This window comes from Spinacia oleracea, chromosome 5 (assembly GCF_020520425.1).
Source record: "Spinacia oleracea cultivar Varoflay chromosome 5, BTI_SOV_V1, whole genome shotgun sequence".
NCBI lineage: Eukaryota > Viridiplantae > Streptophyta > Magnoliopsida > Caryophyllales > Amaranthaceae > Spinacia > Spinacia oleracea.
Genome location: NC_079491.1, coordinates 36,506,547 through 36,578,635, shown reverse-complemented (window position 1 = coordinate 36,578,635; position 72,089 = coordinate 36,506,547). Strand labels below are relative to the sequence as shown.

The 72,089-nt window shown below is 36.5% G+C and overlaps 1 protein-coding gene and 3 long non-coding RNA genes across 6 annotated transcripts; 1 reads left to right on the top strand and 3 right to left on the bottom strand.

The window, feature by feature from the left end:
• Positions 1-28,170: 28,170 nt before the first annotated feature.
• LOC130460837 (uncharacterized) lies at positions 28,171-29,476 on the bottom strand. The gene is made up of 2 exons (XR_008920976.1): positions 29,184-29,476; positions 28,171-28,944 (listed from the first exon to the last, which is right to left on the bottom strand). It is a non-coding gene; the product is annotated as an uncharacterized lncRNA (long non-coding RNA).
• Positions 29,477-37,218: 7,742 nt separating this feature from the next.
• On the bottom strand, positions 37,219-43,416 carry LOC130460583 (uncharacterized). Of its 2 annotated transcripts, none has more exons than XR_008920433.1 (4): positions 42,765-43,416; positions 42,552-42,663; positions 41,830-41,894; positions 37,219-37,482 (listed from the first exon to the last, which is right to left on the bottom strand). It is a non-coding gene; the product is annotated as an uncharacterized lncRNA (long non-coding RNA). The 2 variants fall into 2 exon arrangements; XR_008920432.1 differs by lacking the exon at positions 37,219-37,482 and adding an exon at positions 40,611-40,811.
• A 3,677-nt stretch (positions 43,417-47,093) lies between these two features.
• LOC130460584 (uncharacterized) lies at positions 47,094-49,303 on the bottom strand. The gene is made up of 3 exons (XR_008920434.1): positions 49,157-49,303; positions 48,435-48,499; positions 47,094-47,416 (listed from the first exon to the last, which is right to left on the bottom strand). It is a non-coding gene; the product is annotated as an uncharacterized lncRNA (long non-coding RNA).
• Positions 49,304-50,209: 906 nt separating this feature from the next.
• LOC110788567 (vacuolar protein-sorting-associated protein 33 homolog) lies at positions 50,210-71,139 on the top strand. Of its 2 annotated transcripts, none has more exons than XM_021993191.2 (23): positions 50,210-51,483; positions 52,879-52,961; positions 53,044-53,083; positions 53,167-53,247; positions 54,387-54,581; positions 54,918-55,028; positions 55,117-55,182; positions 57,291-57,398; positions 57,508-57,549; positions 57,803-57,859; positions 59,363-59,457; positions 62,375-62,426; positions 62,529-62,585; positions 63,218-63,280; positions 63,365-63,471; positions 64,684-64,806; positions 64,933-65,014; positions 65,116-65,186; positions 66,404-66,484; positions 68,949-69,006; positions 69,100-69,161; positions 69,538-69,631; positions 70,652-71,139. In XM_021993191.2, exons 2-23 carry the CDS (start codon positions 52,909-52,911, stop codon positions 70,739-70,741), a joined length of 1,788 nt encoding a protein of 595 aa, XP_021848883.1. In that variant the 5' UTR covers positions 50,210-51,483; positions 52,879-52,908; the 3' UTR covers positions 70,742-71,139. The 2 variants fall into 2 exon arrangements, with proteins under 2 accessions (XP_021848883.1, XP_056683837.1); XM_056827859.1 differs by lacking the exon at positions 70,652-71,139 and adding an exon at positions 69,760-70,645 and having other exon boundaries at positions 51,159-51,483.
• Positions 71,140-72,089: the final 950 nt, after the last annotated feature.

Here is a 72,089-nt window from a genome sequence, read left to right as displayed (position 1 = left end):
TATCATATATCATATATGTTAGTGTTTACGGTTTTTATGTTGAGTCCAAGAATTGTACATCTCAAATTCTCAATACTTCCGGATTACTCCAATCAGTGGCCTGAATTTAATGCCACATCTTAATACTTCCATATTACTCCAATCAGTGAACTTGTTCTATATAATCTTTCATGATATTTTGGATCAAATAATGACAATGGCGATTTTGGAGCATATGGAAACTTCACATTATTTTTTTGATTAGTTGGTCGACTTAAGCCCTAGCTTAGGTTATATGGAAACGGATTCGGACAATGGTACAAATACGAAATAGATACAAGAAAAATAACATTTCAATCGAAGATGTAGGACATGGGGACACAAGTAGAGATGACAAATTGACAATTGACAAATGAGGCCGGTTGGATGGGTCATGAGTCAGGGACAATTAACACACAATCCACTTACCATCTCTAGACACAAGAACGAGAAATTTCAAAATAATCCCCTTGATTGACATATCAAGTGACATTTTCGTAATTACAATTAGCAAATATACAATCTAGAAATTGCAATGTACAACATATTTGATATTTTAAAAACATAAAAATAAAAGAAAATAATTTTAATATAAAAAGAAACTCCGTATTGTATACCTAAATATGTAGATTGTATATTTTGATAATTTATTTACGAAAATACCCCTTGATATGTTTACTCGCCTATCAAGGGGATTGACTGGTTGGGGCTCCACAAGAACTGTTGGAAAATTATCCTTGAACAACTCCATATGGTTCCATTTAGGGACTTCCTTACAATTTCCACAAATCTCAAGCAAATAGCTAAACATTGGAACATTTTTGTTGAATTAGCTAGACAAAGATTTGGTATGTAATGTATGAGTTGAATAAAAAATAAAAAAGAAAGTATCAAATGCTCTTATTGACTGATAGAATAATTAGTTAACGGGGTTTTGACTAGGTGCCAGCTGGTTGGTGAGGTGGTATCAGATTTGGGCGATTGGAGAGAGGAGGGAGAAGGGAAAAAGGAAGGTGGCTGGAGAGGATTAGAAAATTAAAAGGGTGGGCAAATTTATTTCTTAATAGTTTAATTTAGTGGGGTAATTAATTTATTAGAGGTTACTGTCTAACGAAGTTTACTTACGTTAAATAAGGACATTTGATATATTTTCGCAAATGTTAGAGGTATTTGGTGCATTTATGAAAATATAAGGGTATTTTATTAGTTTTGAGAAGTTTTAGGATCATTTCATGAAATAACCAAATGTACAATGTCCAAAATCATAACTAATATCAAGCATCTCTTCTCTATTACTCCCTCAGTCCCATAATTATCTTCCTGTTTGACCAAAAATACGGATTTTAAGAAAAGTGGAATATAGTACATGTAAAAGTGGAATAAAGTACAAATGATGATTGAGTTGGGTACATGTGAAAAGTGGAATAAAGTACATGTGAAAGAGAATATAGTACGTGGGAAAAGTGGAATATAGTACATGGGTTGGGTTTTCAATTCAATTTTAATTAATATAGTACATGAGAAAGTGGGGACCTTAGTAGCCAAAATTAGAAACAGGAAGATAATTTTGAGACTCTCGTTTAGGAAAGCATGAAAATAATTTTGGGACGGAGGGAGTATTATATAAGTGAAGAGGTGAGGTTATTCTAGTAAATCCACTTTTGGTGTGCCATTTATATTACTAAAATACCCTCCACACTTATAGAATAGAGAATATAATGATAAAGTACCCAATAGGAAAAGTCCAAAGAAGCATTTTAATCATTCTAGCCCCTTAAACAAATTCTTACCATTTTAATCAATTTGTTTATATGCGTTCGGCTCTATCTAACTTATATGTTTCTTATATTCGCACACATCGCATTTATATTATATTTTTACATGTTATTTCAGGTTCAAATGTAATAACACAATTTGTTACTTATATTCGCACGCATCACGTGCATATAAGACTAGTTTTAACTATTAAAACGAGAATCTTAACATTGTTTTTAATTAGAAAAGAAAACTAATTTAACTAAGGATAACTATTCTTATAAAAAAAACTAAGTAGAAAACCGAGTAATTCCAACTCCATCTAATAAAATAAATAATTTTATTTCAGAAACTTTTTAATTAGAGATAAATCATTTCATTTAGTTTACCTCATGACTGCAAATATTAAATTTAAACATTACATGGACTCTTGACTTAAACTTTTCAAAATAATACTAGTGGTAGGCCCTGCGCGCGGTGTAGCAGGGAATTTTAGATTTGGCGCCAATGGTGTTCTAGGGCTTATGAGGCCATGGAATAATACGAGTAGTATTTATGATTTTGTTTTGCTTTAATTCTACAATAATTATGAGTAATGTAAGAATATTACTATTTCATTACTTAACTAAAATTGATTGCACCCTGACAGCACTTTTTAGTATTGTAGACTTTATATCAATCCAATGTATGCAACTGCAAGCAAGATATTAACACCAAAAAAAAGAGTGGAATTCAATATAATTAATAAGAGACAGTAGAACATTTAATGGTATACAAAGAATCAACATTCTCAAGTACTAATCTTCAGTGCACTAAATGTAACCTCCTTTTCCTTCCCTGGCCAAATCCTTACAAACTTGGAAAATGGACAAGGCTAATAGGCTATAAGTCCCAACAGCACCATCGACAGAAAATGGGCATAAAGTATATGATAATTAAAAAATAATACATTTAACACTAAAATCAACACAAGTTATTTAAAATTACCATTACTCCAAACTGAAACTGAAATCTCAGAAGACTCTCTCCTCCATCCCTCTCCTTCTCAGAGAGTGCACCAACGATTCAGTAAACACATTAAGCCACCTTAATTAGCCGCCTCTTGTACACGCACTTGTATACGGTGGATTGGTTCCTGTATAATCCGTCTATCATTGTCTTACAAACTCTGCTTGCCTGAACCCTCCTCCGCTTGTATACGCACTTGTACAAAAGGTTTATCATCTTGCTTGTTATAGAGTTTCAGGAGAAAAGCCATACAAATCTGGAGAGCCAAAAAAGTAGAGCAAAAAAGTTCAAACACCACCAAAACAGAGATCATAATTTAGTGTTATTACCTATTAACAAAAACAAGATTGAAAGGGGAAATATTTTCAATCACTCGTACGTGCTTTTCGAAAGACAAAACAGACATCCAACATTAATAGGAAATGAGTCGCAATTATTGAAATAGATGCAAACCAACAAAACATAAACTACCCTGCCGATATTATAGGTGTATAAAAGCATATTGAAGCCATGGTATGCCAAGCTAGAGCTTTAGTAATCAATTAAGCTCAAGCTCCTAGTAGTATCATGGTAGCTGAACTCATGCTTGAGAAAGCCACTCCTTTATGATTAAATTTCCTTTTTTTTCTTTCTACACACACAATCTTACAAGTCATGGAATCTCTCAAGTGAGGCTAACCCAAACACAACACAAGCAGTTAAAACAACATATTGGTTCATTATCAGAAAAGGGAACTAACAGAAACATACATAAATACAAAAAAGTTCAACGACTCAAATAACCAATCGATACAAACATTTGCATTTAGGTTCTTTCCAACAATATGACAAAACCATACTACACATCAAATAAATAAGGTACTCTGGCAGATTTATCCATCAACAATCACAAATTACATTCAAATATTGTAGGCCAATAGTGACATCTAGTAAAAAGTTCGCCTAACTCGAATAAACTTAATGACTTTTGATTAGGTTGAAAGCTCAGATTTACCTCACAAAATACATGTAGTTATATGAAGCAGAATTGTCAAGTACCGCGAACTTTCCTTTCTCTGTCTAAAACTTCCACGTCAATTGGTGTGTAATCTAATAATTCCTACAGTCATGATCTAATTATCATCAACTCCAGAAAAAATGATCAAGCAAATTGAATAACAACAATCTCAATCACTTTTGCAATTACTATATGAAAAAACTCAAATTGCAAAATTGCGAAGAAAAATTAAATGTGAAGATTGAGAAAATTAGGTACCTAGTAGATGAATCTACTGCCCTAGTTCCATCGCATACAATCAACCTATCAATAAAATTCACCAAAATTAACACCAAAATGAAATTTCATTGAATTAAGCAAAAAAATTAAGGATTTAAAGTAATAAAAGATTAATTAAGGTCATCATGGTCATCCTGCTGGTGTCCTATAACACGGTCAAGCATCGCCCACTCGTTGATCCCGGCCTGATGATGATGATGATGATCTGACGGCTCACACACTGTTACCTCTAAAGCAGTGGGAACACCACCACCACTCGTTGTCCTATTAATTTCTATCATGAGAGTCTTTTTGAATTTTCAAAGAAGTACTCCATATATCTAACTTAGTTTCCACATTTATGCAATACTTCAATGAATTCATTAAACTTCAAACAAACTAACACTTACGAGCCAAATTTGTATTGTAGCTTAATCAACAAACAAAAACAATTTGAAGTTTGAATTAGTTAGAGACCATCTCATAATTTGCTGGAGACCCAAGATTCGACATAATCAATAACAAACAACACACATCTCAAATCAAAATCCTCAAATTAAAGTTCAAATAATCGCAAATTAAAACTCGAATTCACAAACTTACTAACACAATTAAACCCCAGATTCAGCAAAACAATATAAAAATGGTCATTCAAAACTATATAAAGGAGTCCCCGTCAAAAAAATATAAACCCTAGATTCATCAAAACTCGATTGAGCATATGTTCAATTGGGAAACGAATAGAACATGGAAATGACGGTAATTAGAAAGAAAATATCTCAGAAACAATACCTAGGCCCATTAACGGTGGCGAGGTAAACCGGAGCTCCATCCCAGCTTTCAAAAATCGAACAATTCGACCCGCCGATAAACGCAAGCCAGCCAAAATGCATCGAGATGTCGCCTTCTTAAAGATCGGGCTGCCATAGATGGCCGTGGAGAGAGAGAAGCGAGGGCGGAAGAACCGAAGTACGAATCACAGAGAGAGATGAGAGATGAAAGAGGAGAGAGAGATGAGACGAGTGTGGTGGAAAGTGGGGGAGAAAAATTAAAAAGTGTACTCTGTATTGTAATTTGCAAAACAATTCGTTTTATTTACTGTAGATAAGCTACAGTGTTTGTCATTCCCACTTTTAAAAAAGTAAAGATTTACGTTTTTCATTTTAATCCATTTGAACTTTGATCACGTTGTTCTAGCTGAGTATCTAGGACTTTTGAATCTTTCCAACAACAGCTTTGCATATAATCATGTATTTGTTGTTGAATTTGATACTTCCAAGATGCTACTTTTTGGGGATATTCTGGAGTGATATGAATGGCCTAACATCTAATGAATCATCTCAAGCGGCGTACTCTGATGTCGAAGGGAAGACAAACAGGAGTAATTCGGATTTTCTGATTTAATTAGTTTAGATTTTTTTTTTTGGGTATTTTCCTTTTTTTTAATTTAATTAGTTGTTGAGTTTTTTTAAATTTTAATATGTAATTTGCATTAACTAAATAAAATAACAAAAGTATGATTAACGGTTAATTATGATATGATTATTGAATAATTAGCCGGAATATGGACTAAGGTAGCAATTGCCAACAATAACTAAACACTTATGCAGTATTGACAACTATTAACAAGCTATGTAGTGATTCACAGAGTCACTAAAGACCTAGGTAGTAATTGACACATCTATCTTCTATATATTATACTAAAAGAGAGAAAATCAATATGGTGATGACAAATGTCACTCATTGATTGGCCTCTCTTATAGATATTAAAAAAATTATAAATAAAATAAAATACTTGATTCTATAATTATTTTGTTAACTTTTACCTCAAAAATAAAAAATTTGATCCTCCTTTCCTCAAAATAAAAAAATATTTCATTCTATTCATAGGGAATATCTTTTTTTAATTATATATCTTTACTATATGGTAACAAATATAACCAATATAAGATTACCTTTATATAAAAATTAATCCATTATATGGAGCACGTAGTATGATTTTTATAAACATTTAAGAGCAGTCTACTTATTTGTATTTAGTATTTACATAATTCGAATACAAATGAATTAAAAAATCTATCAAGGAATAAGAATGCATAAAAAGAAATTACAATAGTACTATATAATATTTTAACAATTAAATGCGATAATTATAACCCTCATTGATTGACTATTTTATACATAGTATATTTAGCAACTAAATTCGATAATTATCACCTCCATTTTGTACTACATTAAAAAAAATAATTATGTAGCTTCTTTAAACATGAGCAATTGTTGTGCAATCTAATCTATTTACTACTTTACTATATAATTCATAAATTTTTTAGATGCAACTATTTAATTTTACACTAACTATTATATTCACATATAGTCATATACCACTACATTTTCTGTTTTTTGTGTGATTATTAATACTTTATGATGAACATTGTCATGTATTCCGTAGCATTTTGTTGGATATGGCTAAATACTTACATAATACTACCTTTTTTAAAAATAATCTATCTATATCTATACTAATATATTAAAAGGCGTTGTGAAAAAAGTCGATGTGCCACGTAGTACTCTTCTCTTTGCGCCACATCATTCACTCATCAAGTGGTATGTTATGTTATGGACAACCAAAAATCATTACAATGAGATTCGAACTCTAGACCTCAAATGTGGATGACAATACTCATTACCATCTTAACCAACCACCAATTGTATTTTATCTCTTCACATTAATTTATAAATAAATGTTAACATGAAGTCTAAAATAACTAACTTTTTATGTTACTTTTTATTTTCTATGGATTATTTTTGAAAAAAGTTAACAATTAAAGAATTAGGACAAACAAAGAAACATGATGTCATAAAGTCTCATAAGCAGCAACTACAAAAATGTCTTGCATGGCTGCATATATCTAATTTGGTGTTTATTAATTTGAAACACATAGTTCAACTTGTAGACACCTACTTTTGTCCCCATTCCCGAAAGGGAAGGTTCGATGATGAGAACATAAATCTCCACTTGACAACGCATCTCCTATAAAATAACGAATCTCAATCACCCTTTTCATTTCTCCCGAAAACTGCTATTTATAGAAACCTGCTATTTATGGAAACCTGCTAAAAATAGTAACTGCCGTAATGAGTAGTTGTTAAAAGTGGCAAGTCATAAAAGATAGAAACCTGTCAGAATTAGGTGTTGCACTCCAACATAAATCCTAAATGAGATAGAAATTGCGAGAGAATCCTATTCCTATTACGATTCGAAAATAGGAGTTACGTATTAAATTGAAATCCTAACGAGCCTAGAGTTCGTAACGGGCCCAGACGCATCCCGTCATAAAATTAATACGCACTAAAAGACTCGATTAAGTCTCATACACTCCGGATTCCAAGAGTCCGAATCTGACAAAGAAACGGCCCAAACATCAATTTCAACGCCCAGCCCTGGGCGCTGAAATTGCTTGGATCCTATTTTCAACGCCCAGAGCTGGGCGCCGAAATCTTTGACGCCCAGTTCTGGGCGCTGAAAATACCTGGGACGTGTTCTTTCCTAATTCCTCATGGATTAGAGTTCTACAATTCTATCTTTCCACGAACTCTTTTCTATAAATATATCCCCAAGTTCGACGTGAAAAAGACACAACACACAATTATTATTCTGAGTATTGACTCTAAACCCCTAAGCCTAAGCCTCACGCTGCAAAACTGATCACGCGTTCTGTCGCAATCGATCCAAAAATCGAACAGAACGTATCCTGTCCTGTAATTTGAGATTCGTTAAATAAAAGGAGAAATAGCAAAGTCAAAGTGGTTAGTTTTTTGAGAACCGTGACGCACCTCTCAATGGTGCGTCGTAATGTGTCCCTCTTCCATGGTTTAATTGCTTTCCTCGCCCTTTTATGAACTGTTAAACTAATTAAATCTGATTGTTCTATCACGCCTAATAAAGATAATATGTTGGGAAATTGGATTATCATGCTAGGTCCCTTAAAACAATCTAAATCAGATAATTGCATTCGATCTAGTACTATATGTTGCATATTGTTAAAATCAACTCAGATTAGTTTAATAGTTAACGCATGTCCCTTCAATTATTTATGCTGAGCTAGTAAGGATATCCTGCCTCTGGAGTTATCGAAGAGCGAGTACTCCTCTCAGTAGTTACAGTCCCCCGAACCCTCAATCTCTACCTTGCGGGTGTATGTTGAGAGATCCCCACACCAGGGATCACAAGGGAACCTACGGCCGTCGTGGTCAAACATAATTGCACTCCCTTTATGTCACGATAACCGGGTTTTGTCAGTTTTTCTCATTGTCGTTAAAAACTGAATGGCGACTCCTATATTACTAGTCAATTGGGTGTAAACTCACAGGAAATCCAATTACACTTGATTTGATAAAAAAGAAACGTCACACCCACGAGGGACAAGGTCACGCATTAGCCTCGTGCTTTTTCGACCCCCTCACAGTGGCGACTCCACTGGGGATAGTGAAGGAAATACTCGTGCTCGTAAGTAATCAAAATAGCCGAAGGGTGAAACGATCCTACCCCGCGTTTATTTCCCCATCAAGTTGGGACGACCTGAAAATCAGCATATTAATGTGAACGGACAGAACCGCATAACGAATCTTGGCTCCCTCAGGGAGTTAGGACTAAGGATACCCATCGCCAACCGGGGGGTGCATACGCTTCGAATGTTGTCCACTCGGCACTTTCGCTAGTAGTACACCCGTCCCAAACCCAATCGCTCGCCCATTAGGTCCCTCTCATTGGTGCATGCCCCCTTGGCTTACATCGTGATTGGCCTCTTGGGCGAAATTCGTCTGTTGAAGGCACTACCTCGACCGGGGCATGTGTTGGATCTGCGATAGAATCGGTACCAAGCCAGGCGCAAATACTACCCATAGAAGCCTATCATAAACTACATGACATATTATTATTTTGCCTCATGGTGTAATGTTAGTTATGTGTAGCGAATTATGTGATTGTGTGTGACAAATAATGCTAGAAAATCAACGACCTTAAAAATTGCCCAAACATTCATAAACCAATTGGCCGAAGAGTTATACCAAGATACGTGTTCCGCAACCCCGAACAATCGCCACAGAAATAAGCGACGCTCAGGAGGGCCCGTAACGAATCCCACAACGCTGCACAACGCGTAAAGGACGTTATTAGGCAAGCACGCAAAATTAAGTCGCATATACAAAAAATATACGCGAACAGAATATGAGCACCAGTCAGGGACGCATTTTCAGCGCCCCTGGCTGGGCGCCAATATTTCTCACGCCCAACGCTGGGCGCTGAAGTTGCTGCCTGGCCTTTTGGTCAGGCACCGCAGCCTCGGTGCCCGCGCATAAAGTATACGTAGCAGTAAAAGAAAATTCGTGAAAATTGCTGCGAGGGCGCATGAAAAGGCACTCGATTCTAAAAGCGACTTGTAAAAAATAAAATAACTCTTTGTGTCGTTGTCAGGTCTCCTATGACGACAATGTTCGGCTCCAAAACCGAGCACGCTAATTGAAATAACCTTGAATGTCACATGGGCAAAGTATTCAAAAAATAAATGTTCAAATGAAGTGTTCAAGGAAAAATAATGTTCGAATACTCTCTCTCACCAATAAAAAGAATATGTTATGTATTTGCAAAATGGAAACGGTCACATTCTGGAAATCATTCCCCCATAGTCGCACAACCCCCAAAGTGAACCTAAGGTGTCAATACCATTAGCAAAAAAATTAATGGCCTCAAGGCTTATGATCACATTGGGTCACGACTATCATAGTCCTCTCGAGCCACTCGCTCCTTTAAATACTCCTAAGTACGGACTAAAAGATTTTCCATGAATGCAACATGACCAACCATGAAAATACCCAGATCGGCATACCATAAGGCTACCATTGGGGTAAAGCAATACACACTAAGAGGGAAGTCGCACTAATGATTCTAGTCTTGCAAAAATAAAAATTCGATCTCCCCAACTAACTACCTTGCCAACATTAAGAAAAATGGCGCGTGACAAATGAACACCCAAGGGTTAAAATCTAAAGTGTCAACCAACGAAAGTTATGGTCCAATTAGCCTAAGTCTGAGAGTCGCTTGGTCAAGTGTTATAGGCTTACGCCACGTCATTATTTTGAGTCTAGGCCACCTCCTTGTATTCATACACGGGTTATAATCAGAAAAATTAATGAAAGTTCGAGTCTAAATCACAACTTCCAATTAAATCCCAGAAACTGGAGTCTGAAAAGAAACAAAAAATTATTTTCGATGTAATTCTTTCGTTAAATTTCAATAAGGTAAAAACAACATTTTGAATCTACGCTATTTGCACATTTTAAGAAACGACTAAATACGCTTGCAAAGTAAGACAATTTGAAAGTCCACCCTAGGCCTACTAAAGCTAAAGGTCCACCCTAGGCCTACTAAAGTTACAGGTCCACTATAGGCCTACCAAACGAGGTTCACTCAGTCTCGCCTCGTGACTCAAAGACCACAACCATCTACCTTTTAGCCCAAATATAAAAAAAATTGAAGGATTTATGTTGGGAAGAAATCCCAAGCAAAAAGAAAAAATTGAAAGAGAAAAGGGAGAGCGAAAAGAGCGAGCCATGAAGTACTTAGCCCGTACCTCCCAAAGTGCGAAATTTACCCAAGTAAACGAAGGGAAATAATTGAGTTAGCCCGTACCTCCCAAAGTGCGGAATTTACCCAAACGGACGAAGGAAAAGAATTGAGTCAACCAATCCAAATCATGCCACAAAAGCTACATAAAGTTCTACGATGTCTACCCTTTCCAGTCCTTATGTTCTTAGACGCCTTCGCTCTGGGGCCCCTGTTCAGCTCATTTAACCCATCCATGTTCTCATTGTCATAACCCAAGAAACCATTTCCTCGACCCTTGTTCTTGAACTTGTTATCAACTGCAAACCACGTACGGCCATTGACACGTGCGTCATACCCATTATTTCCAAAACCTGCTCTTACATCACCATTAGCATAATGACCATATAACTTGTTTGAATACATCCTGTCGATATACCCTTGAGCCGTCCCCATGCTATTCATTGGCCTTGGTTGATGTAATCCTCGTGCTTGACTAATACCTATACAACTCATTCAACCCATCTTTCACGCCGTCTTGAGTCACGAATAAAAAAAAGAAGACAAATGAAAAATACATTCTACGCTTAACGCTTAACAGAAATAATAAATAAAAAATACTTTGCAAAGCGCCATTAAAGTTCGTCTAAAAAAGGGAAAAGAAGCATTTAGCGCATCAAAAAATATCCGCCCAGAAATAATTTTCAGCGCCCACAGCTGGGCGCCGAAATCTTTAACGCCCCAGCCTGGGCGCTAAATCTCTCTGCTCGCCAAATTTTGTCCAGAAGTGCTCGTCATTTTATCCGCACATGCACGGAAAAATAACGAACAATTGGAGGGGTACAGCACGTATTCAGATATACGTACCACCAAAAAAAATATACATGTACTCAAAAAAAAATATAAAACAAATTTTTGGCTTACGGCAAGGCAGCAGATTAAAATAATAATAAACTTCACTTATTCAACCGTTTCAAATAATATGTTTCCACCTCAGAACGTACTTGTTTAAATTCGGCATTCTAAGAAACCATTTTCTAGGTTAAGAACTACGCAAGACCTGATTCCAAATTAAATTTATTTAAAGTGGATACGTAGGAAATCCATGATTCGGTCCAACTAATTTGCAAAAATGTTAGAACCTATAGAATAACAAGAATAAGAAATAGAGTCCCTTATTGAAATTTAATTACTTGCAACCCAAGTCGAAAGAAAATTTAAGTCAAAGGAAGAATCCAAGTCACCAAGATGCCAAAACGAGCACACATCGAAAAATAATAGGGGCACTTACCCTTGCTAGAAGGATCACTCACACTCCTAGGCACTTAGCCAAGACTCAAAAAGATCGCTTTGCCTCAATTGAATGGGGGCTAGCGCAAGCGTCCATGACCTCTAAAGTACTCAAATTGACCCTCCCTAAAGCGAACTAACTCACTTAAAGACCTTCTTTCACCACTAGACACAATCATAATCGCCAACAAGTAGTAAAGGCAGTAAGCTTGCAATAAAGAGGATTATTCTACGGCATCGCCCATCGTTCCTTCGAACCCAGGGCACCCGTTCATGGTAATTCAAATGCTTGCTAATCCCCTTTGAAAAAAATCAGACATTGTCAATAGGACTTGGCACTTAACCAAGGCTCACCCTACTCAGACATATGACACGAGGATCTAAAATCGAAATCTGAAAGCATCATTAATGGGAAGACATAACAGCAACTGGGGGCTAAAAATTGAAATGAAAGAGATAGGGAAAGAACTAAGTATACCTTGACCTTTTGTGCAGACATACACCAAGTAAATCTAAGTCAATTTGAAAACGGTTTATATTCCCGCAATTATGGAAAAGATGGCCCTAAAAGCCTAAAAGCATATGCCAAACGGGCACAAGTAATATCTTGACACCTGCACCCTGGCTTCCAGCAAATCCTTAGACAGTAATCCAAAAATCGTAACATTATTTTGATTCACTCATATAATCCTGTACGAACCTTTCTATAAGTCAACTTACCTAGGACACCTCGGATTGTACACAGTAGGACTCGGATTTCAAAAAAATTCAAAGACTTCTCCAAACATAATAAAGTGTCGTTGGTTTAATCTAAGTATGCGTTTATCTCGACGTTGCAAGAGTCAAAAAGATTTCTAAATATGATTATGGGTAAAGAAAGGCACCTAGCTTTTGGTCAAGGCACACTTCAACATGTGACTACCTTGACCATGGCAATGTCGCACAATACGACATTTACGAGAAAAGTAGCAAATCACTACTCGAACATACCTCGCACTAAACGAGTCTGGTTCAAACTATTCATGATCCGTGTCACCATGAATGCATAAAAACGTATGCCAAGCATTATAGCACCAAGCCAATCCCGTAGCTACAATTGGGGGCTTGAGAAAAACACTCTAAAAATGCTCGAAATGACGATTTTATCGCAAATTCTCGACGCTAATGTTATACATACATCATAGGGGCACAATCCTAAGGTTTGATCGTGTAAAACGTGAAGGAAATAATGCCCTTGGTCCAAGTATGCATTCTATGTTAAGTCTAATAAATGCGGTTCAGTATTAATTAACAAGTTAATAATTCAGTGAGATCAAGTGAGCTGAATGCCTAGCTAGAGGCCGCTTCAGTTCAAGTGGAATTAATGATATTAATCCACAGCTTACTCTTGACTGAACCCGTAGGGTCACACAAATAGTACGTAAACGGATCAAGTATTTAATGGCATTAAATACTCCATCTATGAATATTCGGAACCGACGGATCTTGGTTTCAGTGGGAGCTAAGATCGTCACAGGCAAGAAATGAATACTCCGGAAACGATGATATTGCCGGAAACGGAAATATGGATCGTATCGGAAATGTAAATATTATCCAAGTCGTAGATGTTGCCGGAAACGGAAACATGGTACGTATCGGAAAATATTATCGGAAATGGAAACATTGCCAGAATCGGAAATATTGCCGGAAACGGAAATATTGTCAGAATCGGAAATATTACCGGAATCGGAAAATAATTCCGGAAACGGAAATATTAAATATTTGTTCGAAACGGAAATTAATTCCGGAATCGGAAATATTAAATATTGTTCGTATCGGAAATGAATTCCGAAATCGGAAAATTTAATCGGAAGCGCATCGTACGAATAAGCATCGGACGAGGCCTGCCGGACGAGGCCCAGCACGAAGCCAGGCCATCGCCCAGCAAGCCAAGCGCGCCGCACAAACAGCCACGCCAGGCCCAGCGCAAGGCCAGGCCCAGCAGGCTGCGCAGCGCGCACAGCGCGCACAGCACGCGCAGCGCGCAGCGCGCGCGGGCGCTGCGTGGGCTGCTGCTCGCGCGCACGCATGGGGCCCATCGTGGCAGCCGTGCGTGTGTGTGCAAGTGTTTGTGTTCGTGCACGTTTCCTAAAACATGCAGAGTTCGGTTAATGATTAAATTCCTAATTCTATTTGATAAATTAATTAAAATTAGAGTTCTTGTAGGATTCTAGGTTTAATTAATTTGTATCTGAATAGGATTTCGATTCCCTTTCCATACCCCTATAAATATGAGGCTAGGGCTCACAATTTATAACAAGTTTCAAAGTATTCAAAAGTGAGTTTTTTGAGAGAAAATTAAAACACACATCTTGCTCATAAAAGTGCCGAAATTTTCTAGTACCTTAAGGGCGATTCTAGTTGGTCAATCTTAAGGCGGATCCGGACGTACTGTGGACTATCTACGGAGGGACGACACTTGGAGTCCTAAAGACTTGTTCTTGTTCGGTTCGGGCGCAGCTAGGGAGGGCACGCAACAAAGAGTATGCATCTAAATTATGCTATATGATTATGTGTAAATAATATGTTGTCCTGGGTTAATGGTTGTTTCCGCATGATCTATGTAATGTCATATGTATCATAACCTAACAGTGGTATCACGAGCCCCTTATTATTTTCATAATCTAAATTGCATGAACATGGTTAAATATTACAAATTTGCAAGAATTAAAAGGGGTGATTAATTTTCGTAATTGTTAATTAATTGCAAATTGCGTTTATTTAATTATACGTACGCAGTTTTTCGGCAGTTTCTTCGTTACTCATCCGAATTGAGTGATTTTTGTGTCAATTCCGCATGTAAAAGGCATTCTAAAATTTTGACAAAAATAGTATTTTTCTGCCGAACCCAGAATTTTCAAATTCGAAGCCCAACTATGACTTTTCGAAGGTTTTAGTTTTTCGAATGCAAAATTTCGTAAATTTAAGATGTTAAATTAAATATTTGCGATTCTTGTTGATAAATCTTGAATTTTTGATTGACCTACTGCATATGTTTAACAAGTTTGAATGCCTAGTCTTGTTAATTATGCAATCTAATTTGTAATTATGATTAATTTGTTGAAAATTAGAATAATTTAGAATTAATTTGATTTTCATAATTAATTGTAATTTAATTAGAAACCTATGATTAAAAACCACCATAAAAATTGTAAATTTATGATAAATTTTAAATTTTTATGACCTAGACTTGAATCCATAACAATCGAAAATCAATTGGATAATAAATTTTCGATTTTTCGCCCTAAAATTATGAAATTAATATTATTTATTAATTTGTCATTAATTTTAAATATAAATTTTAATTTTTTTTGCGATTCGTTCATAAAACTTGCACGCACGAAGCAATGGACGCTTCGTGTTAACCCTTAAGGGGTGTTGTATAATGCGGGCATGCGACGACGAGCAAGGGAGCTCGTCGCCCGTGCGGCACGAATGCAATGAGCAAGGGCGTAGTGCACGAGCACAAGGCAGCAGCCCTGCCTTGTGTCGTGTGCCACGAGCAATGGACGAATGGGCATGGGCGAAGGGCGAGCCAAGGCAGTCGCGTGTGGGCAGCAAGCGAGCTGCGCCACAACGCGCGCTGCCTCGCACAAGAGCGCGCAACCTCGCGCGCAGCGAGCGCAAGCTCGCGTGCCACGAGCGCTGCGCCCAGCATTGCTCGCGCGCACAGCGAGCGATGTCGCCCGCCCAGCGAGCGATGTCGCCCGCCCAGCGAGCGATGTCGCGCGCCCAGCGAGCGATGTCGCGCGCCCAGCGAGCGATGTCGCGCGCGCACTGCGAGCGATAGCTCGCGTGCAATGAGCGCTGGCGCGCGCAGCGAGCACCAGTGCGTGCGGAGGCTTGCGATGGAGATGCAGCAGCTATGCGACGAGCGCATGGGCTGCGCGCACATGGCCAGCGATGGCTGTGTGCGTGCGGCCCATGGGCGTGCAATGCGTAGGGTGTTTGCGTTACGATTAGATCGTTTTGAATGTTTAATTTGAAAATTTCAGTTCACGTAATTTTAATTAATTTTAAAATTAATAATTTAAATTATTTTCTTGGATTTTAATTTTTAATATTGTAATTATAATAAATGTTATTTATTCTAATTATTTTACTAAAATTAAAATCATGAATTAATTTAAATACGACTGAAATTAAATTAAACTTTTGGATTCAATTATAAATTGATATGAGCTTTAAATTTTAATTAAATTTGTATGTTTCCGGTTGGACTAGAAATACATTTTTATGTTTAAAATTAGTAAAGCATATAAATTTATTGGTTTAAGTGGGAGCGCTTTTTAGTCATAAACTCTTGATTAGGTCTACAAATCCTTAAGGTTAAAACAACTTGATTAGAATTAATAAGGACTGAATAATTGGTAGATTATTGGTGCCCTTGATTAATTGCTGCAAATGTTTACGTGATGCATAATGTGTTTTACTAACCAGCTATGTGGGCCATTCATGATAATGAATGGGTGAATGGTATATATTGTATATGTATTGTTTTGCAGGTTATGAAGTGACTAGTATGGCCCAAATAGGATAGAAAATATGGTCTGCGTACCATTAATTTGAATGTAATTGGTCTGAAGTACCAAAGTTATTTTTCAATTCAAATATGGTCTGCGTACCATCAAATAGTTGTAATTAGTTATAACTTATCCTATTTGAAGAAAATGGTGCCTCCCACGGAGATTTTCAAGACGGACTTTGAAGTCAAAGCTTCAAGATGAAGTCGGGCCATACTAGATCACATTTATCTTATGCATGTTTTAAGTTATTTATTGTTTTAAATATGTCTTAAAATGCATGAGATCAAAAGCTTGATTATGTTGCATGATTAAGGATTTTAGTTCACTTAAAATCTAACCAACATAGTAAGAGCCTTAAGTTCCAAACTTAAAAATTGAGTTAAAAGGTGCCATGCCAAAATATACACTTGTTTGGATATCCTTTACATCAATCTAGTAATAGTTTTCGCTCAGCGAGGTGTTACTTATTGGTCCTAAAGGGGCAAGGTACACAAATAATTGTGAGTACATGTTAGTTTTGGTGAAACTCAACGATATAAGTAAGGAGTCCTTTTATGTCGTGGCAAATTCGATAGGTTTACCTAATAAGTTCTTAGACGTACCTATCAACCAAGAATAGTTTCTAGACTATTAGCAAAAGGCTTTTGCTTACCTAAGATGTTCTAGGATTAAGTCGACAAACTGTGCTTAGTTCTTCAATGATTTTAGGATCTTGGAATCATTTTATTCACACCTGCCGGAACACATAATTTGAATAAAATGCTTAATAAACATTGAATTATGCATGTATGCTAGAATTTAAGTTTATTAAGAGAAACTGTGAATGGTTATTTATTTGTTTATTCTTTTCAATTGTAGTTTTTAATATGGCAAACAACAATTCATTCAACATTCGATCAATTCTCGAAAAGGAGAAGTTGAACGGGAAAAACTTCCTTGACTGGCAAAGGAACTTGCAAATAGTTCTTATGCAGGAAGAAAAGGAGTATGTCCTAGATGAGGCGATGCCCGAAGCTGCAGGCGACGGGGTCACTCAGGCAGCCCTCAATCGTTGGATTGATGCCAACAAGGATGTGAAATGTCTAATGCTCGCCACCATGAGTGCGGATCTGCAGAAAACGTTCATCAACTTAGATGCTTTCACAATCATCAGTGAGTTGAAGAACATGTTCCAAGATCTGGCTCGAGTCGAAAGATTCGAGACTCATAGCCAAATTCTTGAGACCAAGCTTAAGAAAGGCGAGCCCGTAAGTCCACATGTTCTCAAAATGATTGGACTCATTGAGAATATGAGTCGGCTGGATCAGCAATTTTCTCAGGAAATGGCTATAGACACCATCCTCCATTCTCTTCATAGCGGGTATGATCAGTTCAAACTGAACTACAGTATGAATAGTCTGGACAAAACGCTCACTGAGCTTCACGGTATGCTGAAGACCGCTGAAAAGACGCTCAAAAGTGATAAGCAGGATGTGCTTATGGTGCGTGGGGGCAAGTTCAAGAAATCTGGAAAGAAGAGGAATGCTAAGAAAGGTGGCAACAAGGCCAGCCCAACTAAGCAAACTGGCGCCAAATCTGCAAAGAGGAAGGTCAGTCAACCCACTTCTGAATCCGAATGCTTCTACTGCAAGAAGAAGGGGCATTGGAAGAGAGATTGCTTGAAGCTAAAGGAAGATCAGAAGAACGGAACAGTCGTTCCATCTTCAGGTATTTTCGTTATAGACTGTATACTTGCTAATTCAACTTCTTGGGTATTAGATACAGGTTGTGGCTCACACTTATGTTCCAATCCACAGGGACTAAGAAGAAGTAGAAAGTTAAGCAAGGGTGAAGTCGACCTACGAGTGGGAAATGGAGCACGGATTGCTGCATTAGCCGTAGGAACTTACTATTTGTCGTTGCCCTCCGGGCTAGTTTTGGAACTGGAAGAATGTTTCCATGTTCCAAGTCTTACTAAAAACATCATTTCAGTTTCTTGCTTAGATACTAAGGGATTTTCCTTTATAATAAAAGACAATAGTTGTTCGTTTTATTTTAAAGAGATGTTTTATGGATCTGCTAGATTAGTCAATGGACTTTATTTATTAGATCACGACAAACAAGTATATAACATAAATACCAAAAAGGCCAAAAAGGATGATTCAGATCTCACCTATCTGTGGCATTGTCGATTAGGCCATATAAACTTGAAACGCTTAGAAAGACTTCAAAGGGAAGGAATTCTAGAACCATTTGACTTAGAGGATTATGGTAAATGCGAATCATGTTTACTTGGCAAAATGACAAAGCAACCTTTCTCTAAAGTTGGAGAAAGAGCAAATGAACTATTGGGTTTAATCCATACAGATGTATGTGGACCAATGAGTACAAATGCTAGAGGTGGTTTCAGCTACTTTATCACTTTCACTGATGACTTCAGTAGGTATGGTTATGTCTACCTAATGAAGCATAAGTCTGAATCCTTTGACAAATTCAAGGAATTTCAGAGTGAAGTAGAGAATCAATTAGGCAAGAAGATTAAGGCACTGCGGTCTGATAGAGGCGGTGAATATCTGAGCTATGAATTTGATGACCATCTGAAAGAATGTGGAATTCTATCAGAATTGACTCCTCCTGGAACACCACAATGGAACGGTGTGTCGGAACGGAGGAACAGAACCTTGCTAGACATGGTCAGGTCAATGATGGGTCAGGCCGAACTTCCATTAGAATTTTGGGGACATGCACTAAATACAGCTGCACTCACTATAAATAGAGCCCCGTCTAAAGCTGTCGAAAAGACTCCATACGAATTATGGTTTGGAAAGCCTCCAAATGTGTCTTTTCTTAAGATTTGGGGATGTGAAGTATACGTCAAACGATTAATTTCAGACAAACTTCATCCAAAATCTGACAAATGTATCCTTGTGGGCTATCCAAAGGAAACAAAGGGGTATTACTTCTACAATACATCTGAGAACAAAGTGTTTGTTGCTCGAGATGGTGTCTTTTTGGAGAAGGATCACATTTCCAAAATGACAAGTGGGAGAAAAGTAGACCTCGAAGAAATTCGAGTCGAACAACAAACTCTAGAGAATGCTCAAGATGACATTCAGGATGAAACTCAGAGATCTTTAGAAGAATCTGGTGAGAATCATGGTCAATCTAGAAATGTTACCCCGCGTAGATCGCAAAGATATAGATCTCAACCGGAAAGGTACTTAGGTATTTTGACGAACGAGAGCTATGACGTTCTATTACTTGAAAGTGATGAACCTGCGACTTACAAACAAGCTATGACGAGCCCTAGCTCCAAGCAGTGGCAAGAAGCCATGCAATCTGAATTAGACTCCATGTCTGAAAACCAAGTATGGGATTTGGTCGATTTGCCAGATGGCTACCAAGCCATTGGAAGCAAATGGGTTTTCAAACTGAAAAAGGACAAGGATGGGAAACTTGAAGTTTTCAAAGCTAGATTGGTTGCAAAAGGTTACAGGCAAGTCCACGGTGTGGATTACGATGAAACCTTTTCACCAGTTGCAATGCTAAAGTCTATTCGAATAATGTTAGCAGTCGCTGCATATTACGATTACGAAATATGGCAGATGGATGTCAAAACTGCTTTCTTAAACGGCGTTTTAACAGAAACTGTGTTTATGACACAGCCTGAAGGTTTTGAGGATCCAAAGAATGCTAAAAAGGTATGCAAGCTAAAGAAGTCAATCTACGGATTGAAGCAGGCATCCAGGAGCTGGAATATACGTTTTGATGAAGCAGTCAGTGACTTTGGTTTCATCAAGAACGCAGACGAATCTTGTGTATACAAGAAGGTCAGTGGGAGCAAAATTGCTTTCCTAGTATTATATGTCGACGACATATTGCTTATCGGAAATGACATTCCTATGTTGAACTCTGTCAAGATTTGGCTTGGGAAATGTTTTTCGATGAAGGATCTAGGAGAAGCACAGTACATATTGGGCATCAAGATTTACAGAGATAGATCTAAAAAGATGATTGGACTTAGTCAAAGCACTTATATCAATAAGGTGCTTGATAGGTTCAAGATGGCGGACTCCAAGCGAGGCTACCTACCCATGTCTCATGGAATGACTCTAAGCAAGACTCAGTGCCCAAAAACACTTGATGAGCGTAGACGAATGAATGGGATTCCATATGCATCATTGATTGGTTCAATAATGTATGCTATGATATGTACACGCCCGGATGTTGCGTACGCACTCAGTGCTACGAGCAGATACCAGTCAGACCCAGGAGAGGCGCATTGGACTGCTGCCAAGAATATTCTGAAGTACCTGAAAAGGCACAAAGATGACTTCCTGGTCTATGGTGGAGATGATGAATTAATTGTTAAAGGCTATACGGACGCAAGTTTCCAAACCGACAAAGATGATTTTAGATCACAGTCTGGGTTTGTCTTCTGCCTCAACGGAGGAGCAGTAAGCTGGAAAAGTGCTAAGCAAAGCACCATTGCGGATTCTACAACTGAAGCGGAGTACATTGCTGCACATGAAGCAGCAAAGGAAGCTATATGGCTAAGGAAGTTCATAGGAGAACTTGGTGTAGTCCCCTCCATTAAAGGACCAATAGCCCTGTATTGTGATAATAACGGAGCTATTGCACAGGCAAAAGAGCCTAGACACCACCAGAGAGTCAAGCATGTACTTCGTAGATTTCACCTTCTACGAGAGTTCGTTGAAAGAAAAGAAGTCGAGATAAGCAAAATTGGAACTGATGACAACATATCAGATACATTAACTAAACCTCTGCCGCAGGCGAAGCACAACTCGCACACTGCAGCTATGGGAATCAAGCATATTGGAGAATGGCTTTGATGTCTCTGTTTAATGTTTTAAAGTTTTAGAGTTTAAATCTTTGTAAAACATTATTGGTTAATCATTCACAATAAATGAAATGAATTCATTTTTCCATTTAATTTGTGGTTTATTAAATGATGAGTCCCTTCAATTTGACGATATATTCAAGATAGACTGTCAGGACCAGTCCTGTGACTAAGAAATGTCTATCAAGTGAACTTGAATGTCAAAGGTTGAAAATGGTCCCTAATCGGAGTTTTCTATAAAATTGGACGCATAGAAAACGTTAGACGATTAGAATGCAAGATGACTAGTAGTTCTGTTTCTTGAACTATGTGGACATGGCAATGTCATAATCATTTGCATAGATACTTACTTTGGGAAGACTAGTATCGGACAAGACCTATGAAACTTTACTGTAAGAGATGAAAGTCTGTCATAAGTAAATTTCATTAAATTATTAGACACTAAATCCTCAATACCTGAGTGATTTGAGATTACTTGTTTGACAACTGGTTGCTTTGACGTTGACCAACCGTCACACCGTAAAAGGAGGCTATAAAGGCAACGCTCAGGTAATCACCTATCAAACGAAGTCTAATCTCAAGATCGCAAGATTGGGATTGTCCTCCCATAAATCGGGATGAGATGCTTAAAAGTTGTACAAGGCCACTCGGAGAGCTAGAAACTGTGAAATGCATGGCCGTGCTCGGATGAATCATAGGCTATGATTATCTGTTTATTTGATCAGTTGAACTCTGAAACCGAGGAACACCTCTGGACATAATAAGGATGACAACTCTTACCTTATGTTCAAGAGCAAGCATCGAGCGACAAAGGAATTAGGAAATGCACACTTGTCCCTAAGGACAAGTGGGAGACTGAAGGAAATAATGCCCTTGGTCCAAGTATGCATTCTATGTTAAGTCTAATAAATGCGGTTCAGTATTAATTAACAAGTTAATAATTCAGTGAGATCAAGTGAGCTGAATGCCTAGCTAGAGGCCGCTTCAGTTCAAGTGGAATTAATGATATTAATCCACAGCTTACTCTTGACTGAACCCGTAGGGTCACACAAATAGTACGTAAACGGATCAAGTATTTAATGGCATTAAATACTCCATCTATGAATATTCGGAACCGACGGATCTTGGTTTCAGTGGGAGCTAAGATCGTCACAGGCAAGAAATGAATACTCCGGAAACGATGATATTGCCGGAAACGGAAATATGGATCGTATCGGAAATGTAAATATTATCCAAGTTGTAGATGTTGCCGGAAACGGAAACATGGTACGTATCGGAAAATATTATCGGAAATGGAAACATTGCCAGAATCGGAAATATTGCCGGAAACGGAAATATTGTCAGAATCGGAAATATTACCGGAATCGGAAAATAATTCCGGAAACGGAAATATTAAATATTTGTTCGAAACGGAAATTAATTCCGGAATCGGAAATATTAAATATTGTTCGTATCGGAAATGAATTCCGGAATCGGAAAATTTAATCGGAAGCGCATCGTACGAATAAGCATCGGACGAGGCCTGCCGGACGAGGCCCAGCACGAAGCCAGGCCATCGCCCAGCAAGCCAAGCGCGCCGCACAAACAGCCACGCCAGGCCCAGCGCAAGGCCAGGCCCAGCAGGCTGCGCAGCGCGCACAGCGCGCACAGCACGCGCAGCGCGCAGCGCGCGCGGGCGCTGCGTGGGCTGCTGCTCGCGCGCACGCATTGGGCCCATCGTGGCAGCCGTGCGTGTGTGTGCAAGTGTTTGTGTTCGTGCACGTTTCCTAAAACATGCAGAGTTCGGTTAATGATTAAATTCCTAATTCTATTTGATAAATTAATTAAAATTAGAGTTCTTGTAGGATTCTAGGTTTAATTAATTTGTATCTGAATAGGATTTCGATTCCCTTTCCATACCCCTATAAATATGAGGCTAGGGCTCACAATTTATAACAAGTTTCAAAGTATTCAAAAGTGAGTTTTTTGAGAGAAAATTAAAACACACATCTTGCTCATAAAAGTGCCGAAATTTTCTAGTACCTTAAGGGCGATTCTAGTTGGTCAATCTTAAGGCGGATCCGGACGTACTGTGGACTATCTACGGAGGGACGACACTTGGAGTCCTAAAGACTTGTTCTTGTTCGGTTCGGGCGCAGCTAGGGAGGGCACGCAACAAAGAGTATGCATCTAAATTATGCTATATGATTATGTGTAAATAATATGTTGTCCTGGGTTAATGGTTGTTTCCGCATGATCTATGTAATGTCATATGTATCATAACCTAACAAAACGAACCTTAGAATGGCTACAACCCCTCCCAAATTCTAAGCACTACTTAGAATATATAAAGTCACCCCACTAACAAGGGTAACTGAAAATCGCGAGTCACCAAAACTCCGATCAAACTACTGCACATAACGCTCGCCCTACAAGCGCCCGTTACACAGTCTACCTCGTTCCAAAGCAAAAGCGAAAGAAAAAATCAAGGATAAGAACTGTCAAAATATACCCAGAAATCATTTTCAACGCCCAGAGCTGGGCGCCGATATCTTTAACGCCCCAGCCTGGGCGCTGAATCTTTCTGCTAGCCAAGTTTTGCCCAGATATAAAAATGAGAAAGAAACACCTATGAATCCTCGCATCGAACGAAGTAATAAGCCGTGCAAACCCACGCAGAAGGTGCTACACTTGTTCGAACACCTGAACGAGGCATGATGAAGTACTCCAATGCAAAAATAATAAAGATATCCCAACACCTGGAGGAATGTTCTAAGACACGCCGTTAGGCCACACTAGCCTACGTCGCACCATAAGTTCAACCGTCCCACGGTACAAGTCTAAAAAAGGGAGTAAGGCATATTGCACTAATGCAGGCACGACCAAGAGCATGTGTAAAAGAGGCAAAGACTACTTATCACCCAAATTCAAAATGCAAGCCACACGACTTCTACATTAATGATTAAAGGTAGCAAAATATTACCTACCACGGCAGGGATAGCTCGCACCTACACGAGCGGAACCCCTAGGCATCTTTCTCGAAAGAACCTACAAAAATCGTACGCCAAAAAGAAGCATCCCAACATGCATACTTGGGGGCTCTAAGCTACGAAACGACCATAGCAAAATAAAAGATCTCGAAGCAAATGTTTGAACGATCGAAAGGGCACGGTGCTTGAGCCCACCTCGTAAATGGGCCTGAACCCTATCAAGCTTCTAAGCAAACTATTCAAAATCAGTCATTGCTCAAAAAAAAAAGGATTCAAACAAACTGATTAATGGACCGCACACAACGGCCATTCTATGAACGCTCGTTCGCACATACATATCATCTTTTCTAAGTATCGAACATTTACGAACGCGTTCAAAAGAAAAAAAAAAGAAAACGAACGAACAAGAGGCCAACTGTGTTATCAAGAAACCTCGCCAGAAATTATTTTCGGCGCCCAGCGCTCTTTAACGCCCAGGCATGGGCGCCGAAAATGATCCCAGACCCAAAAAAAAAAAGAGGCCCCTGACTTCTATAGGGCCCTGCTGTATCCGTTCGACTCGAAAATTGCCGATTTCTGAAAGTCGCACCTCACGGCTTTGTTAAAAGTAGCATACCACTACATAGATCGCTCGCACTTACGAGCACAATCCCAAACACGATCAAGGACATTACAAAATGCGTATCCCCAAGGAACCTCTTCAACAAGAAATGACTGTCAAGCACGAATGCTTGGGGGCTCGAAAGAAAATATATACTTCAAAAGAGAATATGCAAAGTTAAAACAATATTCCCAGACTACGCTGTACGAAGTCCCGTGTTTGGATGTCTCAAAAAATAAAACCGGTTTACGACTCCAAGACAAAGGTCGCCATTGACACTTATACATAGTCCCCTGATCAAGGACCCAGGTAGTGGCAAGATTGAGCCGTAAATACTAGCTCAAAGCCACAGAAGAAGACGGTCACAAGACAAAGGTCCGTCTAAACCCGTTGTCAACCCACATTCAGGTTACAACTAAGTCCGAGCATCCCTCGAAAGAATTCGCTCCTACAAGAATGAAGAAAAAAGAAATTCTCAAGAGAAATCACAAGAAAAAAATGAATTAGGGACTTGTCCACCTCAATCAGGCAAGACCGCGGCACGCGAATCCCAAATCAAGAAAAAGAATTCAGGTTCGCTCACCTCCAGCGAGCGGGGCGTCCACCCTTAGCGGACAGGGCTCACCCACCTTCAGCGGGCGGGGTCTGCGTCACTAGCCGCGCAGGCCCTCAGTTTTCGAAAAATAAAGTCTTCAAATTCAAAATAGGCTCGCCATCTTCAGCCGGCGGGGTCTACGTCACAAACCACGTAGGTCCTTATTTTCAAAAAGCACAAACAAATTTCAAAACAGATTCGTCCACTTCTATCGGACGGGGTGTCCACCCTTAGCGGACAGGTTCGCCATCTTCAGCCGGCGGGGTCTACATCACAAATCGTGTAGGACCTTATTTTCAAATTTCAAAAACAGATTCGTCCACTTCTATCGGACGGGGTGTCCACCCTTAGCGGACAGGCTCGCCATCTTTAGCCGGCGGGGTCTGCGCCACTAACCGCGCAGGTCCTTAGTCGCTGCAGCGATAACTTTTTCTGGTTTTCCCTTTTTCCAAAAATTAAAGGATTGGTTTTCCGTTTTTCCAAAAAAGAACGATGTGCTAGATTTTCCTTCGTTTTACGTCCCATAAAAACAAGGAGGTTTTCTCGTTTAGCTAGCCCTGAAAATGAGAATTTTTAAAAACATTTTTAAAAATACCTGGGACGTGTTCTTTCCTAATTCCTCATGGATTAGAGTTCTACAATTCTATCTTTCCACGAACTCTTTTCTATAAATATAGCCCCAAGTTCGACGTGAAAAAGACACAACACACAATTATTATTCTTAGTATTGACTCTAAACCCCTAAGCCTAAGCCTCACGCTGCAAAACTGATCACGCGTTCTGTCGCAATCGATCCAAAAATCGAACAGAACGTATCATGTCCTGTAATTTGAGATTCGTTAAATAAAAGGAGAAATAGCAAAGTCAAAGTGGTTAGTTTTCTGAGAACCGTGACGCACCTCTCAAGGGTGCGTCGTAATGTGTCCCTCTTCCATGGTTTAATTGCTTTCCTCGCCCTTTTATGAACTGTTAAACTAATTAAATCTGATTGTTCTATCACGCCTAATAAAGATAATATGTTGGGAAATTGGATTATCATGCTAGGTCCCTTAAAACAATCTAAATCAGATAATCGCGTTCGATCTAGTACTATATGTTGCATATTGTTAAAATCAACTCAGATTAGTTTAATAGTTAACGCATGTCCCTTCAATTATTTATGCTGAGCTAGTAAGGATATCCTGCCTCTGGAGTTATCGAAGAGCGAGTACTCCTCTCAGTAGTTACAGTCCCCCGAACCCTCAATCTCTACCTTGCGGGTGTATGTTGAGAGATCCCCACACCAGGGATCACAAGGGAACCTACGGCCGTCGTGGTCAAACATAATTGCACTCCCTTTATGTCACGATAACCGGGTTTTGTCAGTTTTTCTCATTGTCGTTAAAAATTGAATGTCGACTCCTATATTACTAGTCAATTGGGTGTAAACTCACAGGAAATCCAATTACACTTGATTTGACAAAAAAGAAACGTCACACCCACGAGGGACAAGGTCACGCATTAGCCTCGTGCTTTTTCGACCCCCTCACACAACTAGAAAATTAATTACACTAATTGTAAGATGATCTAACTGAAAAATTAGATGGTATGATAAATGACGTAATGTGCCTGTGTAGTTGGCAAATTTAATGGATCCTTTTCACTTTATGGTATACATGTCTATTTTAGCAACTAAATTCGATAATTATCACCTCCATTTTGTACTACATTAAAAAAATAATTATGTAGCTTCTTTAAACATGAGCAATTGTTGTGCAATCTAATCTATCTACTACTTTACTACGTAATTCATAAATTTTTTAGATGCAACTATTTAATTTTACACTAACTATTATATTCACATATACCACTACCTTTTCTGTTTTTTTGTGATTATTAATACTTTATGATGAACATAGTCATGTATTCCGTAGCATTTTGTTGGATATGGCTAAATACTTACATAATACTACATTTTCTAAAAATAATTTTACTAATTGATAATTTAAGATATTAATAGTTGAATTTATTTACTAACAACCTATCCAAAAAAAAAGGAAGAAGTGGTAAACAAGAAAAATGATGCGCGACTAACAGGTAGTCCTCTCTACTTAAAAAATCTCCTCCAAAAATTTTAGGCTAAACAATTGGCTTATTTTAGTTTTTAACAAACATATATATGGAGTACTATACTAAAAGAGATGCAAATTGATGTGGAGCTGAACAAATGCCGCTCTAATTTTCCTCTTTTATAATATTGGTAACTAACCAATGATAAAGTAATTAATATACTTTGTATATGTTTTACCCAAAATATTCTAATTACTTATCGTAATAATTGATTATACTAGGAATTACTTATTTACTCATATCAATTTCTTAATTTAAACTAGGTCATTGGCCCGTTCTACGAACGAGTTGATTATAGGGCTAATTAATTGAACTATTTTTCGTTGACATGTTGTTTTATACTCTGTATTCTTAATATGATGGTCATCTTTCTTACACTTTATCAAATATCAAACCCAAAAAAAATATAAGAACTAATTCTCGAAAAGATGATAGTCAAACCCAATCAAGTACAATGCTATATTATCAATCAAATTTCATATATATTTTTATAAACATAGATCGAAAGTTTTTCCTATAAGTAAAAGTTAACCTACTACTCAAGTATAAATCCGGCCACCAAAATACATTTAGCCATTTGAACCATAGAACAGTGAAACAACTTTTAAAAACATCCAAAGTATGTGGATAAATTAAAGTGAATAAACACTTCGACATGGAAGAATTAAGTTACGACAAACGGGGTAACCGATTGTGGTTGTTTGCTCCCTCTTACGTGGTAGGCTTTTTTTTCCGTTGACAATTCGTCGTAGTTGTATACACGTATGTACTTCTTTGGTTGACGGAGAGCCATAACTCTAATTATTCTACGGAGTAGTTGTTTGTCCTTCCTCTCCCGTACACCCTCTAATACTTGATTGCTCAATGGAGCTATTATGTACAAACAATATTCTCAACAGATCCAACTCAAAATATATTCACTAAATATATATACCAGGCAAGTTGTTGGAGTATTATATTTCGTTATTAAATCAAGAACTTCCCAAAATCTTCAAACATGAAAAAATATATTTCCCGATTTTTATACAAAGTATGTAACGAAGATTGAAAATTAGATAAGAATTTATATTTTTGCTGTCACAAAACTCACAAAAAAATCAGTTATTAGAATGTAAAATTGTTGAAAAGTTCTTGAAATTTGGAATGTGAAAGTTAAAACACTTGAAAGTACCTGTTAAATGCAAACAGTAAAATGATTTAACAGTAAAATAGAACATGAATAATACTCCGTATTGGGTGTGGTGTAGTGGGTATTAATGGAGTATATAATTAAAGTATTACATGATGCTCAACCAAAGTACATCTAGCAGAAACCAACATCATCTTTCCATCGACAACCTGCTTTTGAAGGACAATGCATGTGAATTGTTAACAAATATCATAGTAAGAACTCTTTATTACCCAGATATATGAAATAATGTAATTATAAACATTGATGCCAAAAATATCAGTAATCGTAAATCACAAATATTTATGAAATTATGTACCAACAATTGTCGATATATAAGAAAGATTGAAAGCTGATTTAAAATTAACTACAAATCTATTAGGAAAAAAACTCAAGTGGGAAGAAGTACCTGATTGTGGCTTGAAAAGAATGCCTCGTTGTTCTAATGGATTTATTTAATTGACTGATAAAGCTTCTACACACTCCAACAGTTTCAAATTGATTGTCGCCATTGATGAATCAATTAACAACTCCAATTAATTTTCTAATAATTAACTAATTAAAAGATGGAAAGGGAAGGGTTGGCGTTAGAGAAACGAATTCATGGCATTTGAATGTGAGAACTTATTGAATAATAATGGAGAAGATGAAGAGAGGAGCCATAAGAATTTGAGAATGGTACCAGGAAAACAAAATAGTTTATAAAAGGATGAAACACGTGGCTTGGAGCAATTGCATGTCTGTAGTTTAAGGAGTGACAAACTGACACGTGGGATAGAAGGGAAAATACTCTAGAAGGAAGACACATGGATGTTAGGGTTTGGGTTTTTAAATACTAGATATAGATCTATGTATACTCCGTACTACACTAAAAGAGAGGCAAATCGATGTAGAGATGACAAATGTCGTTTTCTGATTTGCCTCTCTTATAACATAAATAATTATTAATTGTAAGTACTATCAAGTTTTGTTTAGAAATTGTGTCATATGTTGAGTACGGATACCTTCGAACGTTCCTTTGATATAGAAAATACAAAATTTTATATAAGACGGTCTTACACAAAAGACCACCTTGGTGTCATATAAGTTAAGCAATGAAATCAATTAGTTAAGCACTAGAATCAATTAGTTAAATATTGAAACCAATTAGTTAAGCACTGGGACTAATTAGTTAAGCAATGAACCGATTAATTAAGCAATGAAATCGATTAGTACGTTAATCAATCAAAGTGATCTTTTCGGTAAGACACTCTGTCGGTCTTACACAAAAGTTGTCGTGTAGAAAATCATAAAATAGTTTAGCTTGAACTATTATATAATTACAATACTATCATACACTTTTAAGAATTTGTGTTATATAATGAATACAAATATGCATAACAAAAGTTAAGTATTGGTTTAATGTATTTAACAAGGTTGTCTCAAACATTTTATAGGCCATTTGTTAACTAATATAACAAAATGAGCCCCATAGCCATATACTTTCTTTAGTAAGAACCCTATACTTAATCTTAAATATCAAAATTAACTTTTTCCACATTCTCATTATCGTAATATAATTATATGAAACACGGATAATAGTTTATTTGCTCATATTATTGAAGTCTTAAGAGCATGTTGATTGAAATTTTGACTAATAAATCGTAATTAACTATGTCCAAAGTCATAAGATCTAGATGATTAAGTTTCCGTATTATTAATATTTTTGCAATAAAAAAAATACTTTTTATATATTAATGTAAATTATAGCAATATCACTTTAAAATTTCGTGCAAAATAAAATTTATATATGTAAATGGTGAATCACACTTGATGATGGAGCGAGTTTGGGTTTTAAATTGGTCTTACGACAAAGTTAAAAGTAGATGATTGACTAATGTTGACTAACAAAAAGAGATTTTTGGTTGATGCGTATAAGGATAACATGTACCCACCTTGGTGATGGGGCGAGTTTGAATTGATAGGATTTGAGAACACACACCCAATCCTAATTATGTATATCACTTTTTTTTTCAATATTATAGCTAATACAATTAATTTTTATACTTCGTAATAAACTCATGTCAATATATTTAAAATTTAGCTGAAAGGAAAATTTGATTATTTATCGAATATAGGGATGTCATATTGTTAGTGGGACGGGCTTTTTGGGAGATCCCCATGTACGTACAACAAATCTTATCTAAGAGGCCGACTACTTGCTCCCTTTTTAGCCAATAAATTGCCCTCTTTGATCAAAGAGGGTGATTTTCAGTCGCTTTGTTACCTCCGTTGTCGTGGGCGGCAATGGAGGAAAGTTTATTTGATAATGCGGTTAAAAAATGTATTCGTCGCGAGTGAAGGGGCGATCATGGGTTTTAGATTAGACCTGAGCGAGTCGTTAATCCTCCACCTGATTGATTATGAATGTATTAAAAAGTACTATTAACTTACATATTATACTATTTTGTTTATTTATTCAATAACTGTAATCAGACAAACGAATTTTCAGAGGATCTATAATAGAGTTTTAAAATACCAGAAAGAAAAAAATCGAGTCTAGGGGTGGGTGTGGATACACGGGAAGGGGGGGTGATGAAGAGAGGATGTATTTTATTTTGTACCTCTCGAGACGGGGGTTCATAGGGGTGAGTATTGTTTATATCATGGATGGAGGGATGAAGATGCGAAATGTACATAGGCGGGTGCGGGTGTGGGTGTGCATGGTCCTGCCGCACCTCAAAGTCATCTATAACTCAATAAAGTAAATGTTCTAGATATGTGTTAAGTGATCGGGTAATGCGGTTGACATGCGACTATGAGAGTATTAAGTGGGTATTACTATCAAAGTGAAGGGCATGTGAGATAACTTTATGCTTGACCCAAGCGGTGAATGAGAATGAAAATAATATTATCTATGTACTCTTATTTGTTTTAATTGTTTGAATAAGTAAGACACCGAATGAACAATAACAAATTTATCCATCATAAATTATTTTTTTGTTGGAGAATATCTTTAAACTCTATATTGATGATAATTCTCTACCAGATTTCAAACAAATTTATATTTAGATTATAAACCGTGATTCGCACGGGTACTATACTAGTATGCTATACTAAAAGAGAGGAAATAAATGTGGTGATGACAAATGCCATTTTATAATTCACCTCTTTTTTAATATAAATAATTAAAATAAAATAATATCTTGGACTTTATTACTAAATATAAAATCAAGAATGTAACAACCAAACATATGATTGATAATTATTATATTTTGGTTCGAAAAATCAATCAGAAGGTGTATGCTCATATTCTCTACTTTCAAACGACATAATACATTGCTTATAATTAAAAACAAGTTGTCACGTTTTATAGGAGTAATGAAAATTCTGATTTATGAATAGATAAGTAGTGAGTGGAATATTTTCTAAACCGCAAGAATTTAGAGAAATAATATGTAAAACAAGAATCCAATCTAACTACTTGAACTTTTTAGGTTGTTTAACCTAATGTAGAGTACGCTTATTGAAATTAAAACTTTCTACACCCTCCGTCCCAAATTAGTTTACACTTATAATGACACAAAGTTTTACAAGATTACTTGTTTTTTGGTTATCAAATATTAATGTAATGAAAAAGTAGATGTACAATGAGATAGTGACGGTATTATTTTAACTTGAATGTGAGAGGGGGTGGGCCTTTAATTTTTGGTAGGGTTGAGCAAAACTATCAGTAAAACCAAAAATCCAAAACCCTAATTGGTATCCGATCCAAAAAACTGGGTACCCCATCCGAAATTTGGGTATTTGATATGGTTGCGGAGATAAAAATGTTAATAATCAATGTATAATTTGAGTAAATTATAATTTCATTAGTAATATAGTCAAAATCATGTGCTGATGTTGGTATTTAGTGTTGAATGATATTACAATAATCTAGTTATGAATTCTAATTTTTTCCGATTGGATATTATAACGGGTACCCGGTATCCAATCCGAAGTTTTTGGTACCCGAAGTACGAGTACTAGAACTTAACGGCTCGATTCATGGATATCAATTTTAGCACTATTGGTTATCAGTTACCCGATCCGATAATGCTATTAGGGGTACCTGACCCATGTTCACCCCTACTTTTTGGTAGTGGAAAGAGAGAGGTGTTACAATAATTGTGGAGGTCTTTCCTAAAATAGAAGTGTAAAAAACTAATGTGGGACAAAGTTGACCTAAATTGACCTAACTTGAAACGGACGAGGTCAAATTTATTTAAATTGACCTAAGTTGACCAAACCTCACCTAAGTTGACCTAAATTGAATCGAGCTGGCTCATATTGACATTAGTTGACTTAAATGAGTTGAGGGTGCTTAATTGACCTAAGTTGGCCTAGGTTTGCCTATATTGATCTTAGTTGACCAAATTGACCTAACTTCACCTATGTTGACCATATTAAAGGACATCTAACATGACCTAAGTTGAATTGCTAGACTAATAAACAAACGAAGCCTTTGAGTAATTAGTAAGGTGAGATATTTAATACATGTGTCTCTTTTTGATGGTCAAGTGCATCCTTGTAGTAAGGGAGTCCACTAGTTATATGGCCACATGAAAAGTGAACCCTAAGCCAACTAACAAAAACAAGTAAAGTAAAGTGTTAATAAAACAATCAAATGAAAACAAATTAATTGATTTGTCGAAGTAACAATGAATAGTTAAACAAATTAGTTACCTGCATGCTAAGGGTCCACTCCACGTTGATGTTGAGTACCAAGAATAGATGGACCGTCGTCCTCAATAGGATGCTCAGGGTTGTGAAGTGGAGGATCGCGAACTCTCGAAATCCTCGGACGACCAATGTGAATATGCTCCCATGAGCATATATAACTGCAGAAGTATAGGTGGACTACCAATGTCACGTGCTCATCTACGAGCGGCTCGACACATCTTTATCATTGTTGAAAACTTGAGATGGAGAGATTTCTCTTATAGCTTTGTCATTAGCATCCTGTGTATCTTCTGTAACACCCCCAAAATTTGGACCTTTTATATAATCAAAAACACTGTTTTTATTTCACAAAATCATCATTCAAACTTTGGGAGTGTCACTGCTACATTTATTCTCCATAGAAAATAAATGCAAAGCAACAAAAAAATTTAAAACTATTAAAGTCAAAATTAACTAAGTGGTCTAAAAGGTGGCCCATAAAATATTACAACCAATTCCCATAAAATAAATAACAAAATCCAACTTAAACTGAAATAGAAATTGTCTCTTGACTAGGTACGTGGTTATTCTAAGCGTCTCCTCACTCATAGCCAAATACCTTTACCAACCTGCGAAAAAAAAGAAAAAGAAAAGAGACAAGAGAGACGGACTCTCTAAAATCATATAAACTGAGTAATTCCAACTCCATCCCGTAAAATAAATAATTTTAGTTGAAAACGTTTTGTGTACATAAAATAAATAATTAAACAACAGGTATCAATTTAATAATACCATTATTAAACTTATCACATAAGATCAATCTTAATTAAGTGAGGGAAAGAGAACGCTAAGGGTCGCGCGTAACCCTTGAAAATGGCCAAAGTAAGATGAGTACAGAATGTCCCTAGTGTGCACACCCCTCACTAATTGACTAAGGGTCTCCGCGACCGCGCACCAAAAGAATTAGGAGGATGACTAAGCAGAAAGTTTAATACAGAATAATAGAAACCTGCTAGAAGCCTACCGGGTCTCCACTAAAGTGCACCGATAGAGCAACATCTAGAAGGCCAACCTGTTCCTAACCCTTACAGGATTTTCCCTCTAAAATTACACTTTACGTTATTAGTAATTTAATAAGGTTCAGACATATAGACAAGTAAACATAGAGAACCAAAACAAGGACTGTCGCTTATCCTTTCACCATCCACCATTATTCTCATTTAGAATCATCAATAAGTGTAATTATGTCTGATGTAATCAACTTTACTGCATTTCCAGAGTATTATCCACAATCAGTGCATATCTACATCACCAGGTACCCATTTTATTGAAAAGTAACTATAAAATAGAAAACGTATTTGACAAGTAATTATACATAGTATTACAAGTACGTACGAAGATCAACGCTATCAAGTAGTAGTATAAGGCAAGCTTCATTATTAACACATTATTACTTATATATTTATCCTCTATCACATAGTAGCACATACACATATCCGAAACATCTTCCTACCGGGATACTAAATATGATGTACATTGAAAACTACCTTAAACGAGCGTAATCCGCACTTCGAATATCCTTCCATGATCCCTACGCTACTTTCATCCACAAGAATCCTATCAAGAATCCTTAATTAATCTACTGTTCTAAGCCTCATTGACCACCATAATCAAGTTAGAAGTAAATTCATTTTCGTAAAACTTAACCAGAAAATAATTAACATAAAAAATAAAACCATCTTTACTGATTTCTAAAACCAAAATAGACAAAGTTAACTATCCATTAGACATTAATAATCGTTTAATCAAAACTAAACTCTTTATGACTAAGCTATGTTTAATTAACGCTTATTAAGGAACAAATGGGAGGGCATAAGTACTATATAGGAAAGCGTGTTAATTTCTTACTTACCAGATGTTGGCATTGACAATGTCGTATAGATTGAAGGTGGTGATGATGGGTTTATCCACATAGATGGAGATGGAGGGGTGCTTAATGATGGTGAAATGGTGATGACGGCAGTCGACAAAAGAAAACTGAGGGAGGTTGGGCTTTTCTTTGGGTCACGTAACATGGAAATTTTGAGGGTTTGACGGTTTATATATAGACAAGGTTAGGATTAGAGTTTAACTAAGAGATTTAAATTTCGTTAAGATGATTGAATAAGTCGAAAAATTCATTTTCTCCTTCTTTAAAATCATTAAAACCTTAATTTTTAATTTAAAAAAATAATAATTTTAATTTATCAAAATAATTTATAAGAAAGTATCCGAAAATTCTGGTTATTACATCTACACCCACTAAAAAAACAAAGTTCGTCCTCGAACTTTACAGTTAGCTCTTACATAAGATCCACTTATAATAAAACTTCGGGGAATTACATCTTCATCTTCATCAACATCACTATCCACCCCAACCCCTTCATCTCCAAAAATAATCAACACATATTTGATCTAGAGAATCGAAAGTTATCATAGATGGATCACCATTTGTAGCTTCTACATGTGGTGTTTGATTTGGAGAAGTGAGCTCTGAAATGTGTTCACTAACATATTGTTCATCAGTAAGCATTCTTGTGAATGAACTCGTAACCCCACTTTGATTTGTCAAGGGCAAGTAGGGAAATTTTCTCGCCCATGAATCCATTTCATGAAAGATTCCAAGTGAGTTTGAGTTTCGGGTTTCTTTGGAAGTTGCTCGATGAACAATTGCATTGTGGTTGATTGTGTTTGAGACATAGCCAATAACATTGCTTTTAAAGAATTGTCACCATCCAAAGGAATGGCTACATATGAACCGGGCATCATTAGATACCTCGTTAGTAGCTTCAACTCCACATATCTCGAGTCACATCTCATAAGATCATAAACCTTACTCAAAACCTCATCATAACTCATTTGAGAATTGACAAACCCAAATTTTTGCTCTCCCCCTTTATATGTAACATCACCGCTACTTTGCGAAATTCCCCTCCCCAATGACAATAAAGAGCATAGTTTGGCAACTTCATATTTTAAACAACAAACAATTAATCAACACACAAATTAAAGGAGAGAAGATGCATGACGTATCTAACCATAAAATTAAACAATATGACACTAGTAATTGACCATATTCTAGTCCCTTATAATTCAATTAGTTTATCATACTAGCATCTATCAATTAAAAATGCCATGGATGATTTTAAAATAATATGAATAATAACATAGCTAACTCAATTAGCGGTTTGACATACTACCTCCGTTCTTTAATATTAGTTTCCACCCACTCACATTGTTGGACAATTTATAGCCACTCATTTTCCATTTGTTACCCCACCATCACATGTTCACCAAAATTCCTTAATTACTGTGCAAATAGTAACCGTAAAGATCATTTAGGAACGGAGGTAGTACATTAACAACAACAAAAAATTGCAATTCATGATAATTATGATCATAACACCATCAAACAAACCTAAGCATAATCTTCATTATAACATCATTAAACAAACCAAAACATGATCTCAATTTTTACTCAATTATCAATTAAATTCGAATTTACAAAAAAAAGAAGAAATTAGGGCTTTACCTGAGAGAAGCCATAGCAACGGCAGTCTGCGACAACGGTGGTGCGGAAGAGCACGGTGGTGAGGAAGCGTTCGCCGGAGAATTATATGGCCGGTGACGTCGGTGGTTTTTGTAACACCCCGACAATTCTCTCTTTTCTAAAATAATCTTTTAATATAAAACGTAGAGAATTATCAAGGCATTATCGCCCGTGTGAAAACGTAACGGCTTATTCAGAATTTTGCAGCGGAAAACATAAAACTAACTTTAGGTTTATAAATAATCGATTACAGGTTTAGTCCCAAAAAATCATCCAACGAAAATAAGGAAATATAAATAGTACGACAAGTTTAAAGTCCCAATTAACAAACCCAAGTCAACTTAGTAAATCAAAACTAAATACAAGCTCTCTATTCCCGATCCCAATGATGCAACATCTTCAAACCTGCAGATGGACAATGCTTATTGATTCTTAGAGACTGCTCACCAAAGATTGGGTCATCACAGGATCAATAAGGCATAGCCATGATCAACATGCACAAGCAAAAGCACGTAATCAGCAAAGCTGAGTACTACATACTAAATCAATAATAATCCTAACATGATTCTATTAAACGAACAATCCTAACATGGTACTAAATAAAACATAAGCAAGGATAATCAAGATATATTGACTTGAAGACTATATTTGACTGAACTAGACCTTTGTATCATTAACATTATTTTAATTGAAATAGTCAATGGACTGAGTTGTCTACTAGAAACTTCTTCTTCTTCACTAAGGAAGACGAGGTACGGGCGCGACTCCGTAAACCCCAATGACCTGCGATATCGAGGGACTTTTAAATAAAAATAGAACCGGTGATCAATCCGGCCCCAGAAAAAGCCATAGGCTACCCATGACCCCAACTCCTGATTGTCCGTCACTTTAGACGTGCACAGTCTAAAGCTATTGCTACTCATTTTCACTTTACATGACTTAACTTTTAATACTTGGTTATGAATCATCAAACATAAATATTATATTCAACAAGTAAACACAACTTCTTTTATCTTTGAATTAAACCAGTGATCACAACATTCAACCAAGAGACAATTCCAACTATTTTAATCCTTCCTTTACCCATATTTAAAAACCTTTATTAGGTATAAGGTTCAACTACCAAACAAGGTCCTCGGCCCTTATAAAGTAGTGAAAATCTAAAGAGGAACAACGATCAATAAAGATCTAAACCAATATTAAATACTATAAAGTTCCCCAAAACCAACATGCTTGCATCAATATTCCATGCTAACATGATTCAATTCTTATAAATAAAGTTCTATGCTCAACGCATTAATTCAACGACATTGAACATGAAACTCCAACATAAACAAGTTCATAAATATATTCATCATATTCTCAATACAACACACATCCAAGCACACAGGTATGTACGTACCTTGTGTAAACAAACTGATAGGCCACTTTAACGAATTCAAAAGTCGCCCACAAAGAATTCTCCGCCTAAAATAATCAAGAAACGTACCCAAATCAATTTCTAATCATTGACAACCATAATAAAGCATTCTAAATGCATCCTAACCATATCTAGAACCTTCCCCAATATCAAAACTTAAACATTTGATTTCCTAGCATCATAATTATTGAACTAGTGATTGAAATTCGTTGAAAACTTTTTGCAAACATCGTACTTTAAATTTTCAGCAACATAAATTCATTTAAAAGCTTCACCAAGGTCAATCTACGTTCCTAGTATCTCAAAACAACAAATTCAATAATCCATACTCAACCTACCATGATTTATAATCATAAAAACCTGGAATTTCATACTTTAAACAATCAAAATTAATATTTCAAAGTAATTTGATAATCTGAAAATTAATAACTTTATTATATAATTTGCATAATCCGAAATTTATGATTTAAATCACAAAACCCATAACTTTAATTCAAGAAAACATAATTCAAATTAGTAAATCATGAATAAGCCCTAACTTAATTTTTAATTAACCAAAATTGAAATTAATTAGTTTATAATATCAACACCAAATCTGAAAATCATATTCAAACCATAAAGATTATAAATTTAATTCAAGAACATAATTTAAATTAATAAACATAATTAAAACCCTAACTTAAACATTATTAACAAATCTGAAAATAATTAAATTAATTTCAACAACATATAATCTGAAATTTCATAACTTCATCATAAAAACATAAATTTAATTCAAGAAACATAAATCAAATTATTAAAACTTAATTAAAACATTAATTAGTTTTAAGGGTTTGGAAATAACCAAAGGAGATAGAAGGGGAGCTGGCCGATGGCGGGCTGCGCGACGGCGGTGCAGGTGGTCGCGGAGGTTGGCGGCGCTTGTGGATGGTGGTGGTTGTGCACGCAAGAAGCAAGAAGAGAGGGAGCTGCGGTTTCGTGCGTGACAGAGAAAGGAGGGCGGCTGCGGCTGCTGGGCGACGCGACGCGACAATAGGGGTCGGTACTGGGCAGTCGGTGGTGGCGCGACTGGTCGCTGGGGGGAGCGGCGGTTGTTGCGGTGGTTGCTGCAATTCAATAACAGGAAAGAATGAAGCAAAGAGAGAGAAGAGAAAGGAGAACGAAAGGAAAACGAGTGAGAGAAGGAGAAGGAGATTACCCGACACAGGAGGAGGAGCGACGGTGGTCGGGTGGAAGCGACTGGTGGCGCAGGGAGGTGGTGCGACGGCTGATGGTGGTGGCTAGGGCAGCAAGGAGTTTGAGGGTTGAAGGTATTCACGTGACATAGGAAGAGAGAAGGGGTTTTGGTGTTATTTTGTTTTTACGTGAAATAGAAAAGGGAGTTTTTGGGTTTTTATTTTGGGCTTTTCCCATGTGGGCTAGCTAGGATTAGGATTTGGGTTTTAGTGTTTGAGTCAAAATCGAATAGGATTGTTTTTTCGAATTCAACGAGTTTTCCTAATTCAAATTCTTTTCAACATAAAATTCTAAAATTATTCTTGATTGCAAAAATCGTTAAAATATTTAGAATATATTTAAATAAAATTAAATATACATTAAATACATAAATATAATAAAGTTCAAAAATCGTTAAATATTTAGAACGTACTTAAAATAAAATAAATATACGTTAATTATATATTTATTACTAAAATTCATAAATTCTACTTTAATATAAATAATATACATTAAAATATATTAATAAAATTTATAAATTTACGGGGGATTACAGTTTTCGGCCGCGGACAGGCAGTATGGGGTGGGATGGTTTGGAGCACCATCGACGGAGAGGAAGGGAAGAATGGAGCTGGCTTTGTTTTTTGTGATATTTTGAAACTCGAAATCACTTTTGATTTGCTGTAGATGTAAGAGGTAAACCGCTATCTCAAATGACGGTTCATTAAAGCTTAAATCGCCAATTGAGATAGCGGTTAACCCCATTTAACCGCTCTTTCAGGTGCTGTTGTAACACCCCAACAATTCCCATTTTCTAAAATAACCTCTTTTTAAATATAACTGTAGGGAATTATCAAAGTATTATCGCCCGTGTGAAAACGTTACGGCTTATTCAGAATTTTGCAGCGGAAAACATAAAACTAACTTTTAGGTTCATAAATAATCTATTACACATTAGGTCCAAAACAATTAACTGAATTAAGGAAATACGAATAGTACGACAAATTTCAAATCCAAGTTAACAAATTAAATCACTTAATTAAACGAATAGAACTACAAGCTCTCTAATACCGATCCCAATGATGCATCATCTTCAAACCTGTAGATGGGCAACGCTTATTGATCCTTAGAGACTGCTCACCAAAGATGGGTCATCACAGGATCAATAAGGCATAGCCATGATCAACACACACAAACAAAGCACGTAATCAGCAAAGCTGAGTACTACATACTAAAACAACAACAATCCTAGCATGATACTATCAAACCAACAACCCTAACATGATACTAATAAATATAAGGAAGGACAGACAAAACATAATAAATTGACGATTATACTTGACTAGACTAAGCTAGGCTTAATAACCATAATATTATTTTAGTTGAAATAGACAATGGACCGAGTTGACCATCCAGAAGTCTTCACTAAGGAAGACGAGGTACGGGCGCGACTCCGTAACCTCAGTGACCTGCGATATCGAGGAACGTTTAAATAAAAATAGGACACGGTGATCAATCCGGTCCCAGAAAAGGCCATGGGCTACCACCATGAACCCCAACTCCTGTTTGTCCGTCACTTCAGACGTGCACAGTCTAAAGCTATTGCTATTCAGTTTCACTTTACATGATTTACAAATTGAGATTCCGTTATGACTCAACCATTACATAAGACAGACAATTCACAATTGTTCACAACTGTTTTTATCTTGGAATTAAGTAAGTGATCATAAAAGCATCAATCAAGACTCATTCCAACTTAACCAACCTTTCCTTTAACCATGAGCAACCCTGTATATGGGCATAAAGTTTCAACTTACTAAACAAGGTCCTCCGCCCTTATAAAGTAGTGAAAAGATAGAAAGGGAATAACAACCAATTGATCCAACCCAATCATATAGAATAATCTAGTGTTCCCAACCAACATGTTTGTATCAAACATCCATACTAACATGTTACAGTTCTTATAGTGCAAAATAAGTTCAATAAGTTTGTCCAACAGTATTAAACATGCACATTCAATATAACCCAGTTCGTCCATAATATCAACATCACCAAGTTCAACAATAATATCAACATAACCAAGTTCAACAACAAGATTCAACATGGTTTCAACAATTAGCACACGTTCCAAGCACACAGGTATGTACGTACCTTGTGTAAACAAACTGATAGGCCACTTTAACACTTTCAAAAGTCGCCCACAAAGAATTCTCCGCCTAAAACAATCAAGAAACGTACCTAAATCAATTCCTAATCATTGGAAACCATAACAAAGCATTCTAAATGCATCCTAAACATATTTAGAACATTTCCCAATATCAAAACTTAAACCTTTGATTTCCTATCATCATAATTATTAAATTAGTGATTGAAATTCGTTGAAAACTCTTTGCAAACATCGTACTTTAAATTTTCAGAAACATAACTAATTTCAAACTATTCCAAAACATAATTAACATTCTTAAGATCATAAAAATAATAGCTTTAATAATGTATAATCATTCTATTATGATTTTAGAACATTAAAACCTTAAAAATCCATGCTTTAATAATTAAATTCCTTATTTCAATTCAACTATGTAATCTGAAAATTAAATTATCAATTAAGCATAATGTATAATCTGAAAATCTAACTTAATCATAAAAACTTATAATTTATATTCACGAAACATGAATTAAGTTAATAAAACTTCATTAAAACCCTAATTTAAACGTAATTAACAAATCTGAAAATAATTAAATTAATTTCGACAACATATAATCTAAAAATTAGTAATTAAATCATAAAAATCATAAATTTATTCAATCAAAACATAAATTAAATTGATAAAATATAATTAAAACATTTAATTACTTAGGTTTTAAGAAATAACCAAAAGAGAGAAGGAAAGAAGGCTGGCCGGAGGTGGTTCAGCGGCGCGGCGGCGCGGCGTCAATGGGGCGGTGGTGCGCGCGGCAATGGGGCGGTGGTGCGCGCGGTGGTGGCTGCCGCAACAACATAACACGAGTGAGGAGGATGAATAAACAACAAGGGAAAGGGGAACGAAAGGGAACAAAAGAAAACGAAAGGGAAGAGGAAGAGGTACCGACGGAGGACGGCTGGTGGCAGAGCCGCACACGGTGGTGCGTGGCTGGGCGTAGTGACGAATGCTGGTGGTCCTCGGTGGTGGTTGTGCGAAAAACGAAAGCCACAATTAAGGGGAGAGGAGGAGTGATAAACGGAAAGGGAGATCGAAGAAGAAACAGAGGGGAGAGGAGAGTTACCGACGGCGGCGTGCAGGTGGAAGGGTGGTCGCGGCGGCGGCTGTTGATGGTGGTTGACGCAGGCGGAGAGGGGGCTGCAAGGAGGAGAGGGAGGAGGTTGGTTTCACGTGAAGGAGGAGGAATAAGGAGGGTTTGGGATTTGAGTTTTACGTGAAGTAAAAACAAGGAGAGGGTTATGGGTTTACTTGGTAGTTTATTTAACTTGGGCTTTACTACTTGGGCTAGGATTAAGATTTAGTTTGTTGAATCCAAAATGGTTAGGATTGCTTCCTAATTTCAATCGAACGGAATTTCGTAATTCGAATTCGTTTTAACTTAAAATTCTAAAATCATTTTCAATTTCGTAAATCGTTGAAAATATTAAAATGTAATAAATAAATATACGTTAATTATATTATTTATTTCCAAAATTCGTAAATTCTATTCAAATACAATTAACTATATTTTAAAATTTATTAATAAAATTTATAAAATTACGGGGGATTACAATCTACCCCTCTTAAAAGAAGTTTCGTCCCGAAACTTGACAAGAAATTTCCCACACTTTCCCCAAAAGCTTTTAACTTATTCTTACTAGAGAAGTATTTGTGCCACCTAAGTGCACTATTTTGCCAACTCAAAGCTGTTTGTGTTACTCATGAACACCTTTTCTTATGCGGAGAATCTATTTGCTTTGCATCAACTTGTAAAGGTTGCTAAAAATAAGCATAAAATGCATAAAAATACCATAAAAATAGGTAAAAAGCGCGAATTTCTATCGCATTCTACCCCCTTAAAGAAAACGAGTTACGCCCTCGTAACTCACCTCAGGGAATAGCTAACCAAAATTCTCTTTCGACGAATTCTCTTTTCAAAATTCCCATTTCATTAAAACTACTAACTTTAGACTTTTCACAACAGATGACGAAACAAAAGAACAAGTCACCACGAATTAAATAATGCTTAACTTGCGCGGAGTTAATAGAAAAGTACCAGAATCTATATCGGAAGATCGTTCATCCTCATTCTGATTCATCATGTACAACTTTCCTGGAGCCTTATTCGGGTTGTTGTTATCATTTGCAGGCTTATTATAGTTCTCTTGATTGTTTTGTGCCCCTCCAGGCTTTGAATTTTGACCTCCAAACTGGTTAAACCTCACTTGGTTTCCAGCTTTATTACTATTTTGTTCCTTTCTGTGCTTAGTGAAGCACTCATACTCCCTATGTCCCCTTTTCTGACAATAGTTGCAGGTCACTAATTCTCCGTTGCAGTTCTTACCAGGGTGATTGCTACTGCACATCTTGCAATGATGCACTCTCTTAGATTGGTTCGAATTGTTGTGGTGCCCCTGATTGCTTCTTCCCTGAAAATTTCCATTTCCACTCTCATTCCTATTCACGTTTCTATTCTTCTTGAAATTCCCTCGGTTTTTCCCAGCATCAAACTCTTTTCTTTTCTCCCCAATAACATTTTTCTTGTCCCTTCTAGACTGCAAACCATGAATATGGGCGGTTCTCTCATACGCATTCTCTAAAGGTATAAAGGTTTCTCCACCTAATTCCAACTGGATCTCATCGGTCAACCCTTGCTCAAACATCTGAGCCTTTATCTCCTCTATGGCTACAACCTCAGGTGTAAACTTCGACAACGCTATAAATTTGCTATAATATTCAGCGATGGTCATACTCCCCATCCCAAGGTTTATGAATTCCTGCGCTTTTCGTTTTGTAATAAAAGGAGGATAAAACTTTTCCCTCAATGCAACAACAAATGAGTCCCAATTAAATCTCTCGGCAGTACTTAGCCTAGTTTCATTCTCTCTCCACCACAGATCGGCTTCATCTTTTAGGTAAAGGACAGCTTGACCTACTCTCATACTCATAGGGCAACTCACAGCCTCAAACTGTTTCTCAAACTCCCTAATCCAATTTTCTAAGAAGGTAAGGTCTGATTGTCCCTTGAAGTATGGTGGTTTAACCCTAGAAAGTCTTTCAAACATTTCCCCTGCAGATTTGGGGCGCTCAGTTCTTTCCTGAGTCAGCTTTTCCGCCAAAAGGCGAATAGCCACGGCTAGATCATTGTTGTTGGCCATTCTAGAACGTGACCTGCAATTAGAATACTCTACTTTAGGTTTGAAACATCACCTATACGTTATCCCATACAATTTAATACTTGAATTGACCATAAAGATCGCCTCAACCAACACTGTTCACATTAATACACATCATTTACGAAGGCACGACAATCGTTTACGAAGGTGCAACGATCGTCCACAAGATGCAATAATCATTGAAAAATAATCATCCTCTATAATTCACGAAAGACATTCACACACTGCACATAAGGCATAACATTTTGAATCATATTGGTCATGAGGGTCTAGATTGGCCCTCACTTCCTTTATGTACTCAAATCATTTAATATTATTGTGGCAATTAAATTGATCCACAATTCACACTGAGTATGCAACCAATAGAAAAATTAATCCATGACGTACTACCTAGAGGTTGGGGTATTATGGAATCCTCAAAATAGAATAAAGAACAATTCCTTGAAAACTTTAACTTTTATTGCTAACTCCATAGAGGTTTATTACATCCTTGAAAATAATAAAGAACATCTCAAACTTCAATAAACTTAAACCTTAAACAGTTGTAGCTTTGCTTGCTACTTATTCTTTAAAACATGAAAGAGCTAATTAACTATTTATGACTTCAAAATATTTGTGGCCTCTTGCCTATCCATCGCTCCTGAAAGCTTTAGGAGTGACTTTAGATCTCAAGATCATCGAACTCTTCTTCAGGGTCTTCATCGGGGTCTTCCTCAGGGTTTGCATCTTCTTCCATGTCTTCATCTTGATTAGGCTCACTTGCCATCTCCTGTTCACTTTCGAGCTCTTCATCTGAATCACTAGAAATCTCAATGGTTGGCTCATGGGTCGCTGGGTTAGGATTCCCTGCCTCAACATCTACATTCTCATTCTCCACAGCTACATCATTTTCCTCTAGGTCATTATTTACACTTACTCCCATAGGTTCTTCTGTAACTGCATCTCCAACATGACTCCCTACGATTTTACCGTCTCTAAACCCACTTTCTGCCGCCTCAATAATGGTGGTCAGAATTTCTGAATCATATTTCCATCTACCATCCCAAGTCCCATACTTAGTCAAGTTTGGAGTTCCATTATCAGAATGCATGTCTTTAAACTTTTCCTTGAGTTCTAGGTATGGAAATTTGTTAGGTAAGCAATTAATGATAGTGGCTGCTATGATATCCTTTCTCATTAAGATAGGTTGCCCTTGAACTTTAGCATAATATTCACATCCAAACACAATTTTCTTCACGTAAATATCAGGGATTTCTATATCAAGTTTCTCGAAGGATCCTATGTTGGTATACTTGGAAAGAAACATTTTATTCCTGAAATAAACAATTCCATGTCTCACTAACGATTTTCCAACCAAATCATAAACAAAGTTCAATAACGCAATAAGTTTGGTGGAATCAAACAATTCTTTATGCACATGTAAATGTAACACTTAAACAATTAGCACACGCACGTACATAACAATCAATTTCTAATGCTAGCGTTGACTAGCCACTAATGCACATATAATTCTATCTTATATGCCCTTCTTATACTACCCATCTCTCATAAGCTAAAGTATTGAAATAATTTAAATAACAAGGTAAGATGACGCTAATATAATAACATAAATAAAAATATAAAATAAATTAAGTAAAATAAATTAAGGAAATGCGTAGCGAATAAATTAGAAAATAAAGTTATTAATTCGAAAAGATTTATATTTTCTAATAACGAATTCTAACTCTTGAACAACTAAAAAAAATGTACTTTTTTTTTTTTTGTTTTTTTTGTTTTTTTTGAATAATAAATAATAAGAAAAATAGAAATGTCGAAAGTATCACTTTAACTTTAATAATAATTTGATTTCGAACTTAAATAAGAAATATTATATACTTTCAAACAGGATAAAAGGAAATCGGATCCCCAAAAAAAAGTACCAATTTTTTAACACTATAATCCGTAGAAGCTCGATTTTTAAGAAATTTATTTTAAATAACTAGATAGTTAGGCGCCTAAAATTTATTAAAATAAAACCTTAGCTTCTAGATACCACTTTGTAACACCCCAACAATTCCCATTTTCTAAAATAACCTCTTTTTAAATATAACTGTAGGGAATTATCAAAGTATTATCGCCCGTGTGAAAACGTTACGGCTTATTCAGAATTTTGCAGCGGAAAACATAAAACTAACTTTTAGGTTCATAAATAATCTATTACACATTAGGTCCAAAACAATTAACTGAATTAAGGAAATACGAATAGTACGACAAATTTCAAATCCAAGTTAACAAATTAAATCACTTAATTAAACGAATAGAACTACAAGCTCTCTAATACTGATCCCAATGATGCATCATCTTCAAACCTGTAGATGGGCAACGCTTATTGATCCTTAGAGACTGCTCACCAAAGATGGGTCATCACAGGATCAATAAGGCATAGCCATGATCAACACACACAAACAAAGCACGTAATCAGCAAAGCTGAGTACTACATACTAAAACAACAACAATCCTAGCATGATACTATCAAACCAACAACCCTAACATGATACTAATAAATATAAGGAAGGACAGACAAAACATAATAAATTGACGATTATACTTGACTAGACTAAGCTAGGCTTAATAACCATAATATTATTTTAGTTGAAATAGACAATGGACCGAGTTGACCATCCAGAAGTCTTCACTAAGGAAGACGAGGTACGGGCGCGACTCCGTAACCTCAGTGACCTGCGATATCGAGGAACGTTTAAATAAAAATAGGACACGGTGATCAATCCGGTCCCAGAAAAGGCCATGGGCTACCACCATGAACCCCAACTCCTGTTTGTCCGTCACTTCAGACGTGCACAGTCTAAAGCTATTGCTATTCAGTTTCACTTTACATGATTTACAAATTGAGATTCCGTTATGACTCAACCATTACATAAGACAGACAATTCACAATTGTTCACAACTGTTTTTATCTTGGAATTAAGTAAGTGATCATAAAAGCATCAATCAAGACTCATTCCAACTTAACCAACCTTTCCTTTAACCATGAGCAACCCTGTATATGGGCATAAAGTTTCAACTTACTAAACAAGGTCCTCCGCCCTTATAAAGTAGTGAAAAGATAGAAAGGGAATAACAACCAATTGATCCAACCCAATCATATAGAATAATCTAGTGTTCCCAACCAACATGTTTGTATCAAACATCCATACTAACATGTTACAGTTCTTATAGTGCAAAATAAGTTCAATAAGTTTGTCCAACAGTATTAAACATGCACATTCAATATAACCCAGTTCGTCCATAATATCAACATCACCAAGTTCAACAATAATATCAACATAACCAAGTTCAACAACAAGATTCAACATGGTTTCAACAATTAGCACACGTTCCAAGCACACAGGTATGTACGTACCTTGTGTAAACAAACTGATAGGCCACTTTAACACTTTCAAAAGTCGCCCACAAAGAATTCTCCGCCTAAAACAATCAAGAAACGTACCTAAATCAATTCCTAATCATTGGAAACCATAACAAAGCATTCTAAATGCATCCTAAACATATTTAGAACATTTCCCAATATCAAAACTTAAACCTTTGATTTCCTATCATCATAATTATTAAATTAGTGATTGAAATTCGTTGAAAACTCTTTGCAAACATCGTACTTTAAATTTTCAGAAACATAACTAATTTCAAACTATTCCAAAACATAATTAACATTCTTAAGATCATAAAAATAATAGCTTTAATAATGTATAATCATTCTATTATGATTTTAGAACATTAAAACCTTAAAAATCCATGCTTTAATAATTAAATTCCTTATTTCAATTCAACTATGTAATCTGAAAATTAAATTATCAATTAAGCATAATGTATAATCTGAAAATCTAACTTAATCATAAAAACTTATAATTTATATTCACGAAACATGAATTAAGTTAATAAAACTTCATTAAAACCCTAATTTAAACGTAATTAACAAATCTGAAAATAATTAAATTAATTTCGACAACATATAATCTAAAAATTAGTAATTAAATCATAAAAATCATAAATTTATTCAATCAAAACATAAATTAAATTGATAAAATATAATTAAAACATTTAATTACTTAGGGTTTAAGAAATAACCAAAAGAGAGAAGGAAAGAAGGCTGGCCGGAGGTGGTTCAGCGGCGCGGCGGCGCGGCGGCAATGGGGCGATGGTGCGCGCGGCAATGGGGCGGTGGTGCGCGCGGTGGTGGCTGCCGCAACAACATAACACGAGTGAGGAGGATGAATAAACAACAAGGGAAAGGGGAACGAAAGGGAACAAAAGAAAACGAAAGGGAAGAGGAAGAGGTACCGACGGAGGACGACTGGTGGCAGAGCCGCACACGGTGGTGCGTGGCTGGGCGTAGTGACGAATGCTGGTGGTCCTCGGTGGTGGTTGTGCGAAAAACGAAAGCCACAATTAAGGGGAGAGGAGGAGTGATAAACGGAAAGGGAGATCGAAGAAGAAACAGAGGGGAGAGGAGAGTTACCGACGGCGGCGTGCAGGTGGAAGGGTGGTCGCGGCGGCGGCTGTTGATGGTGGTTGACGTAGGCGGAGAGGGGGCGGCAAGGAGGAGAGGGAGGAGGTTGGTTTCACGTGAAGGAGGAGGAATAAGGAGGGTTTGGGATTTGAGTTTTACGTGAAGTAAAAACAAGGAGAGGGTTATGGGTTTACTTGGTAGTTTATTTAACTTGGGCTTTACTACTTGGGCTAGGATTAAGATTTAGTTTGTTGAATCCAAAATGGTTAGGATTGCTTCCTAATTTCAATCGAACGGAATTTCGTAATTCGAATTCGTTTTAACTTAAAATTCTAAAATCATTTTCAATTTCGTAAATCGTTGAAAATATTAAAATGTAATAAATAAATATACGTTAATTATATTATTTATTTCCAAAATTCGTAAATTCTATTCAAATACAATTAACTATATTTTAAAATTTATTAATAAAATTTATAAAATTACGGGGGATTACAGCTGTTCGGCACCATTACTGATTCGTCGTTTTCCGTTTATTTTAAAAAAAAAAACGAAACAAAACTGTTCGGGTATATTGTTTAATAAAACCAATATTGGGTAGTTTTGACAAAACTAAAACGAAAAAGGCAAAACCACTAAAAGTGGTTTTAGAAAATTGGTTTTAAAAATCACACATATACAGTTTGGGCTGTCCCTCTATCTCTGTGCCTCAGTTTCTCTCTCCTCCAAATACTCTCCAATCTCCATTATCTAGAATTCAACTTCTACTCCATAGATATTTCCGTCACATACCTAACAATTGCAATTACAAGAGGGGTGAGGATTTTTGTTAGACATGGCGGTTGTGACTAGAAGCTGCAAGGTCGATATTTGGTAACTTAGAGCTCGTCAGAAGAGGTTCATTTGGCGACGTCTACAAAGGGTATGAAACTAACAATTGCGATCTCCCGTTCATAGACCTAACAATTGCAATTACATATCTACAGAGATATACCAGGAGCATGTGAAGAGGTAGCCGGCGAGATATGCGAGGAGGTAGCGTCGACTACTCATTTGATTTTTATCCGCTGAAACGGTAGGAGGCTCGTTGATAATGGTGAATTGGTGATTAGAGAACTAGGAATATGATGGTGATTGGTGAACATGCCCAGTAATTATTATTATTTTGATTTGAATATTTTTAGATGAACAATAGTAATTTAAGTGGGGATGTTGATAGTTAAAGAACACCAGAGATAAAATGGGTATTAGATTCAGATGTAACATTGAAGGAAGGAAGGAATACGAAGAAGATGAAGTATTTTTTCAGTACGAAAAAACAACTGGTTTAAAATTAGTTTTGAAAAAGTTAGAAAGCAAAACAGTAATCAGTTCCCCGTTTTGTAAAAACTAAAAACTCAAAACATAAAATGATACCGAACATACCCTCAGTTAGCGGTTTTGTACTGGTTTTTTTTTTGAAAAATAAATCGGGTTTTTTTTACTGACGTAGACGATATGGTGAGAATTAAGTTAAAAAGTGACGTATTTTGAGAATTTAACGTTTTTTAAGCAATATTGAAGAAAATCGCTCATTTACGAGAAGATAGTTATTTTGTGCATTTTGTTAAACGTAAGTATTGTCAAATTAGTTGAGTTCCCAGAGGTTTAGATTATTGATCCAACTCCTCGTCGGAAAACACCATCAAACTCGTAACACCCTCAGTCCCTCACTACTCCATCTTTCTCCTCTCTCACGTCCACCATAACCACAATATTTCATTTATTCACTGGCGCAAAACCAATAGGTGCCGTCGCCATTCCTTCACTCGCCGGAGTTGGCCGCCATAGCAGAGCTAGCCGCCTAGCTGCCGTTCATTCTTTCGTACAAGGTTGACGCAATTCGCGACGTTCCTCCATCCAACGGAGGCGATACAGAACTACTCATCGCCGGTAACTAATTCGGGTACGGTGGAGCTGTAATACAATTATTACCTTGGTTTTGTTGATTCCAATTGTTCTTTCGATTGATATTGATCAAATGGTTCAACAGATTCATGTTAATAAAAACAATTAAACGATGAGTTTTAACAATCCAATCCCAGAATTCAGTTACACGAAGTAGCTCTTTTGTACTACCAATAATTTATTTTTTGAAGCTAATTTGTCAATTCTTTTGTTTTTGATGAAATAATCACTTGGAAATGATAAAATTGTTGAATTGAAATTCTTATGTATATCCAAACAATGCATTGGATTTGAAATAATGGGTTTACAATTCTGATTATCTCAAAAATTGATTTGGAATTCAATATTTGGGATTTAAAACTCTAGAATCGAAATTCAGGAATTGAAATGAAGTCAGCATTCCCAAACACAAGCTAATCTCAAACTCTCATTCCTACATTACCAAACGCCCCGATGGAGTTATAGCACACAAATGTTACATTCAGATAAATTCCGATTTAATCTCATTGATGGGAAAACTTTCCAATCAAATGACAAGTTCCTAAATATTTTGGTAACAAATCATACTTTGGGCACTATAAGTAAGAAAAGTGTACTTCTATTAGTTGTTTGGTATAAGTAAGGAAAATAATCCGTTGTAGTATTAAATCAAGGATTGAGGAAATGGAGTTGTTACTCACCCCTACCAAACTATTGGTAATGGAGACGTTTGATTGATTCCATTTCCAACAATTGAATACACTATACCAAACATGCTTAGTTTTATCAAGAGAGGCGTTTTAGAGGAAGATATTGCTATCTTTTGTTTAACCAATTGATTGGGGGTTGATCTCCAACCTTTGGGAATGGGAAAGAGATTTGTTGTCAGCCCTTTACCCTTAAGTAGAGCACCCAAGTCGAGGGGAATAGTCACTATTGTTGCGGTGGATACTATGGTATATTGTAATGCCAATGTTTGATACTAGTTCAATTTCTCTTTCGTTGCCGTTGAGTAAGCATTTGTCTCTTCCACAATTCTAATGTCTGCCAAAAGCCAAAAGTATGTTGTCCGGATCCAATTTTCTGGTTATTGTCCAGTAAGCTGTGGGTATTTTGGTACTACTTTTAGGGGTAATGATGTTCTCCTTTTATCTCCTACTGAATGTTTTTCACTGGTCCATAGTGACTACTTATGCGTAATGGGCCTGACGTGGGACCATCCTGTTTAGGCCCATGGGCTCGTCCCGAAGCGCGGCCCGACCCACGGCCATCTTTAGTGGGGGCTTAAGTAAGAGAATATTTTATCCCTTGTAGCTCAAGTCCTGGCCAGTTCTTTTTGTTACTTTTTCTGTATTGTCTAGTTGATATACAATAATTAGATGGATTTTTTGCCTTTTGTTTTCTCTTGCTGCAGTATTTAATATAGAGGGGGACTCTTGTGTTAATGGCTCAAATTCCTAATTTAGATAATGCTCCCATTAATCTAGCTTCTCTCAGGTACTTATTTTACCCTTCCTGTTCATGTAACTGTTTTTCTTTCCCACTTGTGATCATTGGTTGTTTGTTTTGTTAAATATAGAGAGCAATCGCAGAAAGAGCTGTTAACTATCCTTAAAAATGTGAGTTACTTTGGTATACACGAAAAAACTCTTTTCTCTATATTGATTATTTTACTCTTTTGCATATTCCTTATTTCTCACAGATTCGTGGGAAAAAATGTCTCGTTATTGATCCGAAGCTCAGTGGTTCTCTCTCACTTATTGTACAGACTGCACTTCTTAAGGTAACTCATTTTGAAAAAGAAGTGCAGCTATGTCCATTTTGGTCTGAGATTTTGTATGTTTTCAGTCAAATATGAGCTACGTTAAGTTCAAAATTAATGTATTCTATCTAAATAGGACACCTACCTTTGCTACCCACCTCTATCTCAAATATCTACTTGAATGTTATTGTTTTATAAATAGTGCTAAGAAATATACTTATATAGATATGACGTTATATAGAACATACTTGTTTCAAAAGGAATGTGGAGAACGAATTTAGAGAGGGGAGACATGGGAGGTTGTGTTGGACTTGGGGGCTGTTTAATAAACCACAGATGCTTAGCCTCTTAATTGTGTGCGATAATTTTCTAAAAGCTCTCTTTTGGTCTTTTTGCATACTAATATATAAAAGAGAGGATCGGTGGATGTAGGGCCAACTGTAGAGAAAAAGCTTATCATAAAAGAATAAAAGGTACTCCGTACATACAAGACTATCAACTAAACTGGGACGTCTTAAAACAGGAAAATGTAGATACTAAATTGGTATGGAAGAAGTATTAGTCTAGCAGCAACAAATTAAGGAGGCCATTATTGTGCCAGTTGTTGAATCGGAATTTATTATTGCAATTCAAGAGGTTTGGGTCATTTTCTTGATTATAGTTGAATATGTACGAAGTATTTCTTAAATCGTATCTTGTTGATTTTTATAGAAATAAGAGGTTCTAAATCTTTATGGTGCCTAATATATGGCAGTTAACTTTTCTTGTATGTGATTTTGATTGTTTATAAACGCCTAATGGCATTAAAGTAAATTATATGGGAGGACAATGTAATCTGTCAACTGCAATACTGTAGAAAAGGGCGTACGTGAGAGAGAAAAGAGAAAGGGATAAATATTCACTATTATCTTGTATTTTTCTTCACACGTGCTTTTCTTTTCTTCCTTTTTTCCCCTTATATTTTGTGCATTATTACAACATTGTTTTCAATGGTGTATTATTTTTATACAAATGCCTATCCTCTTGATGTAAAATAGTTACGCAGAAAAGAAAATGAAAGATCTTTCCAGAGTTTTATGTAAAAAGAAAACTTTAGTTCAAAGTTAGGTGGCATGTGTAACCTTTTTGATAATGATGTTGTCTATTGGCTTGTGGGACAGGAACATGGGGTAGAATTGCGACATTTGTCAGCTGAACCACTACAAACTGAATGTACAAAATTAGTGTACCTTGTGTCTGATCAACTTGCAACGACGCGACATATATCCTTGCATATTCATGACAACACATCAAAGGGATTACAAAAGGAGTATTATCTTTACTTTGTTCCTCGACGTTCTGTAGCATGCGAGCAGGTACTTTCTACTTTCTGTTGCTTTGGATCAATTGTTGATGCCTGGAAAGGAATTACCAACTTCCGGATATGGGGGCTAGAGAGAGGTGGTAATCGTTTTATCAGGGAATGCATACGAAGCTGTATTTTTTGGGAAATAAAAGCTGCACAATTCCTGTATATTTAAAGTAACCAATACAATGACACCAACTTTTCTTTGCAATTTCACCCTAATGCTGGGGCTGAAACCTTGTTGGTTTGTATGCATTTGAGTCATAGTTGGTGGTAGTTTAATTGGACATCTTCAAGGAAATAGAAAAATGTAATCTAACTTTTAACCCTTTTCTTTGAGCTGCAGATACTGAAAGAGGAAAAGGTACATGATTTATTTACGATTGGAGAATATCCATTATACATGGTTCCACTTGATGAGGATGTGATATCTTTTGAACTTGACTTTGCATACAAGGTAATAGCCTAGCTTGTGTAATGCTAACAATATACTTGTTGATGTAAATTGGATGTTTCCCTTAGCCTTTCCCTTTGTGGTGGTTTAGGAGTGCCTAGTTGATGCTGATACAAGCTCTCTTTGGCATATTGCAAAAGCCATTCACAGGCTTGAGGTTTGTTCCATCTCATGTGAAGTTCTTATTATGCTTCATTGCTGGTGTATGTTACTAGTAGATGTCATGTTGTAGACAGAGAGACAAATTGCATGGACTTGCATCCATTATCGCTCCACCTTTTTTGTCTGGGCTTGTTAGACTCTAATGCTTCTTTTGAACTTCTCGAACCTGTAAATAAGGAAAGGGAATAACAACCATTATTTTTTATTAGTTGAGTGGCTGCTTTCTATTAGTAAATCAACAGAAATTTCAGCAGGATATGCATGACTGTCGTTCTTCTTGAACAATCACCTTTTCTTTATTTACAGTTGAACTTAGTAATTAGGTTGGCTTGATACAAAATAAATACCAATATTTAGTTGCTTAGTCATGAACTATCAGCGCTTCTGCTTATTATTGCAATTAATATTTTGCTAAGAAAAAAACAACGAAAGAGGAAAGTTATCCACATAACTGGTGTTAAATGTCACGTTAGAAAGACATACCAAAGTACTAAACCTTAAAGAGACCCTTTCCATGTCGGCATCGTGCATATTCAATTGCTTCATGCGATGTTTTACAATTCCTAATTTCAAATCCCTTTTCTGCATTATTTTTCCTAAGTAAGCATAATAGCAGAGGTTAAGTTCTAATATATGCTAGCATATCACAAAAGGTTCAAATGGTTATGCCTCGTCATTGATGTTGCATGACGAGTTTTCTTAAGCTAAAATATTGTTCACCAATTAGTTTAGAAAGTGTCTGGCTTAAGATCTGAATGATTTAACTTGATGTACAATTTCATCAAGACTAAATACAGATTGTGTGAAAGCGGTTGGGATGTTCGAGGTGTTGTTCAGGTGACTCACAATTGCCCTTTGAAATTTAATTCACAAAAGGCTTCCTTTGGTGAGGTGATAGGGAATGGAAGGCGAGGTCGATTATGAGAAGATGTTTTGATAGGAGAGCAGCCTTTCAATGCCTATTTTTATGACTTTACTGCTTATCTATGCAGAGTTGGGTTTCTTCTGTCAGAGTGTGTGGTACTTGCAACTCAGGGGACCACTCCGTCACTGAGAGATAGATGAACTGACTTCTATGCATCAGTTAATGGGCTTATATGATTCTTGGGTGTAGTTGGGAGGTTTGTTAGGGACCTTTTCTTTTAATTTCGTTGTTGCTTAGGAAATTTCATTTAAAGGAAGATATATCTTAAGGTGAGAGCTTTTGTTTGGACCTGTGGATGCTAACTTTGGGAAAAAATCAACACAAATTATGCGCTTTAAAAGTGTAGACTGAAGTTGGCTATCTCACCAGATATATGTTTGATCACATGTTTTTCTTCCCTGTGAACTAGCTAGCTATCTTTGGAAACACTCTTCGTGACAATAAAGAATAGACTTGGGTGTGCTCGTTGAGGAGGTGGAGGAAAAGAAGCTTCCTTGGCAAAATGTCGTGAATCTGTGATGGCAATTATGTGGTGTGTTTGGCTGGAATGGAATGATCGATTTTTGAAGGATGTTGCTACAAGAATAAAATGACTTTGTTTTTCTATGGGATAAAGTGACTTTGTTAACTTCTTTACAGGATTAGGTAGCTGGGGCTTTCCTTAATTATTAGGGTAGATACATAGGAATTCGTCTAATCTGTAAATTTTGTAGATTTTTTGTTTGTATGTGTGAACACCTTGTACTTCTTCTGTATTAGCCTTTCAGATTTTTTCCTTAGTAGAAAACAAAATAGTAACATTTGAAGCACAAAAATGGTTGTTTCTTACGCAGGAAGATTTCCTTTTTGGAGCAATCCAAAGCTTTGAATCCAACCATTATTTACCTTGATATTAGATCACAGTCAGATGCTTCAAATTGAAGAAAACATTGTTGCATTGTATCCCGTGATACTCTAGTGACATTAAATCAGGTTTATTTTAAGAATGCAATCACTTTAAGTTGCAGCAGTGTCTCATCATTTTCTTTTCGTTGTTAAATTGTTATTAAGATAACAAAGGTTAGCGATAATATCAACTGTATGCGAAATAAATTCTTCATGATGACTTTGTGGCAAGATGTGTTCCACGAAGTGATTTTACTAGTTTTTCTGAAACCTTCTCTATTTAATGTGTATAGTTTTCATTCGGTTTGATACCAAATGTGAGGGCAAAAGGCAAGGCTTCGCTTGATGTTGCAGAGATTTTGGACAGGATGCAGACGGAAGAGCCAGTCAACATAGATAACGTAATTGTGCTTTGGCTTTTGAATGTATATTAAGTTTGTAAAAACCGTGGAGTTCCTTTTTTCTAATTGATCTATTCACCCATGTTTTCTGAACATCAAAATTTTTCAGGTGTTACCGGATATAAATACACTGATCTTGCTAGATAGAGAGGTAAACATTTGAATTTTCTTACGGTTGTTGCATGATTGAAATAGCTCATGTAATATTTAACCTTGGTGAAATTCTTCGAATTATTATTTCTTTTTGCGTAATGGAAAAGAGAGTAGGTTATGTGGTGGAGTGCAGCCCACATAAGAAGTATTCTTTAGAAAAGGACTTATAAACTACCTGTCCTCTTGCTTAGACAGTAATCAAGTTCTATGTGATGGCAGGTTGACAGTGAGGATAACTTTTTTTATTGCAGGTGGACATGATAACTCCTATGTGTACTCAGTTAACTTATGAAGGCCTGTTGGACGAGGTAAGAGAATGCAGAAAGTAGGATTACGAAGTTGCATAAACTACTCTCTTGATATTTAGTTTTTTTAGTTAGTGAGGACTAGTTTATACTGCTACAAGCCAAACTTAAATATGCAAATTTTCCTGATCGTTTAATCTCTAGCGAAGACAAGAATTACATTTTATTGCATCATTGCCTTTTTTGTTGATCACTTGGTAGGAGGGAAGAGATGGATAAGAATTTTAAAAACAGAGACAGAAAAGAGTTTTGTAATTGGAGGCCTTCTCAATGCCTTCAAAAAATTGAAATGAAATCAAATAGAGCTCTCAATGCAAAGTGGCTGTAGAAGTTAGCGAGTGAAGATGAAATATCATGTAAGAGTATTATCAAATTATTAATAAGGTGCATAGAGGCTTTGTTGGTGCGTAGGCTCTTCCTTTCTCCAGTAATTAACAACATTGAAATTTTTGTTTTTGAAACTTCCCATTGGTTGATTTTGAAAGGAATGACTATATTTTCTGGCGACATGGTAAGTGGTCCCCTCTGTTAATGATATTTGGAACACACAAAGCTCCTCTTAAAGCAATTTTTCTCAAGGTCAAGGTGAAAACCTTAGAGTATGTTCTTAAATGAAGGATATCTTTTTTCTTGCAAGCTGTTGCAGTTTGTCACCAGGAATTTTTTTTTTTTTTTTTTTGTCTTTGGTTCTTTCTCCTGGCTATCCGTAGCCTTGTTTGGCATGAGTAACCTTGTGTTGCGGTATGTGAAAGAAGGATAAGAAAAGTTGGTTTGCTGCAGTGTGGAGGATGGTGTTGTTTGCAATTTGGTGATATGCTTGCGAGAATCCGGCTATTTAGTTGAGGGTAAAGCTTACTAGCTTCAAGAGATAATTCCTCTTATTTGAGGCTATTGTTTAGCTGCTGGCAAGTGTTAGGTTCTAGGTAGCACCAGACACTCTTTGATTTTGTTTGTGGATGGTGATAACTTGAGGCCATTTTATTTGAAATTGTTTTGGTCCTCCTGTCTATGGATGACAACCTCTGATGTTTATCTAATATTTGTTATTACCTGACATAAAAAAGGAAAGAAACGAATAGCAATGAATCATATCTGAAGGTACCAGGAGCAATGAGTTGGATGATTCAAGCAAGGACTTTTCAACTTGGAAACTGATTTTTTTATATTTGTATTGCTATGTCAATCAAATAATTTGCAGTGAAAAGTGACATTTTGAACCACACAAAGCATCAATTTTGTCAAAGTGTCGAGAAATTATCCTTTTAATTCCTCACCCCTTCAGATTTCTGCTTACTCAGATACCAGTTAGTTTTGGATTGACTAAATCAATTGGACAAAATCAATTTCTGTTTGCCACAACTTTTTCTAGCTTAGTTGAAAACTTAAAAGTCTCTCTTTTACTTTTCCCCTGCCCGTATTATCAGTTTCAAGTGGTAAGCATTGGAATCTCCAGCTTTTCAATGATTATTTTAATACTTTCAACCAATGTGATTATTGGAATTGCAGTTGCTACACGTGAATGATGGGGCTGTGGAGCTGGATGCATCTATTATGGGTGCCCAGCAGGAAGGGAAAAAGGTCAAAGTACCTCTAAATTCAAGGTAGTTTAATAAATGGTTGTAAAATATCTTCAAGCATTTACTATAAATATATTTCCTTTTCCAAATAACTTCTCGGAGTTTTCTATTTAAATGTTGAATCATACTTCAATATTTACTTTTTGTTGCATGTTCTGTAGTTTTTTCATTGCATTTGTGTTTTACTCCTGTGTGGTTTTCACTGAGAACCGTGTATTGGATTTCTAACATGCTAGATCACAAATTTGACTTGACTTTGCTTGTAATAGGAGGGCAGAGAAGAAAGATTTGAACAACACCTTTTTGAAATAGGCTTTCCTAATTATTTAATTTATTATTGTGTTGTATGGCCACAAGGTTATTTGACACAGAAGTTTAACAACTTAGCTATATAGTATGAAGTATTAGCCACTGGAAGCTGTTTGTATTTCATTTCTTTTCTTTGTTATGTTAGTTTCATAAGTTAGGTAGAATTGGAATTTCTTCGGATGATATGGAAGAGGGTTATTTGTATGAGGAGGTAGAATTGGAATTCCTTCAGATGATATGGAAGAGGGGGCGTTTGGTTGGGGGTTAGGAAAGGTAAGGGATACTTCTATCATTCCCTTTGTTGTTTTTTGGCATTCCCTCCCTTTACCCTATTTTCTTTTTCTCTTACCCCCAAATGGCTCTAAATTGATACCCTACCCCCCAAGGTATTTCCATTCCCTTTCCTTCTACACCATTGACCACCATTATAACCAACCTTGACTAAGCTTGTAACACCAAATTTCCACCTAACTCCACCACCCGGACCACTGCACCACCGGCCCCACCACCGAATCCACCACCGTTGACCCCACCATCCCTAAAGCACCACACCGACAACCCCAGTACCACCGGCCCCACCCCGAAATCACCACCCGTCACCCCCTAAATCATCACCCGCCTCCCAGAAATCACCACTGCACCGCACCGACAACATAGAAACCACCCTTCCCCACCTCAAAACTACCCTCCCTCTACTCGGTGACAATATGACGGAGCTGCGGCGGGGAGAAACCAAGCAAGGTGAGGTAATCGAAGAAGGATTTAAGAAGATGGCTTTTTCTTGGAATTTTGGGTTAGGGGAAGAGGGAACAACGGTGGTTGAGATGGTGGTGGTGGTGGGGTGGAGGGTAAAGGTTGAATTTTGGAGGATTTGAGAGGGTGGACGGTGGTGGTTTTGCAGTGGGGATTAAGAATTTAGGATCTGAGGGAGGAGTGAGGATTTTTCTGGTGGTGGATGTATTAGGTTATCAAATATGACCCAAACAACCCTTTACATCAAAGGGTATTACTTTCCATTCCTTTCCCTTTGTTGGTTTCATTCCCTTTACCCCGTGTGAACCCAACGCCCCCTAAGAGTTTTGGAGGATATGTTTCATAGAAGGGAGAAAGAAGATAAATTGAGAGTGGTGCAGTTTGGTTTCTGTGGTTCGGCAGCAATGCTGTATTGTTTGATCTCAGAATGTTTAAGTATCTAGAAAAGCAATATAGATTTGCTAGCTTTTCCTAGGATTTCTCTACTACCATTTTTCTTTTTCATCTATTACCCTATGTTATTTGGACTCTTCATTTACCTCAAGTACCCGTGTCGGATCCTCGACACTTAGACCTGGGTATGGACACCAAACACTTCATTTTGGACTAAAAGCATAATTTGTTTTCACAAAATAGCCAAGTCAGACACTTAGACACCCGTGCCCGACATGGGTACCCGAGTCCGAGTAAAATAGCTATTCCCCCACTTTTACGCATGCCAATACACAACTTTGATTATTAATATCTTTAATTCTCTTTAGCAAAAATTATAAAAAGTTGGTATTTTGAAAATACATATTGAGACGAATCTAACAAGATCCCACATGACTATGTTATATCTTACATATAAATCACCAACAGTAGTCAAAGTAGAATATGTGAATAGTGAAAAAAGTCCAAACGTTGCGAGTATTAAAAAACGGAGGAAGTGTAAAATAAGAACCTATTTTAAAGATTATGAGCACATTTGTCTCTTGTCATAATTTGAACTGTGTTCACTTTAGCTGTTGAAGTTTAAATAATTATATGTTTGTATTGTAATCTCTGAACTATATTCAGAGGAACAGTAAGATTTTCGGCAAGCTTCAGAAAAATGTAGATCAAACTTTCAGAGAGGTAGTTTCCAGAGTTTCCTGTCGTTCTTTGAGGGTGACAAGAATATGCTGCTGTTGTTACGAAGAGTTAATGTTTTCACCCTTCCTGGAAAACACTGATATAGTTGGCGGCTTTGTTTTCTTGGGTGGTTCTCCTTGTGAGTTTTTTTTTGTTGTTGTTGTTGTTCTGTTGCTGTATTGTAATCTTTTGAGCATCCCCTTTTGGCCATATGAGTTATTTTAGTTGTCAAAAGAAATAAAATAATTCTGAACCATATTTCATAATGTATGAAAATCATAATTTTTAAATCATATGAATATTTGTTCACAATCTATGATCTAAATGACTAAATGTTCATAATTTGAACCATTTGTTCATTTGGGATCAGGATGCGCATCTTGGTCTCAGGTGCAGGATGTCATTTCATCCTAAAAGTGCTAGATGGGATTAGCTGCTAGCGGGGCTATTTGAAATCTATCTGAATGTCATTGTTCTGTCCTTGGGTTCTTATTTTCAAGCTTTGGTATCCATTTAGGGTTTCAGATTTATAGGAGGGACAAATCTTCTGAAATGCCTAATTTGGCATTTACTGGTGTATTGAACTTAAAGTTGTAAAGCTTTGGCACAATGGTTTTACTAATAGAATTCTACATGTTTGTAACTTGTAATGACCAAACCATTTGGAGTTTTTCAATCATTGGTCTATAAGTGGAAATGAGGGGTCTCTATTATCAAGTAAAAGCATTCCAGTTTTATCATCCTTTTTTTCCTTTCACTTTTTCAGTGACAAGCTTTTAAAGGAGACTCGGGACCTCAATTTTGAAGTTGTTGTCCAGGTTATCAGTTGCTTCTATTATTTGTCTTGTTTTTAGCCAAGTGATTGGTCAGAACTTTTTTCCCTGGTTCATTATTCTCAGTTGTTTTACATATAACTGCAGGTCTTACGCCAAAAGGCAACATCCATGAAGCAAGACTATACTGACATAACAACGAATGTGAGTTATTAAATGTTGGACCCATTTCGTGCGTTGCAGTTTACATCAATGTAGTGGTCCCTAGTGGAATGTTATATTACACACTGATACCTATTGCATTTGTCCATCACTTAAATTTTGGTTGGAGCGGACTCACAAAAGATGGAGTCATTCATTTATGAGTATGCTAAGACTTGGGGCATATATCCACTTTTACAAAGATTGAAACATGGTGCTGATGAACTTAATTGTTTATCTTTTTGGAAAGGTTTTCATACGTATTATTGTTCTGTTTTTGTTACTGGATTTAAATTGTTTTGCAATTTCATATCCTTTCTATATTAGTTGGAATGTGGGTAATGCTTGCTGAAACTTTGATAATGAAGCCCTGGTGGTTAGATTATTTAACTGGCAAGTCTGTTGAATAATTTTTTTTGGGTATAAATTTGGAGCTGAATATCTCAGAAGTAATATTATGTGAAAGCTTAGTACATTTTTATTTGGCATCTTGCACATGTATGGGGAAATAGTTATGCTGGTAATATGATAACTCCGATACTTGAAGTAATGCAATGCTGATATTACCTTTTATTGTAATAAAAACACTTGGATGTCCATTTCAATCCTAATTTCATTTGTCAAAATAATTGTAGAATCAAACAGTATCTGAACTGAAGGACTTCGTCAAAAAGCTTAACTCCTTGCCAGAGATGACTGTAAGTGATTTTTTAGCATAGTTCCCAAGCTTTTTGACTTGCAATGGAGTATAAGAATTCAACTTGCCTTTTTGTTTGGTCCAGAGGCACATAAATCTTGCTCAGCATTTGTCCACATTGACATCTAAGCCATCATTTCTTGGGCGTCTCGACATGGAACATACTATTGTGGAATCTGAGAGCTATGACATGTATGTTTCTAGTATTTTTTATTGGTACAGTTTAATTAAACGTGTAGATATTTTGAGGGAGGGAGGAATTGATTCTCTGTAGATTATGTGGTCAAAGTCAAACCATCAAAATTAGGGAGAGAGATCTGATTGATGGAAACAACTCTTGGCGAGACATGCTTAAAGTCCCAAACCGCAGTGGCGCGGAGGTGGCATCTTGTGGTTATTTTGATACGTGGCGGTGGCGTGGAAGCCGCATGGCTTGACAAATTGAAAAATATCCGTTTATCACTGTTAGTAAGGAAAACGTCCTTAGATTATAGCATAAATTATACTCTGTACTTTTTAGAACCTCGTTTTGTTATACTTCCTCTGTATTTATTTAAGGGACACACTTGGTCGGGCACGGGTATTAAGAAGAAGAATTGAATGAAATAAAGTAATAAAACAAGTGGGGTTGAGTAGATATTTTAATAAGTAAAACAAGTGGAGACCATGTCATTTTAGGGGGTGGGGTGTAGTTTTGAAATTATTTGTTTAATAGGGTGGTGGGACATAGGATATATTAGATAGATTATTTAATTAGATGGTGGGGTTGATAAGTTACTAAAAATGGCAAGTGTATCTCTTAAATAAATACGGCCGGAAAAGGCAAATGTATCCCTTAAATAAATACGGAGGGAGTATTTCAATTGAAAAGAGGTTCTAAGCATTTGTATTGACAAAAATATGAGAATAATCTTATCTTAAATGTGATTTTTATTGTATCCATAACCTCCACGGTTTTACTAATCACGGTAAACTAATGGTCTATGATTGATGTCACGGCGTGAATTAAAGCCATGTGATGGGATGGTGTTTTGCAGAACGGCAAGTTCAAATTTCGTTACAGAATGGCCTTTATGAAACATCATTGTTTGAATTCCATGGTGTAACTTCTATGAATCAATCATGAAAGTAGTTTAAGAATCAAACTTAAGTGGAGTCTTTCATTGTGTCCCGTATTAATAGAAGATATCCCAGATGCTGTTAAAATTTATTTTGTGAATTTGGTATTTTCAACGTTTGAGTGCATGTTAGCCGCTCTAGTAGCTTAGCCGGAGGTATGGGTGGGTGGGCTTCACATGATACCACTGCTCTCTGTAGATGCATTACATATTTAATTGATGGCTTTATGTGTATTGTTTTGCTTTTCACTTAAAAGGACACATCCATTGCTTATTTACAATGCAGATCTTTTGAGTATATTGAAGAAATGATTCACAAGCAGGAACCTCTTGCCAGTGTTCTTCGGCTTCTCATCTTGTTTTCAGTTACAAATTCTGGATTACCCAAGAGAAATTATGACTATTTGAGGTATATCTTATTTACTGTTTTCCTTTAATTTTATTAATTTTCTGTCAGACTTATCATAGCAGCATTTTCTTTAAAATACCCTCTTCTTCTTTACTGAGTTTTATATGGTATACGTGCTTGATAAAGGAGAGAGATACTTCACAGCTATGGGTTTGAGCACATGGCCACACTGAATAATCTGGAAAAGGCAGGGTTTTTCAGAAAACAGGTCTGTTTATCTTTTAAGCAAATTGAAGCAGTATTAACTCATCAATCATGGTTATTGTGTTTTCTATTGATAATTTAGTTTTTGCTTGTTGATCCTGGCAGGAAATGAGAAGCAACTGGTTGACCGTCAAACGAGCTCTGCGTCTTGTGGTTGAAGATACTGATACAGCCAAGTATGCACTCTGATATCTGTCACCATTTCTTCTTTTGATTATTATGCATGTTGATTTTAATCATATACGCTGTTGAGGTGAGAAAACTTTCCACTGTTTATCATGTATGTCATTGTGGATTTCTGTTTGTAGAAATTATCTCAGAAATTGACATGCTTATCGGCTAATGTCCGAATCATGAAACTGTCACCATGATTGTCTGGAAGAGTGGAAGGTCTTCTTCAGATAACCTAGTTTGTTTCGATCGATTTCATTAATAATAATGTAATGTGATCACTTCAACAAAAACCACGAGTCTTCCAACAATTACTAAGACATAAAAAGAGTACACCAATTGTGTGTTGAACCTAAGAATATGATAATTTGGTGAAATGCCCCAGTGAGTAGCGTGGATGCGTGCTACCAAAAGGAGACGGTTAAGCACCATAATTGACCAGAAACTCTTTACCCAAAATATTGCAGTAATTGGTAACCACCAAAGGATTCTGCCTCATTTCTACAAATGCACTTTTCCGGAAAAGTGCATGTCTATTTGGTAACCACCAAAGGATTCTGCCTTTGCCTTGCACCTTGGTGCACGGGCTTCAGGCACCCTTTGTGCCTTGGTGTACCTTGCGCCTTTTAGAACTAAGCCACAATATCACCTGTCTTTCCCAAAACTGCTACCCATAGTCGTTGACCACAGCCCTTACCCGACCTCTACCTTCATCTAGCAATCGTGCTTGCATCTCTCCTTCACCATCACCACCACCTGTCACTCCCAAAGAGACAATGATAGAAACAAGAGACAGAAATTACCCAGCAGTCCACCTTTTACACTGCATCAGAAGCCCTCTTTCATCTACATAAGCAATTCTGTCAACAGCTAGATCCCAGAATATACTGTTCCTAAGATTGAAATAAGTGAAGGTCATGGCAAGAAACATGTGCCATGCCAAAGCAGCTAAACTTCTACGTAAGTTATCGTTATCAACACTGTTCTTTTTTTCTTTTCTTTTTTGAGAGGCCCTCATAATTCTATTTTAAAATTTTAACGGTAAGAGGGAAAAATAGCTTGATGATTTATTGATATATCTGTTTACTTATGAATAAGCTATGTAAATTTCTGACACCTTTATTGAACCTTTGTGTTGATGGAACTTCATGAATCATCTTTCCCTGTATATTTCATCTCTACTGCTTCTATGCTGATTTCCTTGTGGTGTGATTTATGGCAGCCCCAACGATATTTCTTATGTCTTCTCTGGATATGCACCACTTAGTGTACGTCTGATACAGCAAGCCATTAGATCTGGATGGTAAGCCAAATCGTGTCTGTCATATTGTTTGTACGAGTATCATTTTAGGTTTTGCCTTCCATTTTTTGTTTCTTCCATTTTTCTGGATACAAATTACACCTCAATGTGATTCTATATATTTTTGATATTCCTGAATGCTCACTGACTGCTACTAGAGTTTGATTCTTTGCTTGATATATCTCTTCGTTTGGTGATACCTGTGTGTCTGTTGAGTATTATGAATCAGCAAACTCATTGTGAGTGTTGCCATTTGATTTAGGCACACCAAAGCTTACAAAAATGGCATGAAAAATGACTGCCTATATCAAAAGGCTTACATCATGGACTTTGATGGTCATAAAATGACATAAAGTGACTGCACTTGCACTACCACATTTAATAGGCTGTTAAATAGTGCATCACTCTATTGGTCAACAGATGTGAACAATTGAGTGTAGGTAACAGTCAAGTTGTATGAGTTCAGTTCAAAAACTTCGACTATTAATGTAGGTTGAGTACTTACCAATTTATCTCCCTATCCTTTCTTGGTGCATGATCGCATATGTGCCTAAGATTCTACCATCTTTTACCTGTTGTGGATCTATTTTTAGGAATTGAAGAATCCATATGCTTGAAGTATTAGTCCAACCTAGTCCATATGCTTGAATTATCATCCCACAAAAAAGAATCACAAAATTTGCAATTGTCTTTAATCAACCATGAATAGTCCTTGTTGTCTTCCAGATGTACTACCTCCTTTTCAAGCACCCTGAAAGACTGGTGGATTCTGATATTTGTTTTTTCATCATAAAAATGACTAAAATAGAGCTCGGTTTTTTTCAATTACAAGGTTCCTGGGAATTCTCATCCAAATTTTCTCTCAGAAGATTAATGATGTGTGTGTGCTTCGTTGTTTGTCTTGTCGTTTTTGTTCATTTCTTTGTTATTCGAGGGCAGGGCTGGTCTAGACGCCATCACGGAAGCCTCTTAGGCTCTTGCTAATATAAAAAAAGTAAAGAAGGCTTAACACCAATGACTTCACTATTGAAAGTACAAAGAAGTCATAAGCAACTACATCAGTTTTATGATTTTATCACGTCATGGAAGCAGCTACAAAGTGCATCGATCCGTCAATATTTATGAATATTGAATAGTGGGTAAACTTCAGTTAGCTGTCAGTTGTACAATATCCAGTTTAAGCACTTTTAAGTGTTTGTATAAGTCGAGAGTAGCTATCACCCTTCTCCTTTGCCTGGTCTGTATCCGAGGATCTAGTTAATTACCTATCATAATGGTGTGGTGTGTATATGTATTTTGGAATTGAAGGGCCTATGTCCATAGAAAAAAAATCAAGGATGCGGTCGCAAATCGCGGTAACTATCGCGTTGTCACAGTAACGGTCACGTTGTCGCAGAAACCACTTGTAACAGATAAGTAGAACGGATCGCGGCTAACGCGGTGAGAATTTTGTCTAAAAAATCACAGTTAATACTTTTAAGTATAAAAATAGTATTTCAATACAATATAACCAAACCTATCATAAAAAGGGTGGGTAACATATTTTGTGAACAAATAATCACTCAGAATATCATGTTTAATGAAATACATAGTACTCGGCGAGTAATTACTAAAATATTTTTGGCCAATTTGTACAAAAGAACGGTGTAACGGGAAAAAAAACGTTAAAACGCGGCGATTTACTGTTATGTAACGGACGACACGGGGAGAAAAGGTGTGATTTTTGTCGCACCGTTATGTAACGGGATTTACGGAAAGGCAAATCAAAAACCCGTTACAGAACGGGTGCTATGTAACTGAAAGACCGAGTTTTAATTCCATGCTTATGCCACTGAAATTCAATTTGGTAAATCTGGTCATTTGATCGAAACTATCCATGCTGGAAGAGAAAAGAGCAGTCAGCTTTTCACTTGTCAATTTAATCAAATTTGGAATGTTCGTATATGCTATATGGAGAGGGTTACTTACTTGGTCACTATTGTTTGGGATCTTCTTCTCTCTTTTTCTTCTATGCTTTCCTTTTCCCTCCCTAAACTTTCACCTGTTGAAGCAGGAATTAAGAGGGGTGGGGGATGCTAGAGGAAGAGTGAGGACTGTGACAAGGAGCTCTCATCTTTAATCTACCTTTTTTTCCTTGTCTGAAGTATGCTCAAATGTTTTTTGAGGTGACAGGCCTCTGTCTATTGTAGTTCAACTGTATCTCTATCATGTGGTCTTACAACCCATTTTTTCCTTGGATGCTAAGCCTTTTATTATTGAGGCCTTGGGGGCCTAGGAGAATCTTTTCCTATACTGTATGCTCATCTTCCTGAGTATTAGGTTCTGCATTTCCCTCTTATGTTTAAACTCTTTGGTCTCTCCATATGCTATTACTCATTTGTCCAGGAGAGTTAAATTTGTTGTTTTGCCGGTATATTTAAAATTCTTTCTTAGCATCATGGTTCAGATTCTGTAATTGATTATGTAGGCGTCCCATTGAAGAAATATTAAAGCTACTACCTGGACCACACTTTGAAACCAAAAGAGTGAGCTTTTCTTGGCTATGTTTATAAATTTAGTGCAAACTCTTTTATTTTCCTCACTGTTATAATCCTTAATTGTTGGCATGCTGTCTTTAGGGGGGACTATCAAGGGCCTCGTCATTGGAGTCACTGACAGGAGGATCAGCTAATGTTGACAAGTAAACACTATTACTTGTTAAAAATATTTATACGATTGCTTTAATTTTTTTATCGTGGTAATATGATTTTCCATTATCTCATTTTGACTAATTGTCTCTGTGGATTTCATTATTGAATTTGGTTGAATTAACAATTGGCAACCTTATTTTAACCATGCTTTATTGCCGCTGAATATTAAAAATTATTTTACTACTCTAATAGATTATTTTCCCTTCATATACTACGGAGTCTTAAGCATCTGAAAACAAGTATCAGAAAGAGTGCTGAAGTTTTTGTGAATATAGTCAGATTAGTCACTTCCGTATCTGGTACTTTTTTATCCAATGAAGATGCTTTACATTCTGACACCTCTGCGTTGGTTTTCATCTGTTTCAGAGCGGCTTCTGGTAGACGCTCTGTAGTACTGGTTGTCTTCATAGGTGGGGTGACATTTGCTGAGATATCTGCTCTCCGCTTCCTCAGTTCTCAGGTTTGTTCAATGTTTTTTTTTTTGATAGATTTGTTTAATGTTTTTATTGGATAGAATTGTTCAATGTTATACTGTTTAAAGTTTAGCTGTCATCCATTTATCTAATGCTTCCTCCACTGAATGCATAGGTTGACTGTCAATCTTTTAGGACACACCTGATCCACTTTTGATTAAATTTTCAACTTCAGAAGATCATGATCATATTTCAATTACTTCATCAGTTTTAGTTGACACACTTCATTTTTGCACAAGAATTAAGGAGGTGTGAATGAGAGTTATAAAGACAATAATGCCCGTTTAGAGCATCAGCAGTGATTGCCACTTGCCAGCAAGGGCATGCTTGCAATTTCTAAATAGTTGGAGGCTTGGAGCTACAAGCTCAACCAATGCTGAACATGCAAGCTTGTAGCTAGGGAAAAGCTTCTAGCTTTGTAGAGCTATAAGGTTCGTAAATTCCAAGTGGTCCCAAACAACCTCATTAGAGAGTAAAAATTGACATGCGGGATCCACAAAAGACAAAAAAAGGTGTAGTTTACCACTGCAAGGGGTTGTACCTTGGTTTGACAAGTTGATGTGGCAAAGCAAAGCAACAAAGGTTGTTGCTTGCCATTGCTCATTCTCTTACTTACCCCACCACCTATTCCTCTTTTCACAAACTTAGAACAATCAGAGTTACCCACGTGGCATGAGAGTAGCTTTAGTGTCAAGTGAAAAAAGCCGGCGTGGATTGGCTTCAGAAGCAGTTACTGGTACTGACTGCTCATCGAGCTTTAGGCTATGTTACTTGGACTCTGGTACTAGTGTCTGACACGGGTACGTTTCCAAGTGTCCGACTCGGCTAAATTATGAAAAATTTCCAGGATTAAGTCGAAAATGAAGTGTCGGAGTGTCGAGGGTCCGACACGGGTACTTGAGGTAAAATGAAGAGTCGGAGTAACATAGGCTTTAGGCTCGTATTCCTGTCATCCTTGGTTGTTGAATTTCCTAAGTGAACCCTATAATTGCAATATTTACTTTCAGGAACTCATGGAATATGACATAATCATCGCTACAACAAAAGTAGTCAATGGCCAGACACTACTAGATCCATTTGTGGAAAAGCTGTCATGAGATGTCCTCTGCTGTGATGACTGATGAGGCAGGCAGAGATGCATTCATTGAGATCACTTCTTTGTTGTGATGATTCACTAGTTTGTTTTTCCTGTTCCGAAAATTTTGTTGATTCTGTAAATGATAGTGATTCAAAAATACAAAACAGATTTTATATCACTTTGAATGTGAGAACAGAGTTTTTGTTCAATTGGCAGCTGCATCAAATTTTAATTGCCAGTATATGAGCGAGCCATGTTTATCAGCGAGAAGTTGGATCATCACCATGATTTTTAGAAGAATACTCCAGGTTTTGTTTGATAAACTGTATTCATACTAACACTTCTCCCAATCGACAAGGATTACAGTTCTAGGCAGTGGGAATGAGATAAGAGTAATCGGAAAATTTATCTGCTTTATTAGATGCTTCTGGTGATCTTGGATTTTGGCAAGAGGCTTATTTTGCCCAAATGCCTCCAGTTCCTTGTTATGCCTCTGTATTGAAGCGACATTGACTATGGTTGTATCTTTGCAACATGTTGAAGACCATACTTTCGTGTTACTATATTATGTCTTATGGCTTTCCAAATCCTATCCCAACTCAAGATCACATAAAGAGTCCAACTATTCTTTCTACATGTAATATTAAGTAACAACACACATGTAATAGACTTTCCTTGACAAACTAATGAATTCATACAACATGCTTGTACATTATGACAAGTACAAACATATTTATACCACTCACCCCTAGAAGTGTCATCCTTTGAGTTTGCATCTCATTGTAAGAAAACCTATTTCTGTAAAAGTCTAAGCTCAACCAAGTAGGAGTCTCTCACTAGAGTTGTCATACACCTAGAATTATCATCCCAAAAAATCTTCACACAATTTACCCAAATTTTTGGCTGCATACCTATGCATGCAGAGCTGAGTGCATATGAGGTTTTTTTAGACATCGTGAAACAGTTAAAATTGAACACGATGATAAAAAAAAATGAACATGAAAAAAAATATCCTTCTTCATACTTGTCTTTTAATAATTTAGACTAATTAAGTAATATTAATTAATATATCAGAAACTCTAGTACGTCCACACATGTTTAATCACTACGCTACATTTCGGTAGAAAATTATCATTCCAAAAATAAACAAATAAAAAATATGAACATTGATGAATCTTTTTCTTCTTCTATGTTCCTCTTTCCTCTATGTTTCTCTCTCTTATCTGCAACTTTTCTCCATCTTAATAGTTCTTATTTGCCTTCCTCGTCGATAAATTTTCTACCACCAATTGCAAACGGATTGAGTTCACCAACTTCTCCTCCATTTCTTCTTCGACTCTGTTTTTTTTCCTCGTTAAATTCTGAAA

Coding starts and splice junctions, on each gene's coding strand:
- LOC110788567 (XM_021993191.2), top strand. CDS start 52,909: ATGGCTCAAATTCCTAATTTAGATAATGCTCCCATTAATCTAGCTTCT. Junction 62,427..62,528: donor ATTTTGAAGTTGTTGTCCAG/GTTATCAGTTGC, acceptor ATATAACTGCAG/GTCTTACGCCAAAAGGCAAC. Junction 64,807..64,932: donor AGAAATTATGACTATTTGAG/GTATATCTTATT, acceptor TGCTTGATAAAG/GAGAGAGATACTTCACAGCT.